This window comes from Mastigoproctus giganteus, chromosome 13 (assembly GCF_048544385.1).
Source record: "Mastigoproctus giganteus isolate SK-2022 chromosome 13, ASM4854438v1, whole genome shotgun sequence".
NCBI classification, from domain to species: Eukaryota; Metazoa; Arthropoda; class Arachnida; order Uropygi; family Thelyphonidae; genus Mastigoproctus; species Mastigoproctus giganteus.
In genome coordinates, this window is record NC_143587.1 from 48654297 (window position 1) to 48705818 (window position 51522).

The 51522-nt window shown below is 36.4% G+C and overlaps 1 protein-coding gene across 2 annotated transcripts; it reads left to right on the forward strand.

The window, feature by feature from the left end:
* Nucleotides 1-5109: 5109 nt before the first annotated feature.
* On the forward strand, nt 5110-47192 carry LOC150076020 (uncharacterized). Of its 2 annotated transcripts, XM_090387533.1 has the most exons (8): nt 5110-5228; nt 8619-8832; nt 14186-14257; nt 18212-18272; nt 32247-32362; nt 34226-34331; nt 42096-42151; nt 46726-47192. In XM_090387533.1, exons 2-8 carry the CDS (start codon nt 8620-8622, stop codon nt 46876-46878), a joined length of 777 nt encoding a protein of 258 aa, XP_090243659.1. In that variant the 5' UTR covers nt 5110-5228; nt 8619; the 3' UTR covers nt 46879-47192. The 2 variants fall into 2 exon arrangements, with proteins under 2 accessions (XP_090243659.1, XP_090243660.1); XM_090387534.1 differs by lacking the exon at nt 34226-34331 and having other exon boundaries at nt 46726-46850.
* Nucleotides 47193-51522: the final 4330 nt, after the last annotated feature.

Consider the following 51522-nt stretch of genomic DNA (forward strand, 5'->3'; position numbering starts at 1 on the left):
ATTATAAGAAAATCTTCTGGTGTTACTTGTGTATAATACCCTCTTATCACAACTTCAGGCACTTCTGTTCAGGAATCTGTGACACTAACTTGATCTGTTCAATATTGTTCACTTTTGAAACTTCTTAGCAATAGCAGAAGACTGTAAGCAATAGGAACCACACACCTTTAATGTCCACGAGAGTTACAGTATTACTCATTACATAAGTTCTGATTTTCTTCTTATTCATTTATTCGTTATTAAGGTCCTTTGGTTTTCATAAACTAGACTTTTTCCCAGCTGTAATGTTTGCAGGAAACAACAACATATATTTTGTTGTAGAGTGAAATCGAGAATTGGGATGAAAGAATAGACTACAATGCAGATGAAGAGAAAGAAAGAATAGACTACAATGCAGTACAGATGAAGGAGTAGTGCAAGTTAGTTGGAAATGTCTACAACTCATACAGAATAAAATTAGTAAAAAGTAACGTGGCATTAGTGTTTTATTTTAGGAATTAAAGTTTCCTATATAATGTGAACTTGCTTCAAGAATTATTTTGGAATAGGATCGAACATCATTTAGAATGATTTCGTTAATTCATGAAATTAAAACGTTGGCATTCCTCAAAAATTATGTGAACAATATTATGTCCTTGTTAGAAGAAAAACGGAATCATTTTTGTAAAATTGGAAATTATTAGCTTCAAGGTAGAGAATAACAAACATATATAAAGCTCAAAGGTGATGTTTCCATTTTGATTACAATATTCTCAGATTTATGAATGTGTGTTAAAGAAATTTATTTTTTTGAGTGAAACATTAAACATCTAAAAGATTTCCTATACTTTTAGATACGTCAGAAGGCGTTAAAGAATGACGAAAATCGCTTATTTAATTTTGGAAGGTCTGGGAGTTATCAAGAATTGTCAAATGTGGCTGATTATGAAGAGCACAGGTCATCTCGAAGAACTCAATCTATGATACACGAAAGACACATTAAAGGAAGAGTAAACCCTTGTGCCACAATACAGGTGAGCTGGATATTTTTCTTAATGAAGATAACGATAAAAAAAAAAAATCCTTCTAAAAATAATATCCACACAGCAACTGTATTTGGCAACATCTTAATTATCTGATGGAAGTGGTGTGTGGACTCAATGAAGAATAACGATGAATCAATTAAACATGTGCCATAAAAACCCTTTAATTTTATTCAAAGAATTGAAGGTTTACTTGAAGTCGAAAAAACAACAGTGCAACTACCTTTTCGTTTCCATTTTAATTCAGATATTTGTAGAAGTGCATAATTCTAATCCTTTAATTCTATTCTAGGGGGTTCATACAAATACACGTCCTTCCAGAATATTAGAGAAAGTAGCTTATGACACTAAGGTCCGCCTTTAGCTGTGATGACTGCGAAATTTCTCTGTGGAATAGAACCCATAACACAGACAAATGATATGCCCAATTCCTTTCCTTTCCCACAGCGAACTTTACATATATCAAATTTCTCGGTTTCTCAGAACTAAGTCGTAGTTCAAAATGACCTTACAGATTCTCAATGTGATTCATATCCGGCGATTTGTGCGGTCTTACGGGCCAGAACTCTACACATCATTCGTGAACAATTCGCACCTTGTGGGGTGCGGCATTTTCGTCTTGAAATGGTCCATCGCCGTCCAGATACATTAGCCTTAAGGGATGAATCTGGTTGCACAAGATTGTTCAGATACGGCCTCCAGCATAACGATAGGACGTATTATATCACAAAAACAGTCCTCACACGAGAAGACCATCATCAGCGTTGCAGAGGGTGGACTTCATTGGGGATCTATTGCTTCATGCGCAAGGCTGGTTTTTGCCAGTGCACGAAAGCGCATTTTCTGTGGAGATCTTAAGGCTGTGGGATGTTGGGGGAACAATGCAATTACTATAAGGAGTACAGTTTTTTAGCTTTTAATATTTATATACACCAGGGTCATAGATACCTAAATCCAATATTGTTCATGCGGAGTCCTCCACGGCAGTGTGTGTTAAATAATGCGAACCGTGATTTAACGCTTTACAAATTTGTTTTCAGAGTTCTACCTACCATTGCCACCATTAGTTTTAGCCATAGAATGCAAGGAAGCCGCACACTTTTGTTGCACTGGCCAAAGAAAACAAAAGTAGATAAGAAAATACAAATTATCCGCTTACCTTCTCATTTAGGTAACTATTCCATTGACCTTTGAATTTCTTCAAATTGTCAGCCTCAACTACCTGCGGAAGGAACTTGTTCCAGTAATCAACGACTCGGTGGCTAAAAGAAAACTTCATACAATCTAGTCTAAACATCTTCCCCTATAATTTGAATTTATAGCCCCTAGTTCCCATTCCCGACATCATTGCAGACGGTTTCATCTTCTGATTACAGACGAAAGGCTAGCGTTTTATCATACAGCAGCGTAGATATTATCTTATACTCCACGTTTGTTATCTTCCCTTCGTTATGGGATCCTTCCTTTTGGTGTTGAAGGTGTGGGTGATTGTCTATAATGTTGCCTTCTGATTTCTGTGGACATGGCAGGTTAGACATCTCTGGTTCCGTACGTAGTGTACCTTCTTCCATCTGGATTTGTTTTTCTCGTTGCTGATTTTATCTCACAGCAACACTGAATGGAATACTCTAATACTATTTGCGCGAGTACATGTGGTTAACTTCAATGCTGTCCATAATGATGCATTCAACGCATAAACACGTAAGATCATTGCGAATATTGGAAAACTGAATTTTCTGGATAAAGACGAGATTTTTAATTTAATTTACCTGAAGTAACTTACACGCCAAACTTTTTTCTGTTTCTTTTTTATAAAGGCATTATTTTTTTCAAAACAACTAAGGCTATGAGGCATTATTATATGAAGAATAATCTCGGGTGTTTGCGAAATAAAAAAAAAAAAAAAAAAAACTACAATCCTTGCCCAGGGCCGATTAACTTGTCCACAGGGCAGTGCATATTATATAGTAGTATGATCGGGGAGGAGAGTAGGGGGGACAAAAAAGAAGAAAAAAGGAGAGCGTTACATACAATAATTAATTATGTTGTAAAAAGGCCCAAGGCTCCAAGCTCGTGATGATGTGCCTCTCTGCCAGAGTGAAAATAAAAATGTTCTAGGCCCTCATATATTCTGCACAAATAGTGCAGCTTATATGAGAAACTAGAAGCTTGAAAATCTTTTAAGAAAGTTTGTGAACATTTTTTGGGCAACAAGAGAGTAGAAAAACTTAATATTCTTATGGAGAATCTTATTAAAAAAAATAATAAATTTTCTGTTTATACTCTGGAACGACCACTCGGTCAGAGGAGTTATTGATTTCCGGGAGTGGGCGCGCGGGGGAACTTAGTTGAGCCTTTACACTACCCAACGCTCCATTTAGGTAGTCTGGGGGTTTTGTACACATATTTTAGAGACCCTAAAAATAAAGTCATTGAGAGAGCCATCCGTGCCAATAGTAATTGCCTTGATCCGTCACATAGGAAGATGGTGTATTGACAAATTAAATGAATTCTTCGCCACGAGCTGTCACGGTGTTATACTACAAAAAAACCACCTAGCAACAAAGGAGAACCATACTGTTATTTATTTATTTACAATGAGTGCTATAATCCAGACAGCCATTTCAGCGTTTATTGACCTTCATCCGCAAGCAGACAGCCCAGTGATGTTAATTTTGGTTACACACCTACCTAGAGAGCGTCATTATCTTTGCAAAAAGTAATATTTCATTTGAACAATCTTTATGCATAACAGAAAAAAATTAATTAATTAAATACGAAATATTACAGTTTATAAAGTTAAATCCAATTTTTTTTTATTAAAAAAAAGCTTATATTCTTTCATTCTATTGTGAATAATGATATGCAGGTTTATTTTATTTTCTTAATTTTAATTAATAGTCACGAAACGAAAATTTATTCAAATTTAACCTAATCTTGGTTTTTTTTCTTGTTCTCAGTTGGCTGTTATATAATTGACTTTTTTTTTTGTTCTCAGTTGGCTGTTATATAATTGTTATATAATTGTACTGTATTTGTAATTCATATATAATTATATATGAATTACAAATACATATATAATTATATATGAATTACAAATACATATATAATTATATATATGTATTTGTAATTATATATGTATATATAATTATATATATAATTATACATATATATTATATATGAATTACAGTACGGTATATAATTTGTAATTATATATATCATATATCATATATAATTATTTATATAATTATATATGAATTACAAATATATATAAAAAAACATGAGAGAACCGATTATAATCAATTCTCTCATTTTTAACACAAACATTGATAGGAGCAGTATAGTCTTTGTTGCTTTTTCGCCATAAATTTTTAACAACATAAACTTCTGTTCTGATACAGGCATTTTTCGAAATGAGACTCATTAGACCGCGAATCTCGATTTGTTTATTATAAAAATAATAATAATAATAATAAAAAATATATATATATATATATTTTTTTTTTTTTTTAATCAAAAAGTCTCGTAGGAAGTAACATCGCCATTTTCAATAACAATTTAACAATCATAAAAGTTTTTAAAAAAGAAGAATTTCAAAAGCAATTTTTAATTAATAATCTAATTAAATTTAATAATTACTCTATTTTTTGTTATAGGAAAGCGAAATCCTTCCGATGGACTTTTTTTTTTTTTTTTTTAAAGTATTATTATTTTGTGTGCTCTTTATAAAGTTATTATTTTAAGAAAAACCTAAGTTTTAAAAGGAACGAAAGTGTTAGTATTTTAATTATGAACACTCCTTTGACGTGGCACTACAGAAACTGAAATTTCAGCAATGCAACGAGACTTGATTAGTAATTAAGACGACTGGCAACTTTTTCCTTCTTTCTTTCCTTTTTTTTTTCTTCTTTTTTTTTTTTTTTTGTAGAAATGACAACTGATACTGAAGTCAACTGACAGCGTCGACCCAGTTACATCAGAATGGCGCCATCTTATTTTTCGCTTTCTTTATTGCGCGTTTTGTACCGTGTAAAGAATTTTCTACTTTAGAAAACTGTGGTGCTCTGCATTTATTAATCTAGTCTTATTTAAATCTCTGGAAACCCAATTAGCTTTGTTTTATTTTTAGGATGAGGAAATAACATCTGAACTCAACAGGAAGCCTTTACTAGCTACTTTGGCAAGACGGCTTGCTCTGAAAGGAAGGTTAGTTATTTCCATGTGTTTGTTGCTGTTAGCTTGTAAAGTGGAACACTTTTCATAATTTCATGAAATTTCCTCTGTGTGTGTTACTTCATGCTTTCGATATTCCCCCACCTCCCTTTCCTCATGCATTAAAATTTCAAATAAATAATATCTCTTGATAAACAGAACGCACAAAGGTAGTCACGACTCACGAGGATAGTAAATTGTGAACAAAAAAGGTTGATTCGATTGAGGTCGCTGCTACAAGCTTCAGTCGAACTAGGGTTCAAACGAGAACCCAAGGAACGTTATAAATACATTAAAAATGAATCCGTACATTCCATATTAGTGCACTCTTTGCCATAACAAGATTCTGTCAGATGTGTAGAGGTCTGGGAATGGTGCATTAGAAAAAACCGTTAATTTTAAATTTTAGAATCCCATTATTTGGGCCCTCGTAGGTAGCACATTTGGTATAATCCATCTTCTCTCCACAGCTGGTGGAAAAGACCTCAGTTCGAATCCAGTCAATCATGCAAGGAATTTTTTATGGGCCTTTTACACAACATGGCTGAGGTAATTGGTCTCAAGGAGGGCAGCATGGTTTTTTCCCCCATTCGTCCAGCAATCAGAAAATCTACCAGAGAAAACATGCAATTTAAAGACATATTATATGCGGTGCAATATGGCCTAAATTGTTGATGAGCCTAAAACCCTATAACTCAACAAGAAATACATTAGTTGAAGTGAGGTGGATGAAATATCAAAACGCATAACTAGATTTACTGGTCTTAAATTAATCTACATACATGTATTTCCACTGAATGTGCAATGACTTACCTGCTAGATATGGAATCCTTGGACAGTTTTCTTTTCATGGGAAGTTACTAAACTGGTTGACATCAAAATAATAATAAAATCTCTTTATTGCATTGCAGTAATAAGTCCTTCACTGCCAATTGCCATGGGTTTTACATCAAAAACTGAAATAAGGTTAGAGGGCTTACAGCAAAATCCTGAGTCTCTAGGCTTCTACTGTGATTTGTAAAAAAATTACAAAAATTACAGAGATGAATTATTACTACAAAGAATAAAGTGAGATAAAATTATACGAAATTTAGAAAAAAGGTGACAGCAGATGACACTTTCCAAGTGGACTTCCAGTGATATCACAGTGGCATAAAATTTCTGTCCTACAATATTATGCTTGCAATGACATTTTTTTCTGTACTTTTTGTTACATATAATTGATAGAGATCTGTATCCAGGTCCTGGACAGTCTGAAGCATGCGAGTGAGAATGAAGCGGTCGGCTACATGTAGCCTATTACAGCTGCTATGAAGAGAGGAATTCTTATAGGCTTTTTTCACAATGTGGGTGAATGGGAGAGGGCTGCATGGTTTATCTCTTTAAACATATACTTACGCCTCATAGCCTTAGTTGCTCTAGTGCTTAATACACACTCACTATTCCGTCATTTGACGACGATTACACTTAATAACCTCTCCAGACGCAGAACACTTCGCTCCACCATCTTACATGAAATTTCTGTCGCATTTGCGTTTGTTCACGAATGTTTACCAGACGTTTTTCCATTCGTCAAAGACTCGGATGACATTAATCTTTGAGCATGAACAAAAGCAGTTGACTTCTCCAATGTAGAATCGGTTCAAAGCGGTGCGATTATCATACTTCTTTGAGGTATGAGAATCGGTGCGTTTTGTATTATCACACCTAGAGCCGTGCAAATGGGAGATACAAAGGATTCGCCGCACCAGGGCCCCATCAAAGTCTCAACATAAATAAACGAGGCCCTTTTGCATCCGGGCCCCAAGTACAGGTATGTCTCCGTGAGATGCTGTTCGTTCCCCATTTCTAGTGAACTGATTTGATTAGTCAAGCGACTTTACAAGTGCTTTCCTGTATACCAGGAGTTCCCAAACTTTTTCAATCGTGAACTTTTTCCCAAACTTTTCCAAGCGTTTGCAAAGTTTTTTTTTTCGCAGCCCACCTTATACATTAATGTATTTTCAATAATTATACTCGTAGGTTCAGGAAGTAATTACACTACCATTAGGACATTTAACATACCAGTAATAATGCAATTAGGTATTCACTAACATCAGTAAATATAAATAAAAGATAGGTAATTCATTTCTTTGTTTATTATCAAAAGTTTACATAAAATTAACATATTTTTAAGTCTGTTTTTGGGCAAACAAATATTTATTTAATGAGTATTTTTAGTATAACTGGGTATTTAGTATTTCATTACGTTTTCATTTCTTCAGGAAATTTTCTTTCCTTTTCATTTCTTCAGGAAATTTTCTTTCCTTTTCATTTCTTCAGGAAATTTTCTTTCCGCGGACCACACTTTGGGAAACCCTGTGTATACGATACACAGCATACACATATTTTTGTATAGATTGTTGCATATAGTCCAAACTTCCATCAACTAATAAAGTGGGCAGGCATTTTATATAATAAATACAATAATTCGCTGGTAAGAATTTGTTCATCCTCAGAAAGTTTAAATGTTAATAAACTTTAGGTTGTCAGGTTATTTGTGTCCACCATTTTAATGCCAACCGCATTCAATGCATTTGTGCTTTTACGTAATAGGTAGCAAAACTCGGCTGTGAAATTTAAAGACCAAAGTGAGTTGTTACGTCATTGATTTCAGAAATAATTGCAAATAATGAGATAGTTGGTCCAGAAATTACCGAGTGAGGTCATAAGTATGATCAACGTTGGTAGTTGCGTAACCTTGGTTTCAGCTTGAAGCCATCAGGATTAGCCATGAACCTGAATAACTTCCCTTGACGAGATACTTTCTTTAGTGGCGTCGGTTCTGTAAGATGTCCATTTTGATGACCATTTAGAAGTGGTCCTTAATGGTATCTTAACACATCGGTACCCAGGTCTGCCACCTGGTTCGCCCGCCCAGAAAACCACACAAAACAAACCGTTGGAACAGCTCTATTGGAGCAACGAGTCGTTTAGGTCAGATGCGATGCGTGTTGGGAGAATGTACAGCGAACATTTATTCCACAATGAAATCTGAAGAAGGATCAGGACAGCAGCAACATGCCTTCTTAAGCTGTGCAGCCAATGACTGTTTTAAAGGAGAAGTGAAGCAAATTATCATCTACCAGTGCACAAATTGGTCAGAAGCATTCGCAGAAGAGTCACGGTTACATTAACACCAAAGGGAGCCATACATTTTTTAGGAAGAAGAGACATTATTAATTTCCAAAATAAACATAATAGAGTTTTCTTGAAAATTACTGGTGTATACTTAAATACTTCCAAAAGTGTATATGAAATTTTGGGAGCGAGTGTTACATCACAGAAAAATTTCTACCAATTTCTATTGTATTTTTCTTATTTGTTTATTTATTTCTGATTTAGTATGGACTTGGACAACTTGAGTCCAGAAGAGGAAGAAGAGACAATAACAGAATTAGACGATTTGATTTGCCGTCTAGAAGATACTGCCATAATGTTGCGATTTCAATTAAATGCTGCCCGTGAAAAATTGAAACCCAAAAAGCCAGTAGAAACAGCTGATCCGGGCCTTCCATTTTTATTAAAATACCAGGTTGTCTTTGTAATCCTTAGTCAGGTAGAGAACTTATTACTCTCCTTTTTAGAATTATTTTTACTTTTAATTAATTTTATTTTATATGTTTTGCTGTGGTTCAAATAAAGACATTTTATTACTGAAATTACTTTAGAAAATTGGATTTCTTTTGATTCATTGACTCCAGTCATGTGTAATCATGTGTAATAATGACTTGAGATAATGAGAGCCTTAACCACCTAATATAATAATTCAAGTCATTGAATAAAGCCTTACTCACCTAACCGTCTTTGCTCCGGTATCAATGGCATATATGCAAGGGGCTCCAGTCACAACCAAATAATCATATGAGTACATCATCTCAGGCTTTAAAATCGAAGGACATAATTTGGTAGGAATTTGATTCTACTGATATATCTTGTTTAAATAGAAAATCGTAGAGCATTCAGGTTGTTCAACTGTATTTAAATATCAGTCTCTTTATCAAAATATGAAAATCCATTAAACAGCTGGAAAAAAAAAAAAAAAAACTTTAGTTTCAAAGGGAGAGAATTTTCTCGAAAAAAGTACGAGGCTTAATAAGTTAACAAATGACAAAGTGTCTATAACGATGTTTCTCAATTCAGATCTAAATAAAATATTTAATAAAATCTAAATAAAAATAAATTCTTATAGTATTCTTTATTGCTTGTGTTCTTAAAGTTTTATAGTGTTTTTTTTTTTATTTAGTTCTAGTCTCTCGCCGTTCTGTATAATAAAAACAGTGTTTTTTTTTTTTTTTATTTCTCCATGCATTAATAGAATCAATACAATGAAGAAATAAAATTCAAGCGTTGGAATTTTTTTTGTGTTTTATTAATAATAAAAAAACTAATAAAATAAACGAGTAATCAACTTCACGAGCTGAAAACGTGACCATGTTTCTTGATATGAATACTGTATTAAAAAACAAACAACTAAAATGTGCAATCAATAGATGGAATACGCAAAGGATGATCCGTGCAGGAGAGGGGGGAAATGAGGGACAGGAGGTTATAGGGTTGTTGTAGGGTTTTAGGCGGATCAGAAACTTATACCATATTATTATTATTAGCTACATGGTGCAAGGAAGCTTGAGGCTTATGCTACGCCAGCCAAAAAAAAAAAAAAAAAAATTCACGAGTTACCCTGAGAGAGAGAGAGAGAGAGAGTCAAAAGCAGAAGGGAATCACCAAGAAAGAGAAGAATGATGATATCTAGATCAGAACCCTGGGTGTGCCAAGCCCATACTCACCAGATGTGAGCCCCTGGGGTTAATGCACCATATAATACGTTTACAAATGCGAGAGTGCTGTGGTCGATTTGCTATACGAAAAAAAACTCGAATTTTCGGGATAAAAGCCATACTACCCTTGCCTGAGACTGACTAACTCAGCCACGTTGTGAAAAAGATCCATAAAAATTCCTCGCGTCATTGACGGGATTCGATCTCAGGTCTTTTCCACCTAGTGTGGAGAGGACAGCGATCCTACCAACCGTGCTACCACGAGCAGGAGGAGAGGCAATCGGAAATTATGCACCATTCCCCTTTGCAATAATATTATATTAAAAGATTTTGTAAAGATATTTTCGGATGTTTTATTTTACTTATCCCCCCCCCCAAAAAAAAAAAACAAACTTGAAAGCTGTATCCGCCATTGGAAAATCTGACTGGATCCCTCAAGAGCTTGACAAATAGTATGCCTAGCCTGAGCACAAGGCTTAAGGAACGGTCCATAGCTGAGAGAAATATATAGAGCAGGAGCTCGAAAACTTTGTAAATACCGCAACCTAAAATGATAAATGAATTTGTGCGACCTTCCCCGCCCTGAATAGAGCTAACGATTTCTTTTGTAAAATCGTTTGTGTTTGTACAAAAATGAATATATACCACTTACTTTTAATAATTAAATTTTAATCTATATATCAAATAAAACAATGATGAAAGTTTACACTTCGTAAAACAAAAACCTTTTCACTGGAAATAAACAAAACAAACAAAGTTAAATTAAACACCTGAGGCAAAATTTAAAAAAAAAGTCGTGATCGCCTTCCCTCTAAGTTCTTCGTGACCCACAGATCGAAAACCCCTTATATATTCAGGTTAGTAGTAGATGACTGGAGCAATCGACTGAAACGGTAACCTAATTCAGTTGTTAGCCGAAATAATCGAAAAATTATTCGATAGGTTTCAATTGGTTTGTGGAATCGATAGAACGAACTAAGAAATTATGCTTTAATCAGCTATTCATTCGATTCAGAAACAACCAAATAATTCTAAAACTTCGTTCAATAATGCTCATTACATGTTGTGCAGAGTGATTCAATAGTACATCTATTATTTTCCTAATGCCTAGACGGACACACGTAACAAGCTCTTTCTTTTTCTTTCCAATAATTCAATTTCATTTACCGTTGTTGTTGTTTCCCGGAGCATCCATAATAATTTTCCCGGAGGCCATAATAATTTCATTTACATAAATGACTTATAATTTTTCTAGGGTAGGTTGTTGGCTATTAAATATCTTCGACATTCCGTGACTGGAATCAGTGATTCACTTAAGTTCTTCACTCACTGGCCACTGTTACTAGGCTGAATGGTAACTTACTTCGAAGTAACTCGAATTATGTTTCTCTAATTCTATGACTGAGTCACATGAGCCAAAAGGCTCGTTTTGCTCATCACTACTAGAAACCTCTCCCTGCACAATGCCACCTACTAAGAACAATAATAACGCAAGAGAATAGAAAGTAATGAGGAACCAGTTTGATTTTGCTGTCCTTAATTGCTAAAAATGCATCCGAAGAAATAAATTCGTGTTATCAAGATACTTAGGGAACAAATAGGTCCTTTCCCTCATGCTCGAGTTATATTTTACTTTTGTGATGATTATGTTCTTATTTTAATTTTAGTACTTTTTTTTTTTTTTTTTTCTGTGGTGATGTGATTCCTAAGAAAATTTATATATTTGGAAATCGACGAACGTGATTCTTGGCTTCAGCAGACAGAAGCAACTATACATACAACACTGTTGTACTTCATTATTGAATGAGCAAGCACATACAGCAATGAAAATACAGTACTATGCATTTATTGGGGAGCGCACGAGAGTAAAGGATGGGAAGGCTAAGACTCTTTAGCCTTCACACACTCTCCAGACTTGACATCCCCCGACTATTTCCGATGAGAGAGAAAGGAGGTATCTTAAGGAAAGACTAAAGAGTGTAACTTAACAATCTTAAAGACCTTGAAAAGATGACACACACCAGCCATTGCTAGTACTCTGTTACTTGGGCAACACTGAGTCAAGTTTTTGCAAAATTATTAATATTAGCATTAGTAATGGCAAAATGATGCAAGGAAGCAAGCTTATACAGCATCAGAAAAAAATCTACATCCATCCTTTCTAACCCTTCGTCTAATGGTTATTTAAATTTATGTCTAAAGGTTATCTCTTTCGTTGCTTCTTTTAATATAATTGGATAGATTCCATCCACCCCAGGTGCCTTATTTACTTTAAGCTCCAACAATTTCTCTCCACTTTCTTCTCAGTTATTATAAATATCATTTAGCTCCTAGTTAAAATTAGGTATACTTCTGGTATCCCTCAATCCCCAAAAACAATGAATGAGTTGTGAGTGACCAACATTTGATTGGCACTGTTATTCACAAATGTGGAGATAACTAATGTCATGTGTATATGATATTCGCTATTACTGTCAGTAGATATTGCAGCAGATACAGGGTTGTAAGAAAGGCCTAGCCCTCGTGGGTACCACAGTTGGTAGAATCGCCGTCCTCCCCCACACAGGGTGGAAAAGACATGAGTTCAAGTCCCGTCGACGATGTGGGAAATTTTTATGGGCCTTTTTCAAACGTGGCTGAGTTAGTCGGTCTCAGACGAGAGTAGCATGGTTTCTTCTCCCGGAAACTCGGGTTCAGGGCCGACGGAACACGGTAAGCCTGATGAGCAGGTCATAGGAGGCACCAACGTCTGGGGCAACCGAAATTCAAAATTTTTATTATAACAATATATTTAATAAAAGTATCTCAGTTAAAGTCAGTAAATAACGACTTTAATCTCAATATAGAAACATAAACGCTTATTGAATTATGTTTCTATATTGATGAATACTTTTTAAAACACACTTTATATTTTCAGCTGGGGAAATCTTATTTTGTTCATTAAGCACTATTAATTAAAAATAATTATGTTCAAATTACATTCTACTACCACATTTTCAGCCTTGTAAGTAAACGTCTCACGCGCCCAATGGTAAGGACACTTATTCGTAAGTTATGCAAACCTCAGTTCGAATACCACCAAAATTACTTTTATGAAAAAATCGTGTGGCGCTGTTCACTACAAAATTTAAAGGATCATGAGAGACAAAATCGGTTCAAACTTCCCCCAAACAAGTGGCGGTGGTGGCAACAATTAAAATTGGTTTAAATGGCCAGTACCTATACTACAAAAAAAAAAAAAAAAAAAAAATTAAAATTATTATATTAAGGCCGTAATCTCTTATATATACTATGACTGTAAATTGGGTGTGTTCTCTGGTCGATTTGCCTGTTTTGCTGGACGAAAAAACTCCAGTTTATTGGGTAAAAACCTTGCTATCTACGCCTGAGACCGACTAAATCAGCCACGGAGTGAAAAAAAACCCATTAAAGTTCCTCGCGTCATCGACGCGATTCGAACCCGGGCCTTTTCCACCTTGTGTGGGGAGGAAGGTGACGATACCACTGTGTTACCCCGCAGATAGTACCTATACTACAATATTAAAGCACATAAAGTGAGAAATAATGTATTTTCATTTCTGTTTATTCAAAATTGTAGTATTCATTACAACCTTCGAGGGCGCCAAATACACTCCTGCATAGGGACGCAAAATACATTTCTGCATAGGGGTGCAAAAAACCCTAGCGCCAGCCCTGCTCTGATTTTTTGTCCAGCAAACAGGAAATTGACCAAACCACACACAATTTTTACAGACAGTGTACACGGAAAAACATGTATGACCTTAGTCGCCGATGCTCCTAAAACCCTAGCAACAGCGAAAGGCCTATACGAGACACATCTAACTGCAATGAGAAGGAAAAATATCTGCATTAATTATCCACAATGTTTTACAATTCGCTCTCTAACTCTAATATAGTAAAGAATACAAACTCACATCGCATTGAATAATTACCAGAACCAACTATTTTAAGACCTTAAATACTAACAAAAACGCATGTTTGATCAATTATTATTTGATTCTAAATTGATTTTTGTGTATTTTTATATTATTTTAATATTAAAGTAATTAGTATTGTTTTTGATTAACTCAAATGGGGTTATTTTTAAAAGTAATTGAAGTTATTTATTAGATAGTGACACTTGTGACCTTGACTATCTTTGATCACTTTGGAGCAGAAGACGAAAAGGGATATGTCGCTCTGGTGAGTACACAGCTTCTAATATTTAATAGTATTTCGATGATTTGAAGGTTAAACACATCAATAATAATAGTTATACAGTACAATATTATTAATATAATTAATATTATTTAGGCTAGTTTTATTCTTTCCTAAGCTTGAAGCTCGTCATGAGCTTTTATAAATTCATACATGAACAACTTTTATAAATTCACTTTAATCTAGACAATTTCAGATTTTTTTGCCACGTAGAAAACATTACAAATTTTTGATTACAGTACACGCAGTATATTACGATCAACATTAGTTGTAATTAGATCTTACTAATAGTATTTCTGGAAATCTTTATGCAGTTTTAGGAATAAACAGGGGCGCATTTATAAATTTGCAAACCTGGATAAAATATTCATTCAGGACCCTTTTGGAGTGGAGAGGGTGGGGGTGTTCTCTGTAGAAAAAAAAAATTCAAATAATGCCGCTTGAAATATATGTTTTTCCAATTAAAAAGTGTAATGTATTAGCATTGGCTCGGGGAATTCTTAAAAGAAATTATAGCATGACTGTAGTAATAGTAATAGTAGTAGTAGTAGTAGTAGTACTGGCATGTGATGCAAGAAAGCAAGTGTATGAGCTTATTCAGCATCAGCCAAAAAAAAAAAAAAAAAAAAAAATCACACCATTCCCTCCAAATGTCTGTCCAGTTCCTCCTTAACTTTATTTAACCTATTAACTTCCACAACGAAATTTGTTTCAGCAATCAACCACCCGCTGGCTAAAGGCAAATTTCCGCACATCTATTCTACATCTGTCTTTTCTTAATTTGAATTTATGCCCCCTTAGGTTCGTAATCTGAACAAGTGGAAGGATCTCATCAGAATTCAGCGTGCTCAACCCATTCAAGGCCTTATACACCTCAATCAGATCACCGCGCAGGTGCCTAGTCTCCACCCACTACAATTTGCAGAACTTAAGCCTCTCTTGGTAAGAGGATCCCTTCATGGCCCTCACCAATCTTGTTGCCCTTCTCTGTACATGGTCAAGCAAATCTACATCCTTCCTAAAATGAGCCCTCCAGACCTGTACGCAGTACTCAAGGCGTGGCCTGACCATTGCCTTATACAGAGGGACAATCACCTACTTTTCCCTGCTAGCAAAATTCCTATATATCATTGACAAAACCCCATGACCTGTCCTGGCAGTCTGTCTGCATTGCTCAGAAAACTTCATATCTGACTGCACAATTACTCCCAGGTCTTTTTCATTTTCTACCGCCTTAAAGTACCACACAGTTGGTACGTTTCTCTGAAGTTACTTCTACCCATATGCAGTACTTTGCATTTGTCATTTGTAGCCTGAGGCGACTACGGTATATGTACCTAATTTAATATAATTAAATCTAATTAAATTAGGTACATATACCTAGATAATCTAATTAATACAACAGATATTGAAACGGCAGTTGTCACGAACGCTATCAAATTACGAGACCAACAAAATATTTATTCAGGTTTAAATTACAAATAAAAGGTAAAACACAATGAAAGGGCGTTACTCGGTTACGCTAAAATACATTAGACTTACTATTATTTATGGACACTTGTCCACCGCCTTCGGATAAGCCATGGTCACATGATAGTATCTCTTGGCCCAGACGCATAATACAAGGTGTATTAATTAAAACGCACCGGATCTACCTTGCTTATTTTTAGCTTTAAGCTATTTGTCGTCTAGACAAGTTTCATCATACTTAGGCTGGAATTTTTAAATTTGATGTTACAATTGGACTAAGTATTTATTTTAGAGTTTATTATTCTAAAATAAAATTTTGCCTAACCAAACTATTTTTTCTGAATGTGAAAGTTATTCCCTTTCCTCGGTTTAGTCTAAAAACACCCTAGGTGTACTTCTGAAAAGAGCGCAAAAATTTTACTGAAGAATAAAGAAATAAGAACACAACGGTCGCAGCGAGCGGGGACGCAGCAGAAACTGAGACCATGTTGCTCCGCGTATATTGTCTGTAAACTGCATGTGTTCTGAGGTCAAGTTTCTGTTTGCCGACGAAAAACTCGAGTTTCCGGGAGAAAAAACCATGCCTGAGACCAACTAAATCAGCCACGTGAAAAAGACCCATAAAAATTCCTCCCCTCATCAACGGGATTCGAACTCGGGTCTTTTCCACCTGATGTGGGGAACGGCGATTCTACAAACTGTACTACCCACGAGGACATCAACAACAGTGAAATAGGCATAACATAGAAGATACTCAAAACTCCATGTTTTGATTCTGGACACGTGTTTGGTGTGGATATCTTCATGGCCAAAGACGTCCTTACTGATATATTTGAGAAAAACTTAGAATAATATGACCTGAGAAGAGGAGAATTTGAAAGTGTTACTGACCATCACTTCATAATCCAGATCTAACTCAGCTATAAACTGAACTCTTGAACTCTCCCCAGGATATGGAAAATAAATCTATAAAGAGAGGTTTGTCATAGTGTGATAGTACAACCGCTTAAAAGAATTCGTATATAGAAATACACTAACTGGTGGATGACCATGGTGTAGTACACCATCAAAAAATGAACTTATATGAAATACAGGTGTTATATTAGAAATGTAGATCAACAGTTTGATTTAATGTTTCCTAAAGCTTACATCAGTGCATATTGTAATTAATACTTAAACCGATGAGCCAAAACGTTATGACTAGCGAGTCGTTATGCAAATTTAATAAACTGCAGGTGAACTACGGCGCGTGCTCGAGTCGGGACACGGTACAAAAAACACCTGATACTCAGCTCCGTTAATCAGTGTTACCCTTGTTCTTCCGATGGGAAAGGCAGCGGACTTAAGCGAGTTGACAAAGGCCAAATTGTAATGACCAGACGACTGGGTCAGAGCATATTGGAAACGGCACGGCTGGTGGGATGCTCACGGTCAGCCGTGATTGGTACCTACCGAAAGTTGTTCAATGAGGTAAAACTCACGAGCCGCCGGCGAGGTGTTGGACGACCACGGCTCATCGATACCCGAGGTGAGCAAAGGCTCTCCCGGATGGTACATGGCAACAGAAGGGCGACTGTGGCAGAACTCGCCGGTAATTGAAATGCTGGTGAGGAGCAATGTGTCACAACACGTAGTATATCGAAACCTGCTGAAAATGGGGCTGCATAGCCGCAGGCCGTTCCAAGTGCCCATGCTAACCACCGTTCACCGGCGACAGCGCCTACAATGGGCACGTGAGCATCGAAACTGTACCCTGAGTGATTGGAAGAAGGTCGTCTGTTCTGATGAATCATGTTTCCTGTTTCACCATGTGGACGGCCGGGTACGTGTGCGTCGTTTACCTGGGGAAGTGATGGTGCCTGGATGCACCGTGGGACGGAAACAAGCCGGTGGCGGCAGTGTCATGCTTTGGCGATGTTCTGCTGGGATACCCTGGGTACAGTCATCCATGTGCTGGGCACTCTGACGTCTACCACCTACCTAAACATTGTTGCTGACCAGATACACCCTTTCATGGTAACCGTCTTCCTCTCTGGCAGTGCTGTCTTTCAGCAGGATAATGTGCCATGCCACACCACCCGGATTTATCGAGACTGGTTCGCGGTACATGAGGAAGACTTCTAGGTATTGCCCTGCCCTCCAAATTCCCCAGATATCAATCCCATCGAGCATTTGTGGTTGGTGTTGGAACAGAAACTGCGATCTGCGGCGTCTCAACCGCGGACCTTACAGGGATAAAGGATCTGCTGGTTACATGTTGGTACCAGATACTACAAAACACATTTAGAAATCTTGTAACTCCCATGCCTTGCCGGGTACGAGCTGTTTTGGCTGCACGTGGAGGACCAACATCATATTAGGTAGGTGGTCATAATGTTTTGGCTCATCGGTGTATATTAATGTAATTCATATTGTAATTACTGGTAAAAATATCGAGCCAAAATGTATAATTAAATTTGTTTGTTTCAGGCAGACACCATCATGTCAGTGCTACAAGTGACAAATACATTGGTAGTAGTTATGGCTACAAGTAAGAATTCCCTTTCCTGTTTTATTGCTAAATAGTTCTAATTTTATTGTTAATCCGTCGCTAACATTACGAGAATGATCAATGAAATGAAAATGAAATATTGATTATCTAAATGTCAGTTACCCTTTCGCCATGGTTTACATTTAGAGATTGGTACTAATGCTTCTATTGAACAATAGGACGCGTTGGCTGTCCTGTGTGCTCTGGGAGGAATGAGCAGCAGAAGACAACATGGTGTTCACAGAGGCGAGAGCGGGTCCAAGCTAATTCGATGAAGCATGATTCAATTTTTTTGGAGTAGAGGTTATCTCCACCAGTAATTGGTCGACGAATGGAAAAGGTGTGCAAGGACAACTGTATGTTACGCCCGTGAGTGTACAATAGGCAAATCGTTACCATGATACAAAAAAAAAAAAAAAAAAGAAGAAAAAAAAAAAAAAACCTGGAGTATGACGCTCCCCAGGACAAACTCACACAGTTATCAACAAAGACTCTTTTCATTGGCAAGCAAACGTTGCCACGGCGGATCGATGTGTATGACAGAGGATATTATCATAATATTACAAGAATAAAGGGCTATCAGTGATGGGTCTGTTCACACCATTATCCATGGCAGATCGCAGCCAAGGAAAGTCTGCGTGAAATCGTTTGTGAAGTGCCTGAATGATGAACAGAAACGTTTGATAATGGGATTCTGTGGACACTGTTTCATCCATAATCAGTGGATGGTGCAGACCAGTGGCGGATTTCCCCACAGGCGCACGAGGCGCGCGCCTGGGGCCTCTTAAATAGAGGGGACCTCAAATCTCAGGTCTAAAAAAAAAATAAAATTGTTTCATTTTTAATTTTTACCCTCATCATTATTACCGTTACTGAATAAAACTATAATTTAATATGAGAAGTTAGTAAACTCTTATGCGAATATCCCTAATTATTATATGAAATATCTATGCGAACTAAGTGAATCTGAAGTAGAATACGTATTATCATTAATGCTTACTTGTGCCATTTTTTCATTTAAACATTAGTTAAAATATGTATGAAAGAATTGCGCAACCAAAATTAAAACCGCAACACCAAATCTAGAGCGCGTGCTATAGTAAAAACGTGCGCGTACAATGTACACTGTAGTGGTATTTAGAGGGGGGGAGACTCAAAATTTAATTGCGCCTGGGCCTCTCAAGTGCTAAATCCACCACTGGTGCAGACATCTTGGTGCAGAGAGGGCAAGCGCCGCTGCTGCATGTAGTGGAAAAGTCAGCTATCACTCAGGCCAAAGGAATTCAAAGCTTTCGAAAACACTAGGGATTGTTATTTTTGGAAGGGTACTACTCGGGCTGTTCTTTCACCTGCGCTGATTGCTGCTGTGCTGTTTAATGTGCAGCAGTGAAACAGTCACCTCAAAAAAAAATTACTAACGAATCCTCTAGGTTGATGTGGGATATGCAATCCAGAATAGGAGACCTGGATTTTAAATAACTGTCATTTTGTAACACGAAAATGTGCTTCGGGTAAGTGGGATGAATGAAATTAGGTCATTTAAGGCATGAGACACCAGTAAATTGATGCGGTCAAAGTTGGCTTGCATATCTTGTGCAGTGGAAATCCTGAGTTTGCCATAATCAAAATCTCTGTACCTCCCAAGTTTTGGGAGGTATACGGAGTTTCAGAGGTATTAAGTAGTGAAGACAGGAAATTGGGGATGACGAGTTCCAATATGGTATTTATAATGTATTTAGGAAAGAGAGAGAGGATAAATATTGCCAAATTTTGTGGAATCGCGTGGATTCCGCGAAATCCTCTATCTTGATTCCATACTCTGACTGTCATATCAGGGCCACCCAAGAATTCATTTATATTGGCCTGGTGTATTATGTTATTAAATTGCATGTGTTCCCTGATCGATTTACCTGTTTTGCTGGAGTCAAAACCAAGTTTCCGTGGGGGCAGAACTCCCTACTTATGCCGGAGAACGACTAATCGAGCAACAGAGTAGCTGAATTAGTCGTTATTAGTTAAGGCGTCCTGTCTCCATGGAAACTTGGTTTTGATTTCAGCAAAACAAGTAAATAAAAATTCCTCACGACGTTGACGGGATTCAAACCAATGTCTTTTCCACCTGGTGTGTGGCAGGACGTTGATTATAATCACTGTGCTACGTGCAAACACTTGTATTCTGACTTGGTTGACTGTTTCTGTATCTGAAAATTATAGATCGGCACATTCATTGAGCAGGAATTTACCTCACCGGTTTGCAGGACATTTCTTGGCAATACACTGGGTATATCATCTCTCTCTCTCTCTCTCTCTCTCTCTCTCTCTCTCTCTCTCTCTCTCTCTCTCTCTCTCTCTCTGTCAGACAGAATTCGAGAATGAAGTCTGCATGATTCTGGGGACAAAATGGTGTTAGCTACACCATGTGGATCTTGTATGGGTATTAATGAAACATGTTTCACAGCACTTTGTAAACAATTTTACAGGAAATTCTGAATTGTTGTGGAATCGCTCTGATATTAATTAATGCTGCTAATACGTGTCATTATTGAACATGGGTATTGTGATTTCAAAAACATCTTGCTAAAGTGGATACCATCTTTTGCCGTAGACTATAGACAGATTACCTACCATTTAAAACAGTGACGTAGCAAGAGTTGGGGCGGGAGAGGTCCGCCTCGGGTGCCAGCTAGAAAGGGGTACCATCACTTGAAAATACAAGAAGGAAAGTATTAACTTTAACAAAATAATTTCAACTTTTTTTAAAAATTTATCTCTATCCGCTTAAATTTACAGTTGTTAGTTGAAATTTTTATTTGACACAATTTAATTAACGATACCTTGATTTTTATATTAACTGACTGCGACTGTAATACTTCAGTTTAAATTTTTGGTATGTTATTAAGACACATAAAACTGGGGATAAAAACAATATTCAGCCTTTACAAATGCGTTTAGTTTAACTCCTTTTTTGTTTTACAAAAAAGGAGTTAAAGTCTTTAAGTCATTAAGTTAGCACCACATTTTTGGTGAGCGGATTTATACAGTGGTGTGCAAAACTTCAGGACCAACACTATTTCTAAAGGTTACAACCACAAAATCTTTACTTAAGGTACTCTTTACTGATGAGAGTAGATTCAGTCTCAGCAGCGATTTTGACGTCAGCTGATCTGGCGAGAAGTTGGCACACTGTATCACCCCACAAACATCACTGAAAGGGATCGATATGGCGGTCGAGGTGTTCTCGTCTGAGGAGGCGTTATCTTGGATGGACGTACACAACCCCGGATACTGGAAGGCGGTACTGTAACCGGTGCACGCTACTGCACTGAGGTAATCCTTCCCCATGTGCGTCTGTTCCGAGGTGCCATTGGCCCCGAGTTCGTGTTTATGGATGATAACGCCACACCCCATCGCACTGCAGCTGTTGATATGCTTTTGGAAAGTGAGGACATTATGTTCTTATGGATTGGCCTGCCCATTCCACCGATCTAAATTTCACTGAACACAAATGGGACGCTCTGGGGACGCCTGGCATCACGTCCACACCCACCAGAAAATGTTCACCAGCTGAAGATGGCGCTGACAGAGGAATGGACGATGTTGCCGCAAGAACTTATCAACGTTGTTCTAAGTATGGACAGGCGGTGCAAAGCCTGCATCGACATTAGGGGCGGCCATATATATCCTACTGAGGACCACCTCTTCCCTTTGTTCCATCTTTGGCAGTGATGCATTTGTATCATGGCAGCCAGTGCTATGTTGCCATTTTTAAATAAAGTCCCTCTGTACCGTTTTGTTTCCGTTGTTGTTTCCTTCATCATTTCTGAACATCACGAGGTTCTTTTGGTATGCTTTTCCCGTATCCAGGCCACTTCTATGAGAAGATACAGGTGAAAACCTGACTGTTCCTTAAATTTTGCACACCAGTGTACGAAGTATAAAGGCGAGCCTTCCTATATCCTGAAAGCTCATTTTTCATTTTGATTTCTACTTATTTTATATTTTACGGATATTTTATATTGAACTTCTTTATATAGGTCCCTACGTATAAGTACAAAATGAAGCGAAATCGAGCCAGCGGATTTTAGCAGAGAAAAGCAAAGAAAGCAAGAGAAGAAATTATTCAAGCAATGTCTGTATCACTGTTGAAGTATCTTGCACCTTCAACATCTAGTGCGATTGATATTCAACGTGATAAATTAGAAGAGCAAGTACAAGAGTCATCTTCTCAAGAAGATCTAAGAGAGAAAGTTATTCACCCACTAATGGAGAAGAATCTAGTGAAAATACACATGAGCAGAGAGAAAATTCTGAAAAAGAAGAGGAAATAAACATATTTTTAAAGTATTCCGAAGTCGCTTTTTGGCCTATACCGGTACCAGATAACTTGACAATTTATTTTATTAAGAAAGGGAGTGAATATTTACAAAACTTCCTCGTTTTATAAGACACTGCCAAACGGAGAAAAATTTTTGAGAACATGGATGGTTTATTCACCATCATCAGGAAATTTATTTTGTTTTTGCTACTCTTTTCATTTGAGAATAAAGAAATCGACACATCCAACTTCATTAAAAATTGAAGGAAATTAAACCCAAAGCTTTCTGACCAGTTTCTGAACAGTGGGCTCCGACAGTTTTTAAATTCTGTACAGTGGGATCAACTGACGATGTTACCAACAGTAAATTCTAAGTGGGAAGCATTCAAGGAATTAATCCTGGATGCTACTAAAAGTTTCATACCTATTAAGAAATATTGTTCAAGGTTTAGGCCTAAATGGTGGTCAAATGAACTAATGGGACTCGTAACAGAGAAGAAAAATGCATGGGATGCATATAAATTATCAAGCGACTTAGAAGCCTATGGCAGATATAAGTTAATCTGTAATCAGGTCACAAAGAAGGTTCAGCAGGCGAAGGCAGATTACGAGAAATTCTTGGCAAAAGATGCTAAGAAAAACAGCAAGGATTTCTTTACTTATATAAACTCTAAAAGGAAGGGGATGAATCTGATTGGTCCACTTGACATCGATGGTTCGACTGTTGATGATCCTGCTCCGATAGCAAACAAACTGAATGAGTATTTTGCATCTACATTCACACGTGAGGAATTATTAAGGTTTGAAAATGGCAGAAGGTTATCAAATTGTAGCAGGATACTTAATGATTTTGTAATAACTGAGAGCAAAGTGGAAGAGAAACTGTTGAAGTTAAACGTAAGAAAGCACCTTGGGTGGATGGGATCTATCCAGTTATATTAAAAGAGGCGGCAAAGCAACTAAGCAAACCCTTAGCCATTATTATGAGAGCATCCTTGGACTCAGGGGAGGTTCCCACGGACTGGAGATGTGCAAATATATCCCCAATTCACGAAGGGGGATCGAAGGGTGACACGAGTAATTACAGACCAATTAGTTTAACTTCTGTTCCGAGTAAAATAATGGAGTCGCTGGTTAAAGATGCATTGCAGGATCATCTAGACAAGACTGCAGCAATAATTCAGACACAGCATGGGTTTGTTAAGGGAAAGTCTTGTCTGACAAATTTGATAGGATATTATGATGTGGTTACAAAGGAACTGGATGCAAAAAATAATTTTGATATCATATATTTGGATTTCAGGAAAGCTTTTGACACTGTTGCGCATGGAAGACTATTGTACAAATTGGTATTAAGGGCAAGTTGCTACAATGGATAAAAGGATGGTTAAGTGCGAGAAGAGAGAGGGTGGTAATCAATGGGTGCTGCTCTTCTTGGACTAATGTTATTAGTGGAGTCCCACAGGGTTCGGTGTTAGGTCCACTGTTGTTTTGTATATTTATCAATGATATTGATGAAGGTATATCAGGCTTAATGTTGAAGTTTGCAGATGATACAAAGGTTGGCAGGGTTTTTAATGACAGTAATGGCAGTGTGCTACTGCAACAGGATCTAGATAATTTGGGAAGATGGGCTAAGAAGTGGCAACTGAAGTTTAATCTTGACAAATGCAAAGTACTGCATATGGGTAGAAGTAACCCCAGAGAAACGTACCAACTGTGTGGTACTACACTTAAGGTAGTAGAAAATGAAAAAGACCTGGGAGTAATTGTGCAGGCAGATATGAAGTTTTCTGAGCAATGCAGACAGGCTGCCAGGGCAGGTCATGGGGTTTTGTCAATGATATATAGGAATTTTGCTAGCTGGAAAAGGAGGTGATTATCCCTCTGTATAAGGCAATGGTCAGGCCACGCCTTGAGTACTGCGTACAGGTCTGGGGGCCTCATTTTAGGAAGGATGTAGATTTACTTGAGCGTGTACAGAGAAGGGCAACAAGATTGGTGAGGGGAATGAAGGGATCCTCTTATCAAGAGAGGCTTAAGTTCTGCAAATTGCAGTGGCTGGAGACTAGGTATCTGTGCAGTGATCTGATTGAGGTGTATAAGGCCTTGAATGGGTTCAGCACGCTGAATTCTGATGGGATCCTTCCACTTGTTCAGATTACCAACCTAAGGGGGCATAAATTCAAATTAAGAAAGGACAGATGTAGAATAGATGTGCGGAAATTTGCCTTTAGCCAGCGGGTGGTTAATTGCTGGAATAAACTTCCATCTGTCGTTGTGGAAGTTGATAGGTTGAATAAATTTAAGGAGGAACTGGACAGGCATTTGGAGGGAATGGTGTGATTTTTTTTTTTTTTTTTTTGGCTGATGCTGCATAAGCTCATACATTTGCTTTCTTGCATCACATGCCACTATTACTACTACTACTACTACCATGAAAATAGTGAAAAGCATCTCTCATGTTTGGAGAAGTGGAAGACCTTAAGTGCAGGGTTGTAGTTTCCTAAACTATTAACCACATTCATCAACAGTACTGGATAAAGTAAAAAAAAAAAAAGTGGAGAGAGATTTTTCATCGGCTTTCAGATGTAATCTTATTTCTGGCTCATCAGATCTTCTTTTTCGTAGACACGATGAATTCACATTTTCTTCAAATAAAGGAAATTTTAGAGAAATAGTAGAGTTGCTATCAAATTATGGCCCTATTTTGAAAGAACATTTTTAAGAATTGAACGTTCATCTGATAGGAAAGAACCTTCATATTTATCGCCAGAGATTCAAAATGAGTTTATTAACATTTTACGAAATTATGCGAGAGAAAAAAAATATTAGCCGATAATATAAAACAAGCTAAATATTTTGGAATTCTATTTGACCGTACACCAGACTTATCCCGCACTGACCAAATGTGTGAAGTAATTAGATATGTTCACATTGTAGGTGAAAGGTTGAAGTGAAGGATTAATTTTTAGGCTTCTTCCCCGTTGTTGGAAAAACCCCTGCCGAACTCACAAAAGAAATTTTGAATAATTGAATGATGGACTGGGTATAAATCTGTGCCGTGGTGAAGGCTACGACAATGTGGCGACGATGGCAGAAATTCATGGCGGTCTAAAATCAAGGATCTAAATCAAGGGATCTAAAATCAAGGAAATTGATCCCAAAACGTTGTTTGTACGTTGTACTAACTACTCGTTAAATTTATGCGGAGTGCATTTATTTGCAAACGTTTCATCATGCGTAACCTTCTTTGGAAAACCTTTATTCTTTCTTTTCAGTCTCTTCACACCATTGGCAAATAATGGGGGGAAAAAAACAAAAAAAAAAAAAATACTGGAATGACAAAAAACTAAACCTATTACATTAGAGTCACCCGGCAAGTTATTTCATATATCCATGTCTGTAAATTGCATGTGTTTTCTGGTCGATTTGCCTGTTTTTCTGGACGAAAAACCCCAGTTTCTGGAGAAAACCTTGCTCTCTACGCCTGAGACCGACTCAGCTACGGAGTGAAAGAAGCTCATAAAATTCCTCTCGTCATCGACGGGATTCGAACCCCGGCCTTTTCCATCCAGTGTGGGGATGACGGTGACGATCCCCCTGTGCTACGGCGCAGACATACAGGATTGAGAGTCAAGAGACTTGCCCAGACAAGTTGGAGGGTACATTATGAATTTGTAAATATGGTCAAAATAATTTTTGAAAAAGTAACTTCCGGTCTACAAACATTGTGCGAATCTCAAGAGAATATAGGTACCAGAGACACCGCTGAAATTTTATTATCATCCATATGTGATTTTTCTCTTCTAAGTTATCTTTCTTTCAGGCACGAAATTCTATAAGAAGTTAACTTTACACTAAATATTTCCAAACAGCCGAAATAAGCCTAGAAAAATGTGTTGTAAAGTTACAGACCTTAAAATTATTTATTAATGAAGAAAGAAATAAAATTGCAGAAAGGGCTGTTCAATTTGCAAATACAACTTGTGAGGAAATGGGCATTTCAATAGGAAGAAAAAGGATAAAAAAATAAATGCCAGGAGAAATGACGAAGGAAGCTGGACTGTCAACTTCAAGAAGAATTAAAAAGAGCAATGTATGAATGCCGATAGGCAGGTTAGATTAGGATATGTGGCGCTCGGGTGCCAATCGCAATTTCGCCATCCCTTTAAAATTTTCTTCATACGTGTATGTAAGTTTCAGGTTTTCAGGCGACCCTTGAACGTTTACGCCCGGGTGCAGTGTACCCCTTTCGCTCTCGGGACAGCCCACCCCTGTGGATAGTTTTCGTCGAGAACTGAAAGTTCGTTTAAAAGTGATGGACGAAATTCTTTCAACATTTGCCATTATTCAACTGTATACAATTTGGTTGTGAAGAAAGAAAAATATGAAATGCATATTTCAAAGCGGACCAAAATTTTCGATGAATTTCGTCATGAAGAAGTTGCATTAGAAATTGGCCGACTGAGGCGTCACTTGCAAGCTGCAAATATGGTAGATGACTTTCATCAACCGGTGAAATACCACCACTTTGCTTATTGGAGGCTTGAAGTGGTGAAACCCATGTTTAGTCTCTAGAGCAAAGTTTCCGGCATCCCCCCCCCCCCAATACTTCTCCTCCAACCCATGCACGGTACTAAGTACTATAGGTTTTGATAACTTTCGTGTTTGGGGTTTTCATAAAAAAAAAATATATATATATATAACTGTGAAGGAAGCAAAACAGTGGACAGCTTTGCAGTTTGTAGAGTTCGTTATAAAGTGGGGATTTTTCTGAATCTCTACCAAATTTATTATTATGTTTAACACTGTGTGTATCTATAGCTTCTTGCGAAAAAAGCTTTTCCAAATTAAAATTAATTAAAAATTACTTCTGCCCATCAATAGACTAGAATTCAGCGTTTCCCAAACTTTTTCAGTCACAGAACACTTTTCATCTCACAATATAAATAAGATCTTTATTGTACAGTTCACCGGTACACGCAGGTACCACGACCATACAATACCCTTCACGGCACCATGCCAGGGGTTATATTGACGGAACACTTACATCATAGAGAAGAAGTAAGATAAATTACTACTCTGACTTACTGATGATATTTTAAGGAGTCCTTCTTATGTGCTGTGATGTAATGACTAGATCGTGGATATAGCTTAGCTTAATTTTTCAGCACTCATCTCATAGTAATCTGCTTAGTTGGTTGAAAGTTTTGCCACGTGCATAGTGGTAAAGAGATTCTAATAACTTACGGGGATTATAAATTTAAAAAAACTAAGTTATGGGCTTTAAAAATTTTTCCACGAAAGGAAAGTGCACCTTCCATTCTATGGTTGTCTAATTAAAATAAATTAAATGAAGTGAGATAAAAGCTAATAGCCGCGCACGAGCGACTTTCGAAATCGTCTTCAGTTGGCTAACTAACCACTATGCACGTGGCAAAACTTTCAACTAACTAAGCGGATTACTATGAGGTGTGTGCTGAAAAATTAAACTAAGCTATATCCACGAACTATTCTGACTTACACTTTTGATAGCCTCAACATCTCAGCCCTTCTGAATCTCCTAACCAATTTCTTTCGGATCAAAGGTGACGTTTTCGCTTTTCTGCACTCGCTCCTCCGGAACAGAACAGTGTACTTCACTCATCGTAACCTCTGCTATACCCGATCCATCAATGCTGGTGTGCCGCAAGGTGGCGTTTTATCGGGGTTACTTTTTACAGCCCTCCTTATTCCGTTTGTGTGTAACAGAGATGATGTCATTACCTACGCCGACGATATAAAGTTCCTAACGGAAATACCACCATCAGCCGACAGGGGAGTGATCACATCGGAAATCTGTAATAAGATCACAGCTTTCTCTAGCCATCTCAACCATTTCGGTCTCAAACTGAACCCCCAAAAATCCGTTATTATGGTTTTTTCTCTGAAGAAGTGTCCCACATTCATACAACCCTCACTGGAGGGCGCAATTATTCCAAGTGTTACTAAACACAAAGATCTCGGTGTAACCTTCGACCCAAACCTTAGGTTCAACTGTCACATCGAATGTGTTCTACGCAAGATCAACCGAATGCGCTGGATTGCCCGTCAACATCTTCTTCATAACACAGACGCAAGAACCACAATCAGATATCTGGAAACCATTGTGTATCCTACCTTTCTGTATGCCTCTGAAATATGGGCATCCGCAGTACCTTCTCTCATGAAGCCCATCTTCGCCAGTGAATACTGGATATTGAAGTGGGCAACCCACAAACATCGACTCCCCCCTCAGCAGAGGACCACCAGCATGGCCGACCAACTCCAAATCCCACGGCTGCCTCAAATAATCAGCATGAGGAGAACTGTGACCACAGTCAAAATGCTGGTTGGCAAAATCAACTCCCCTGACTTCTGGGATATATGCCAGTGGCATGTTCCACTTCCGTCCTTACGAGCCACCCCTCTTCTTCAGCTACAACGGAACAGGCTGAAGATCAGTGACAGATTCCTACCTGGACAAGTACTTCCTACAGTACAAGCCCTGCTAATGATCGGAGTTGACCTGCAGAAATTCGCTTCTGATCGCAATTACAGGCGCTCGTTGGCCGAACTTGTTCCCCTTTTGTTTGGCCCCTGATGTCGACTCATACTGATATCTCCATCTTCTATCTCCTATGAGGTGCATAACGGCACGTCGCAGGAAAATCGACGAACTGTCTTCACAAGAAAATGCAATACCGAACAATAATGTGGCACTGTGAAATTTTCTGACTTGTGTGAATATGCTTAAATATGTGCTTTGTACATATGAACGTGTACATACCTTGGTGTACTGTCTGCCTCACAACTATGTACATACTCATATCTATTGAATGGCTAATGCTACGTTTTTAATTGTTATGTAATATTTTATACTGCACAAATTTTTATACTGTACATATTTTTATATTTCTATATCATTGTCAAGCCCCTGGCCTCCTGGCTGTGGCGGGCACATTATTGTATCTTTACTGTACAATAAAGATTTTCTTCTTCTTACATATTCACGGAACGCTGACGAAACAGAAGTTTAGCGGGAACCAAAGAAGTGTTGCTAATATTTCATTACATATGACGCACTGTGCATCAGGAGCATCTTTATTTCCAACACATGTAAAGCCGAAATTCAAATAACTGTCATTATACTTTCGTTTTGGTATTTTATTAGTTGGTTCCTGTTTTTTCACTTCGGATTTTTGTGGAACAAAAGGCTGCGATTGTTCATCCTCACTTTGAAGTGTGACAATATTGTTTTTTTTTATTTTATTTTTTTTATTAGCGCATCGGCTTCTGTGGCCATAATGCATCTCCCAAAGTTTTTTTTTTTTTTTTTGCATTTTACTCTGATCCAAGTCGGAATTCGAACCCGCGACCTTTGGGTTGCCAGGCAGACACTTTACCCACCTGGCTAGCCCGGTCGGCGACAATATTGTGCTCGTTTTCATCGACCACAGTTGCACTACTAGAAGTACTTTGCTTCTCGTTTTAAAGTTCATTTTTTCAACCACAAATCCATGGTAACATATTTTAATAATAATATTTCGAAAGACTAATAATTATCAAAAAAAAAAATTTAAACAAGGAAGTGAGTTTAGTTATGATATCGGTTCGCTTCCTCCTCTCATTCAAACCGTGTACTCCAGGCTAAATCGCATACGATTAGATTACTACATTGCTACTTTTTCGTAAATGGCATTACCTCTACGCATACTTTTTTTATGCAAAGTCCGCCAAAATAAAGTGTTCCGCGGTCTATTTGATTATTAGTCTATGCCAGTATATTAATAACCGGAAAAAAAAGTTAAAAATTATAATGATACAAAAGTGGTGCCCGCTACAAATGTGCAAAATTTATTTATTTTATTTTTTAAATTATTAATTACGATTTTTTGCAGAACGCTTGTTCACATCTCACGAAACACTAGTGTTCCGCGGAACACAGTTTGAGAAAGGCTGGACTAGATTATCGAATCTAGCCATATTATCTATTGAAAATGAATATGCCAGTAAAATTAATTTTGATGAGGTTATCGATAAATTTGCCGAAATGAAGACACGAAAATTGAAATTATAAATCTCTTTTGTTATTGATTTTCACGTTTTATATCTCTTTGTTATTATATTAAATACTATATACTGTATATGTAAAAGAATAAGAGAAGTTTATCCCTATATGATACGTAGAACACTTCTGTACGATATTCTCCAGAAATTAAAACGAATATAACATTATAGTAAAAAATTAAGTTGAAAACAATTAAAAAATCGAAAATATTACAATACAGTAAAAAAATAAATTGAAAACAATTAAAAAACATAGAGCGCAATTAAAAATTAAGTAATTAAAGATTGAGATCAATTGAGTAAAATATTGAGATCAATGTAGAATGTATTGAGCATCACAGCTCTGGTTTATACTATTAAATACTATGTAAATACATTATACTTTATTCACTGAATTTTTAACGTTCCTTGCAAAATGTTCCTTAATTTTCTATGATTTCTTAAATTCAATTAAGTTTTAAGACTTTTTTTTTTTTTTTCAAGTTGATAACATTATTTAGGGGATGACACCAGAAGGATCTGCCCCGGGTGCAAAAGACCATAGCTATGCCTCTGATTTCAAAATTCTTCATTGTGTTGCCCAACCATTTTTTAAACGGTGGTGTTGTTGGTACTTTCCTAAATCCTTTCAAAAAGTGATTCTCGACGAGTAGTCAAGGAAATAGTATTGTAAAAGTAACTGCTTCCAAGTACCATGTTGACTTTCTCTTCCTTTTTGAGATCAGTTGCCTTTATGGTCATTTCACGGACATGTCAACGGTATCTGATTTGCATACCTACAGTGCTAATTTCTTCCATATCTCTTTTTTGGAATTAATATGCTTTCCTACCATTCATTTCCACATGGTCTGGGATGTAACCGATTCGAAACTCCACATATATGTGTTAACCGGTTTCAGTCTACAAAAATATTATATGAAACTATTTTATTAAAACTGTCACAAACATGTAATATCTAGGTTTAATATAATTGTAAACATTTTTGTGAATATCATTAATTATTACACTGGCTTATCTTTGTAATGAAAGAAGGAATGAAAAGAAAAGTTTGAAGGGCTCAGGGCCACTATTGATGGAGATATAAACAGTATGACTGCACTGGGCTTCATACTCTCAAAAAATATGTTTTTTTTTATTATGACAAAGTTTATTGTTAAATGTTTTGAATAATTCAGGTTCCACAGACACTTTAGACTGAACTTCTCAATTTTCTGACCTGATTCTGACTGAACATAAACTATGTTGCTATCAAATAAATCTTCCTACAAGACTCCCTGATCATGGTGAAAAAGACCCGAGTTCAAATCCCATCAATGACGTAAGGAAGTTTTATGATCCTTTTTCACAATGTGCCTGAGTTAGTTAGTCTCAGGCAAGGGTAGCATGGTTTTTTCTTCTGGACACTCAGATTTTTCATCTAGCAAACAGAAAATCAACCTCAGAACACACGCAATTTACAGATAATAAACACGGAGAAATATGGCCTTAGTTGCTGATGCTCCTAAACCCAACAGCAATTCCCTAATGCAGTAGTGGAAAGAACTAATTTATTTTGTTTATTTCTCTAGTTGTCCTTTCTAAACAAATGTTGAAATATAAAGTACAAGGCAATTTCCTGTCTCAGACATATATGGCAACAGTTCTTACATTTGCTGGACTATATTTCATGACATATCGACTGAAAGTAAGTAGGTTATAGCATGAATTAAATATTTTTACTATATAATGAAATTCGTTATTACTTTTATTGCAGTTAATAATACAAATTTGATATTTATAATGGGGTGTACCATTAATGGCACATAATCAGCACAGGAAGTGATTCTTTCACCAAAATTAATCCAAAAATGTTTTCAAACAGTTTATTTTATTTGATACTTATGTAACAAGATATTTTCAAAGTTTCAGCAAGTCACTCCAGAATGAGTGATTTGTATTGAAAATGCAGTTCAAAGATGCAGTTTTCTTTATAAATCACAGATGCACAGACATCCCCCAATATGCAAAATATATTCTTGTCAAGTGTAACATATCACCTGTTGAGTATTTAAAAGAAAGCAATTCCAGTTTGTGAAGAAAATGGAAGGGCTGATGCAACAGTACAAGGATGAGGACATCCCGATGCCAATACTATCAGGTGACTTTCACAAACGCTAAAGAAGGAGTCAGCATTGAGGCTGTGGCTGATGAAAACAGGGTGTAGGACATGTTCAGTGCTAAAGCCTGACATTGAAGAGCAGTAGCATCCGATTTGAAAACTAGTTCGTATACACTAGCCCAATGGTTAGGGCCATAAAAAATCAAATAACCAACCAGCAATGCAACTCAATGGTCAGGAATTAACCATACCACCATTTATCACATTATGAGAAGAAATGTTTGCATCCATATTTTTTATTTTTATGTTTTAATTTTTATTTATTTGAAATAATAAAAATTAAAAAGGGTTATGAGTATTAAAATTTTTTTAATACTCATAACCCTTTCTATTTAATTTTATTCCGATCAAATGCAAACAACTCAAGAGTTCTGTTAAAAATAAGGTATTCTAAACTGTTCCTTTTTTGTTAATATTTTCTCAGAAGGTTAATCTCTAAAAAAAAAAAAGAAGTAATTTAAATCTATAAAATAAAGAAGTCATTTTTATTATTTCTTATATGTAGATAGTTCCCTCAAAACTATGGCAACACTGGTGTTTGAAGACACCATATCCAGCAAGGCCAATCTGTGTAGTAGAGTGTATGTACTGTAGTGTGATGTCAGTTTGTGTTGAGTGATTGGCAACTTATCCCAATATTAGTAATAGTATTAGTAGTGTCAAATGATACAAGAAAGCTTATAAAGCTTATAAAGCATCAAAAAAAAAAAAAAAACCTTCCCACATTACTTCTCCATCCCTCCAATAATTTGTCTGGTTCTTCTTTAAATTTATTCAAATTACCCATTTCAACAACACCAGATGGAAGTCTATTCCACAAATCAACTACTTGCTGGCTGAAGACAAATTTCCGCACATCTATCCTGTGACCATCCTTCCTCAGTTTTAATTTATGCCGCCTCATGTGCATAGTCTGAGGAAGAAGTCCAGTCCTTACTCAATCCATTCAGAGCCTTAAACACCTCAATCAGATTGATCTCCTCTCAGTCTGGTCTGTACATGCTGCAATTTGCAGAAGAAGCCCTTCCTGTTAAGATCACCCTTTTGTTCCCCTCACTGATCTTGATGCTTTTATATGGAGTATAAGAGCATCAAGATTAGTGAGGGGATTAGTATGTTGTACAATTCATTGCTTACTGGTTTCCATCCCTGCCTTGTGGAGGTGGGCTGTTTCCTACAATAATATCATACTGTTTTATCAGCATTTTCTTTCTAATTATGAATAGGAATTGTTTACAGAAGTGACGTTTTGTAATTCTGACAAAAAATAAAAAATAACTCACTAGGCACTAAAATAATTGTTAGTGTTTTTTTAATTGCTGCTTATGTAAGAAAAGGAATAACATATCTTACCACTATTTTTTTTCCCTTGTCCAATTATGATATTAGCCCACTGCCTGGGAATTTGAGAGTCAGGATAAGATGGAAGATGTTCCAGCATTTATACAATTTATTAGGATGTTGTATTTGTCTGTCTCTGCTGCTACACTTTGTGGTAGGTATATTGTGTTTTCTTTAAAATTTATTTTTAGAAGAAGACAGTCAATTTCTTGAATATTTTAATTTTTTTTTTGTTTTACTACAAAGGTCAGCATAATTGCATAATCAGTGTTAAGTGCAAATATTGAAAAGGAAAAGCAAATTATTGTGATAGCTACTTGAGCTGAAGCTTATAAGCTTTGAAAGCTATTAACTAATAACTGGACGGACCAGTGAAGCTGTTAACCACCGAAGCTCTGAAAGCTATTAACTAATAACTGGACAGACCAGTGAAGCTGTTAACTACCAAAGCTTTGAAAGCTATTAACTAATAACTGGACACACCAGTGTTTTTGAGATATTATGTGTGCACTCAGTTGAATGGAGTAAAAAGTAACCTTATTTATGACTATTTTTGCTATGTAATTCAAAATTGTTCTCCTTTTGATGCCCTTTATTTTCGATCTGTTATGAATGCAAATCCATCCACTTTTTAATATTAAAAAAACATATTTTAAATTATTTTTTTTGAAAATAAAACACCCTTTGCAACACTTGAGACATTTTTCATTACCTCTCTTATCCAAATAGTTTTAAATATTATCTCCCTTATTATTTTGGCTGACAGTAAACTAAATGTCATTTGAAACACCGATGTGCTTCAGCAACTGTACAGCAACTTCCATAATGCAAAGCCAGAGAGTGCAATGATTGGAGATTCTGCCCTAAAATGTTAAAAGTGTATGCTTCAATAATTGGAAATGAGAGATGCTGCTAATATCAAATTTGTTTTTCAGCATATGCATATAATTGTGCAGTGAAATATGAAGTTTGTTGAGCAGTGCAGAGGGGCTGCCAGGGCAGGTCACGGAGTCTTGTCAATGATATATAGGAATTTTGCTAGCAGGGACAGGGAGGTGATTATCCCGTTATACAAGGCAATGGTCAGGCAACACCTAGAGTGCTGTGTACAGGTCTTGAGGCCTCATTATAGGAAGGATGTAGAGTTGCTAGAACAAGTACAAAGAATGTCAACAAGATTGGTGAGGGGAACAAAGGGGTGCTCTTACCAAGAAAGGCTTAAATTCTGGAGAGTAGGCACCTGCGAGGTGATCTGATTGCGGTGTATAAGGCTTTGAATGGGTTGAGGTGTATAAGGCTTTGAATGGGTTGAGCAAGCTGAATGCTGATGGGATTCTTCCTCTTGCTCAGATTACGAACCTGAGGGGGGCCACAGATTCAAATTGAGGAAAGACAGTTGTAGAATAGATGTGTGGAAATTTGTCTTTAGCCAGCAGGTAGTTGATTGGTGGAACAGACTTCCATCTTTTGTTGTGGAAGTTGATAGCCTAAATAAATTTAAGGCTGAGCTGTACAGGCATTTGGAACGAATGGAGGGGTGAAATGGGTTTTTTTTTTTTTGGCAGAATGCTGCATAAGCTTGCTTTCTTGCATCGTATGCCTCTGATTATTACTGATAATAATCTTAATTACTGATAATAGGCTTAACTGAACCTTGCATTTTTTTTGTTTGATAATTAACAGATTCTGGAATTTTCAGTAGAGAAATCAAAGAAAATACTTTTGTTGAAAGGTTTGGGGAGTTTTAACTTTGTGTACTGAGTAAACAAAGAGCATGAAATAATTTGTGGTCTCCAAGACCCTGCATGACTGGTTCCAGATTAAAATAAATATCTTCCTCATCATGGTTCAGTAAGAATTGGATAAAGAAATTTAATAAGGTAGGATCACTAAATGATAAATCTTAGTCAAGCATACTGAAACATACAGGATTTATGTATGCAAAATAAGACATTCATAAAATTTGAAATGTTTCTATATGTAAACATGCTTAGAAAATTTAGTGTTTAAACCTGTCGCAAAATAACCATTGTCTTAGGTTGAAATTTTTATTTATTTATTTTTTTTCGGTAATGATTACAACAATGGTTCATTGAATTCAGGTCTAAAGCAGAAATAAATTTGGTACAAATCTCATTCACAGTGAGTAGTTTTTTCCTCCCAAAATCCTATAGTTGTTCTTTTTATCAACACTTTGAAATTTTAATCCATAAACAAGTACCCTTGCATAAAGTATGCCAAAACTCTTTAAATTAAAAAAAATAATAATAAAAAAAAATATATATATATATATATACACACATACATACACAATAAGTAATATACAGGCTGTGTGGAAAAAGGGCAAAGAAATGAATAAATAAATGAGGACAGAAGTAGAAAAGGAAGGGGAGTGGAAGGAATATGTATCATATGTATCTAAAAATTTTTGAATATATTAAATATAAGGCAAATATAGCCAAACTCATAAGCCAATAAATAATAAATTTAGACTGGCACCATTTGACTGTGCCAAGACCAAAAAAAGTGTGAACTATCACAAATATGATACAATAAACCAATCACAAAAGAAAAATATATAAGGAAAATCAAAGCAAGTAACAAATAATAGATGATGGTTGTATCTAATCTCATCAGAGGGCTCCTGAACACAACAGTCTTGAATATTACTGCATTTCAAATGTAATGCAAATCACTGCAACAAATAACAGACGTTCACTTAAATGCCAGCCAGCTGAAGCAATAATATTACACCATGGAAGCCCTAATGCAGTAACCAGAGAGACAAGAAAGCTTAAAGGCTAAACTGCAGATGAAAACAGACTGCTGAAAATATCTATCTATCTATATATATATATATGTGTGTGTGTGTAGTAGAATTAATAAGTCTGTTGAAACGTGCGAAGATGGATGCATATATATATATATATATATATATATTATTTTATCTTTCTATTGTGGTTTATTGTGTTTATTTTCTTAATTACGGGTGTTTTCTACTCATAGGTATTATGGTTAATACATTACTGGTCTTTAAGCTAGCCTAAACTCGGTTATCTTAAATGCCCAGGGCCTATTCATTTTTTATTTTTCAACTTGTTACGTATTGCTAAAGAAATTGTCATATTAATTATAGATGAAAAACTGTAGCAATACTACTTTATGACAAAATGATAAAATATTAAACATTTTTATACATTTATTGTATTACATCTTTATACATTTTTGTATTACATCACATGGTCGTCAATCCCCTACTTCATCGGGGGCTTTGAGCGGATTCTATCACAGTTGCTGTAGAAATTATGGGATATTAATTCGGTTCATAATAAATTTATAATAAATAATACCTATTTAACTAATAGCAATGGGAAAGGGACAAAAATGGGATTTAAAAGAAACTTAGAATTCAGTATCGGACAAAATAGCAAAGCTGTGATAGATACAAACAGAAACGGGTAAGTAAGTAATGCATTACATCGAATGGACCGTCAATCCGCTCAAAGCCCCCGATGAAGTAGGGGATTGACGACCATGTGATGTAATACAAAAATGTATAAAGATGTAATACAATAAATGTATAAAAATGTTTAATATTTTATCATTTTGTCATAAAGTAGTATTGCTACAGTTTTTCATCTATAATTAATATGACAATTTCTTTAGCAATACGTAACAAGTTGAAAAATAAAAAATGAATAGGCCCTGGGCATTTAAGATAACCGAGTTTAGGCTAGCTTAAAGACCAGTAATGCATTAACCATAATACCTATGAGTAGAAAACACCCGTAATTAAGAAAATAAACACAATAAACCACAATAGAAAGATAAAATAATAATATGTACTCTGTTCGTACCCGGGCATTGCTAAAACAGCTACCGGGACAACAGAAAAATCTAGAAATAATTTAAGGAAAACCACTATAAAAGTATATTAAAAGTAAAATACAACATAAATTATCATATTACTAAAGAATAATATATATATATATATATACATCAATACTTCTCTAAAGCAGGCACCACTGGGTCAGAAGAAAGTATGCGGGCTAAGATAAAGAAAGACAACACAAGAACGATGAGAGAAGTCGGATAACTTATGCAGAAAATTAGTTTCCCGACACCGGACTCTAGCGCTGCTTGCTCGGTAAACGGATGGTAGTGTTATCGGTCTGGAGCCAAAATCGAGAAGGGTATATTGATTGACAGGTAGGCGTGGCAAACGATGAAATTCTTGGTGGTGGGTGCGACAGACGACAAGCTACTGTGTAGTCATTGGTTGGCATTATAATGTGTATTTATGAGTAAAGAATGGTGCATAATAGTTTTGTGATGAACGGTAAACAGGTAATATTAGCGATGAATCTTTTCTTCCATCTTTTTAAAGATGGAAGAACTTTGTAAGGAAAATTAAATGTTGGTTAATTTTTTGATGAAAACTAAATTAATAAAAGTTTCATTCTGTTCATTTTTATGTTCTTCATTATGTTTTTTTCTCATTATTAAAAGCAGATTTTTGGAGTTCAAGAGTGTTTTTACTATATTGTTGATTTAGGTTTAGTTACGAAAAAAGGAAAAGGTTTCTTTATTTTTCGTTATATTTCGTAACCTGAGCTTAAATGGTAGGTTAGGAAATAATAGGAAAAGAAAGAACGATTCTCTCTCTCTCTCTTTCTATATATATATATATATAGTGAATAGCTATTGAAGTGTTGATTGACGTTATGATACATGTGTATCTGCACGAGTGTCTTTAAAAATAAAAGTACAGTAGTAAAAAATTCATATTTTGTTAATAAACAAACAATTTATGCACTAGTCCACCCATGATTCTAAAGAAAAAAGGTTAGGTTATGCCCTCCATTTTGGGAGGGGTTCAACTTCCATGGGATTCAAGTGGAGGTAACCAGACCTTTTTTCACTATTGGGGAATATTGAACAAGAAAATAAAAATACAGTAATAAAAAAATTTATTTTTTTATGAATGTACTTCTAAATATGACTGTGATTCTAAAGAAAAAAGGTTAGTTACCCCTTTCACTTCGGGAGGGTTCAAGCTCCCATGGGATTCAAGTGGAGGTAACTGACCTTTTTTAACCATTATGGAAAGTGTTCATTAAGCCAAGTTACCATTAGTGCTGAGTGCTACTAAACTGATGTTATCGTGTGTTGTCTTTGTGCAGCACATCATTTGCCACGCCTACCCGTCAATCAATATATCATTCTCGACTTTGCTCCAGACTGATAACACCTGTCTGTTTACCGAGCGAGCAGCGCTAGGGTGCCATATCAGGAAACTAATTTTCCACATAAGTTATCAGACATTTCTTGTTGTTCTTGTGTTGGCTTTCTTTACCTTCGCCCTTTTTCTTTTAATTTGACAGGAGAAAAACCAGCTTTTTTTAAGCAACCTTCACCAGGAGCTGATTAATTCAGTTATAGTGAGAAAGAAGCCCAAAAATATTTCTGCCCTTTCCAATCCAGATTGACTTAATCCTGTTGTTTTTCAATCCCAGGTCGAAACTGTGGTTCGAAAATTCTGCAGTGAAAGTGTTAACAGACATTGGCTCAATTCACCAATCACACAAAAATTCTACTTGCTAGACATTTCCTCCACAAGAGAAACTATGTTTGTTTGCATTGCTATAATTTGTCTGCACTAGCCTACTATGCACTGCATAACATGTAAGATATAAAATATTGCTTCTTATTGTGATAATGCATATAGGATTGTATACATAATATGTATACAGCATACAGAATGAAACAAAATGACAGATCAAGTTGTTTATCAACGCTTAGCAGTAATGAATAAAAATTGAATTGTATTTAGTTCTAATTTTTATCCTACATCATCCCAACATTCAAATTATTTATTATTATTATTAGCCATATGGTGCAAGGAAGCCTGAGGCTTATGCTGCACCAGCCAAAAAAATTCCCAAGTTACCCTGAATCTTGCTCTCTCAGTTACCCTGAGAGAGTAAGAGTCACAAGTAGAAAGGAATCACCAAGAAAGAGAAGAATGATGAGATCCAGCTCAGGACTCTGGGTGTGCCGAGCCCATACTCACCAGATGTGAGCCCCTGGGGTGGCATAAGTATTAACAACAGCTTACCAATGGCATGCCTGTGAAAAATTTTCTTTTGACATTTGTGAAGAAATCAAAAAAGAGATCAAGAGAGAATATTAAAAAAAAAAAAAAAAAAATTACCAAAGATCTTGTCTGCAAATCATGGCTGAACAGACGAGTTAGTTTTTAAGTCCTGTACATTATCATATACACTCTTTTTACTACATGGTTGTTTTGCAGAGTATATTATTGGTGTTGATAGTCACTTTTATAAATGGAAGTTTCTCTTTCAGTTCATACTGCTGTTAATCAGGAATGTAACATTTGGATTTTACCACAGAAAGGAATTAAAATAAGTGAAATATACTATTGATGTATTTGCAGTGTAGTGGTGGTTGTTTTTGTCAAAAACCGCTAATGAATTTATTCAGGAGTAATGCATTAGTTTGAATGTGAATTCTGAAGCAGCTAGTTAACAACCACAAAGAACAACTGGTGTTAGGATGCTGTTTAAAGTCATCTTGGGGATATCTTTTCATTATTCAGTACCAGTGTCATTTAAAGAAGCTTTTTGACTTTTAGCAATAACTCTAGTTATTATAGTGCATTAAAGGTGACATGCTTCAGAAGTGGATTATTGCCACAGATGAAACATGGCTGTGCCATTCTGTCATTGAAAGCAAGTGGCAGAGTGCATTAGAAGCACACAAATTCTGCACAGAATAAAGTGAAACACCCAACCTACTGGTATGAAGTTACTGGTACTAAGTGCACGACAATGCTTCCTGTCACTAGGCTTTGGTAATCATGGAGACAATAAATTATTTAGGTTTTGAATTTTTGTAATGCCTAACATGTATAGCCTCTTTAAATTACTGTGTGTATTCCACACTGAAAAATTATTTGAAAGGATGACACATTTGGGACAAATAATGATGATATCCATGCAGTTGAGGAGTGGTTGTGTGACGAAGATATATGCAAGTAAGAAGGGGGAGTTAGAAAGATGATAGAACATTGCATCATCTGATGCAACGTTCTATTAGTTCTTAAATAGCTATAGTCTCAAAAGCAACTGGTGTCATGCTGTAAGCTGTATATAGCATGAGTCAGAATAAATCTTCTGAACATATTTTCTAAACGATTACAATTACATATAATAATTATGATATAATAGATGAATATTTCAACACCAACAGATAAAAAAAACTGTAATTGATTTTCTTTTAGCCTGTCTGGAAGCTAATTGGCCTTGTAGCAGTTTAGGGGTGCTCTTATGAAGAAAGGCTTAAGTTTTGCAAATTACAGTGTCTGGAGACTAGGCACCAGCGAGGTGATCTGATAGAGGTGTATAAAGCCTTGAATGGTTTGAGCATGCTCAATGCTGATGGGATTCTTCCTCTAGCTCAGAATAATCACCTGAGAGGGCATAAATTCAAATTGAGGAAAGACAGATGTAGGATAGACGTGCGGAAATTTGCCTTTAGCCAGAGGGTGGTTGGTTGGTGGAACAGACTTCCATCCCTTGTAGTGGAAGTTGATAGCCTAAATAAGTTTAAGGCTCAGCTGGACAGGTATTTTGAACGAACAGAGGGGTGAAGTGGAAGTGGGTTTTTTTTTTTTTTTTCTTGCATCAAATGCCTCTACTAATGCTAATGCTAATGCTAATGTCACTAGACCTGCCAATGTATATCACTCCAGAGCATCAGAGAGACCTAGCTCTTGGAACACAAGATTACACAAGTATCCTATAAATTTGCAAAAATGGTATATAAGCATAGGAATTATGACTTTCATTCCTTTAGGTGAACTATTAGTTATTGATGTTGATTTTCTTTTCTGTAGGAGCTGCCAATGTACAACCTAGAGCCTGGTATGTTACCCTTATCTTGTGCTTTCAGGTAAGTGTTTCGCTCACATTCCTCAAATGTACTCTGTATTTTTTAAACAGTTAAATTCGTTGGGCCATTTCACAAATATTTAATATGATTTACCTTTTTGAACACTCCTCCCTCCAGTAGCATTCATAACATATTAAATCTCTTCCCCATTATGTAATGAAATATTCCAATTCAACCCACATTGTGTTTTATTTTTGTAAAATATCTGTTAATGTTCATGTGATTAATCACTTCCCACTGTAACACATCATAACATTATGTGATCCTTTTCCCCTCCTTGGGTTAAGTAATCAGTGAATGATCCGATACATAAAACAGATGTATAAGCATTTGTATAGCTAATATTAACGTTTTATTGTTATAATTAGAATTAATCATATTATAATTAAAATTGAAAATCAATATTAACATTTAATTTATTTGGTAATTAATTAAAGGAAATGAATAATTAAACCAATTTACTATTATCACAGTTCACTTCTTGACTTGATATGACCAAAAAAATTTTGTTGAAATAAAAGAAATTAAGGGAGGGCAGTATCTAAACAGTCTGATAGAGCAACTATTGGGAAATCAAAACTAATTGCAAAGAATAATATCGATGTTATTTATTGTACATATTCAGCACTACACTGCATTGAATTTGGGAAATATATTGGAAGGTGCCAATGAATGTATAGAAAGCTAGCTGAGACAATATTACGTCCTCTGCAGCCAGTGCTTTCAAAGGGTGCAAAATTTATAAATCAAAATACAATACAATAAAAGTAAAATGGAATGAAAATTATATAAAGAAGGAAATTTCAGGGCCTCATTTTGTTTCTTTTTGTTCGCCAAAGCCTTGGTGAACAAATAACCAAATCCTGACATAGGGTTTGGTTGAGAGGTTGTGTCCCTATACTGTAACAAACTGATGTACTTACCAAGTAAAAAATTGCAGAATAAAAGAAAGAAAGCCATGAATCAAATCAGAAAATATTCCCAGATTGGCCCTTTTGAAGGAAATGGAAATTCAAATGATGTTAGAACAAAAATTAAGTTTTCAGAAAATTTACTGTGAAAAAAATTTTTAAATAAAATAAATAAATAAATATACATGTGAAACTGGAATATTTCATAAACCAGCCTTAGCTAGAAAATTTGAAACATAAATAAGCTTTAAAAATGGAACCCTTCCAGTGATAAAGGGAAGACTAACTGAGAATAGCTCAGACTTCAAAAGCTATTGGTATCATACAGTATGAGTTTGAATAAAACTTTTGAAATATTCTCCAACAGACAAAATATATTTCCTGCTGAAAGTATATAAGAGGACATATGTTGAAGGCAAGTCTGTTTTGTATCTACTGCTGTTGTGGCAGACAAAGTGTACAATAATTGTATAGCACAGATCAAAATGCCTTATCTGTGAAGACAGTTTTGCTCAGGACCCTGGGTGTGCCAAGCCCATACTCACCAGATGCTTCTGCTAATACCTAGGAAACTGTGAACATTTGGTTATAAATGGCCATTGCTTTTTATGGACCAGTGCCACATATAATCCCAGAGGACTTACCAAGAAGGAATTCCCAGGATTGGGTTTGGTTGGGTTGGATTGTTTTTGTTATTTGTTAATTACATTGATTAATTACAAGCTATTATTAGTTTGATTTTGAAGCTTTTCCAATGATAATAGAGTAGCCAACGTGGTTATACATGGTACTACTTTGGTTAGCCAAAGTAGTACAATTTCTATATTTTCCATACTCTTGGCATATTTTTTTGAATTTTTTTTTTAGCATGTTTACAAATTTGCTGAAAGCTACAGCAAAGTCAAACATGAGAATATTTGACCTGAATAAATAAATTCTAGGATGAATTTGATTCAGTGGTATAGGAAGAGAAGGGAAAGTTTTTTCTTTATTGAGATGACTATCCAAGCTTTATTACAACAGTACATATTCTCTAATTATAAAAGCCATTTTATTAATCGTTTCCTTTTATTACTATTACCGACATTAATTTTAGCTACTATCTACTAATCTGACATTAAAAAGCTCTTTTTTTTTAATATTGTATTATTAATAAGCATGCCAACTGCACCAATTAAAAGAAAACTGTAAGGCTTACAGAACCTACAGTTAAAGAAAACAAGAAATAAAATGAATTGCGTCAACAATTACATGTTATTTAACTTAAAGTCTGTCAACATCAGTTAATGCAACTTTGAAGCTTTGCCAATGATGTTCTTTTCCAAGCATTGCAATTTCTTTACGAATTCTTTTAAATCTTCCTTTGACTATTGCTATTGGATAATGTTCTTTTTCTAAATTAAAATGAATAAAAAAATCATTTTCAGTATACAGTGTCTCAGAATAGTTTGTCGTCACATTTAGCAGTAATAGCCATTGAAAATGAAATATAACCTTGACCTTCAAAGAATTATTAGAAAATTTTCATTAGCAAAAATAAGAAAATTTAAATTTAGTTAAATTAGTGTTGATGTTATTAATTTGATTTTACTCTTATTTTATATTCAAATAAAGCACTTATATAATTAATAAACATTCATTTTTAAAAAAAAAAATATTGCTGTATTGTATATTATTTTGTATATACTGGGTATTTATAACACATGGGATGTACATTCAGGATTGATTCTGGACTGGAAAACAGTTCATGTAAATGTATGTCTGATTCTGAATGGTTAGGGAGCTATGGGTGTTTAAATTTAAAAAAAACATGGCTGAGGAGTTTTAAATAATTTAATAATAAACAGGCAGGGGCAGGCTGTTCCGAGGATGCAAAGGGTGCATTGCACCCGGTTGCCAACGTTCAAGGGTCACCTGAAAATCTGAAACTTACATACACATATGAAGAAAATTTTAAAGGGGGGTGCCAAATTTCATTCACCCTAGGAATGCCCCTGTAAACAGGAATAAGAAAATATGTATCTAGTGCAAATTTTACCAGAATATTTTCTAGTAATAGGATGGCCAAGGAACAGTATGGCTTTAGGCCTGGCAGATCGATGGTGGATCTAATTTTCTGCATCAGGCAACTGATGGAAAAATGTTATGAACACAATAAAGAATTATAGATGGCATTTTTGGACATAAAGAAAGCATTTGATGCCATCAAGAGAGAGAGAAAGTGTGGGAGGTTTTGAGAAAATTGGGGATAGAGGAATATCTTGTGGAGAGAATTGAGAATATGCACTCCAACATGGTGAGCAAAGTAAGAACAGTGATGGGGTTGACAGAGATCTTCAAAATAACATCAGGTTTGAGGCAAGGAGGTGTCCTGCCGCCACTACTGTTCATAGCTGTCACAAATGATGTGCAATGTAGAGTGGCGGAACAACTTGGACAGCATTATAGCCATAGCAGCTTATGCAGCATTAACCCCCCCCCATAACAACAACAACAACAACTTAGACAAGACCAGACGAAAGTCATGCTCTTCGCAGATGACCTCTGTATATGGGGAGAGAGCAGGGAACAAGTGCAACAGCAAGTTGATATGTGGGCTAGAGCCAATGAATTTGGACTGGTTTTCAGTCAGGAGGAGTGACGAGCCTGATGGATACATTACAATGGTAGGGAAAGAGCTAAAAATGGTTAACAACTTCAGGTATCTAGGAAGCACCATCACAAAGACTGGAGTGATAGACAAAGAAATAAGTAGAAGGATACAAGCGGGTGGGAATTTCTATAGGCAGACGAGATCTGATCTGGAACAGGAACATATCACTGAAGTGTAAGAAGGCTATATACCAGACCTATTATGTACCAATTGTGATGTATTCATCTGAAACTGGACTATAAGAAGAAAGCAGAATGCAGGGGGCAGAAATGAGATTTGTGAGTAGCATAGCCGGAAAGACAAAACCAGGAAATCAGGAATGATGTGATTAGGGAGAGAATTCAGGTTGAAAAACTCCAGAATAGGATTCAAAGGTTCCATTTGAAATGGTTTGGACATGTCAAGATGATAAACGAGAGGTGTTTACCAAGAAGAATGTTTGATTTACAATTAAGGGACAAAATACCACTGGGGAGACCAAGAATGAGGTGGAAGTGCATGATAATGACCAATGTCATTAAGAGAGGGGAAAACTGGAGTGAAATCAACGACGGAGAGAAGTAGAGACAGGGCATGATGGCGAGGCCTCATACTTCGACCCGTGGAATAGCAGAATGATGACAGATGATGATTACTAGTAAATATTCTAGATATGTGGCATATTCTCATTTATTTTTTATTGTATCATTATTTTTTAAATTTTACATTAAAGTAGATTACTACCTATGTTCTCAGTGCACTATTTGAGAACCACTGTTGTACCATTACTATCTGCCCGTTATTTTAACCCTAAATATAAACGGTTATTGAATTAAAATTTATTTGAATTAAATGTGTGTGTACGCTCATGTATATATACATAACACATGCTTTACTCATATGGCTATCATTAATATATACTGATAAATATTAAAAAAAAAAAATAGTGTATACTCTTGAATCTTGCTAATAAAACTGTTCTTTTTATGATTTAGGTTTTTTAATTATTTTTATTTCTTTTATTATATCAGAGTCTGATCAACTTTGTCTACTTTGCTTCTATACTGGCACAGACCATCGGAAATTATCATAGTTACACAGTACAAGTAAGAAGAACTAACTCTGTTCAGCACAGTCTCATGACATCGTATCGTAGTAGGCATAATACAGAGAGTGTACCGTGATTATGAAAATGTTGCCTCCTCATCTAGACAAGCAGTACTAGGTTATAATTCAAGAACATCACACCATGCAGTAGATATGGTTAATTTTGTAGCATTGGTCATAACTGTAACAGTTGTTTTGCAACAGATTTTAAATTTTTTAACAAACAGTGTTTTATGCAACAAAGAACATATGTATTTCATTGCCATGCCATGTAACCTATTTCAGAGTTGTGCTTGAATGGCTGTTACCGAAAGAATGGAGTCATCTGACCTTGTTTCCTATTGGAAAACTAGTGTGTATGTATTTCTCTTATCGTATCAGGGAACTACAAATGACCAACAATAATTCCTAATTTTCCATTTTGAACATTGAATGGTCCTAAATGGTGAGCTGAAAATACATACTTTTTTAAAAGTCTGTGTCTTTGTGATTATTATCACAAAAGTTGATTTTCTTTAGTTACATTGGTCAGCTATATTATTTTCGGCCCCGGGTGCCAAGCATTTCCGTGGCCAAGCGATTCTCGTGCGATTGAAAAGCGTTTTCCTCTAAGCGACTAGGTTCTCTTTTGTTTTCTCCCTTGATTATTAAACTTTTTCGTTAAGTAGCCCTTTTTCTTAAAAGCACTAAGAAGAGAGCCCAGAAGAAGGAAAGAACCTTTTTCTTTAATTAAATTAGTCTTACTAATTGTACTAACCTATACGCTTGGCCACAAGCGGCACTGCTCCTGCCTCCCCGTGGCGGGGCCGGTAATCTGGGTGGTAAAAATATACCCCCAGGGCCAAAAGGAGCTAACATGGATACGACTAATTATCCACCTTTAGAGCCATCAAGCTCAAGGTCAGAAATTGCTGACAACGACCGTGACACCAACCAGCCCAAAAGGCTTAGAAGGGAACCTGAATGCCATGATGAATTACCAAATTTCTTGGTCATTCATTCTTTATCCTCCCAACCTGTAGGAAAATTGTCACCGTTCTTGATTCAAAAATATTTGGAATCAATTACTGGATCACCGAAAATGGTGAAAAGACTACAATCCGGAGATCTCCTCATTGAAACTGCCACCGCCAAACATTCTGAGCGGCTCTTAAACACAACATCATTTTGTGGGCTCACAGTATCAATTACTCCACACAGAACCTTAAATTCATCAAAGGGTGTAATCAGTGAGTGGGACCTAATTACAGTCTCCGAAGAAGAGCTACTTCAAGAACTAAGTAGTCAAAAAGTTACAAATGTGAAACGGATTATGACTAAAAAAGATGGGAATCTCACTCCAACGAGATCGATCATCTTAACATTCAGTACGCCAGACTTACCATCCTCAATTAAAGCTGGCTATTTGAATTGTCGTGTAAGACCATTTATCCCGAATCCCGTTCGCTGCTTCAAATGCCAGAAATACGGGCATTCGCAGCAGGCATGTAGAGGTGAGGCCATATGTCCCATCTGCGGCTCTAAAGATCATACTCAAGCGGATTGCTCTGTCAAAACCCCTGTTTGTCCCAACTGCAAAGAAAGCCACCCAGCTTTTTCCAAAACATGTGAGCTATGGATTACAGGAAAGAAAATTCAAAAGTACAAAATAGAAAATAAAGTTACCTTTCCTGAGGCACGTAGACAAGTTATGTCGACCCTGCCTAGTAGTCGTTCCTATGCAGCTCGCACTCGGAACTTCGTTTCTACTGCAGCTCAAACAGATGTATCAGTTCCACCTAACACCTCTCTGGCGAACTGGCTCAAATCTACGCTTTCAACCTCAAAGAAAGATAATCCTCCAAAAAGAACTAGCGAAGCCACAAATACTCCAATCAGCATTCCTACTCATACCCCATTAGCCCCAGTTGGAAAAGAACAATTAAAATCTGAATCAGTCTCTAAAAAAACGGAATCTCCCTCCAAAAGCATGGATGTAGATGAACTGCTAGACAATGAGGAACCTATTCTAGAACTCCATGCAGAGGACACCATGGATACTGGACGCCCCACATTCTCAAAAAAGGACCGGAAAAAATGTCCCACGTACAGAAAACAGTCAGATGAATCACCCTCAGGTAAACCTAAATAATGAATAAGATCATACAATGGAATTGCAGAGGACTAAGCACTCATTCTGATGACGTAAGAGATTTAATAGCTCAATTTAATCCCATAGGTGTATGCTTACAGGAAACATTCTTGTCGCCCCAAGTTTTGCCAAAATTTTCAAGTTATACTATTTACAGACGAGATAGGAACTCGGTATCACCTGCACGTGGAGGAGTTGCTATTCTTGTTAACGCTAACATACCATCCAAGCCGATCCAATTGAGAACTACCCTAGAAGCTGTGGCAGCTCGCCTTGCAGTTGGTACGTCATTTACCATTGTTTCCATTTATATTCCGCCATCTGCCCCACTTCTGCTTTCAGAACTTGACAACCTCATTGCACAACTCCCAACTCCAATTTGTCTTTTTGGTGACTTTAATGGACACCATCCATTGTGGGGATCGGCCACAATGGATATAAGAGGCAAATTGATGGAGGAATTCATGCATAATAATGATCTTAATTTATTAAATTCTGGATCTCCTACCTACATCCACTTAGCAACCGGATCTGCTTCCGCAATAGACTTGTCAATTTGTTCACCATCCATATTTCCAATCATGACATGGTCGGTATTAACCGATCCCTTCAACAGTGATCACTTTCCAATTATTTGCTCTCTGCAAACAGGGGTAACTTCAAATCCTGACCAACGATCCACTTGGCAGTTTAAAAAGGCAAACTGGGGTGGCTATTCTGCCCAGATACGCTTAGACAGATTTTATGTTCAAAGGCAACATATTGATGATGTCAACACTTACATAACCAATCAGATTCTGACTGCAGCTAAGGCCTCCATTCCAAAATCCACACCATATCGAAAACACAGAAATAACTGGTGGAATACAGATTGTTTAATTGCCAAACAGGAAAAAAACCACGCCTGGAATCATTTCCGCAAGTATCCCACCACTAGTAACCTAATTGCTTTTAAAAGACTAAAAGCAAAAGCTAGACAAGTTAGGCGGAAAGCGAAACGGGATTCATGGATTGCTTTTGCCTCCACCATTACCAAAGACACGGACACACAAGTGATCTGGAAAAGAATACAGGCACTAAATGGCAAATTTGCTCGGCCGCCCTCTCCGATACTTCATTGGAAAGGGAAAGACATTTCTACTCCCGAAGAAGTTGCAAATGCATTAGCAGAATCATTTGCAAAAATATCAGCTTCCGCCACCTATGCCTCCACCTTCCAGAAAATCAAAGCAGGTGCAGAACGGTATAAAATTAACTTCTCCACGCGCCGTTCATTCCCGTACAACCAACCGTTTACGTTAACAGAACTTCAAGAATCATTAAACAGATCTTCCAATAGTGCTGCAGGTCCGGATGGAGTTCATTACATTATGTTAAAGCATTTACTTGAAGAAGACTTGAGAACCCTATTAATTTTTTACAATCGGATCTACTCTGAAAATGCCTATCCATCTTCATGGCGCCATTCGTTCATTATCGCCTTACCAAAACCAGGAAAAAATCCTTCCTGTGTTGAAAACTACAGGCCAATATCTCTTACAAGCTGCATGGGAAAAATTTTCGAAAGAATGGTTCATACTAGGCTCACTTACATCCTAGAGTCAGAGAATCTCCTTCCAGATCACCAATATGGCTTTCGAAAAAATAGATCAACCCTAGATGTGCTCATTAAAGCCGAGTCTCATATCCGGAATGCCTTTGTCATGAAACAACATCTAGTCATGGTAAATTTAGATCTTGAAAAGGCATTTGACACTACATGGCGGCATGGTATTATTATGGACCTTTACCATCTGGGGCTTAGGGGTCATTTGCCAGAAATAATTCAGAATTTCCTGCAATTGCACTCTTTTCAAGTCCGATACAAAAACGTCCTCTCTACATCTCACATTCAGGAAGAGGGAGTCCCGCAGGGATCAATACTCAGTCCAACACTGTTTTCAATCCGAGTTAGCAGCATGACCCGAGATATCCCAAAAACTGTTCAAACTTATATGTATGCAGATGATCTTACCATTTCCTGTCAATCTCAAAGTATGAATACCATTGAACGGCAGCTACAACTTGCCATAACCAAAATAGAATCCTGGACTTCACGGAATGGTTACAGACTGTCAGAAAATAAATGCACTGTCACTCACTTTTGCAAGAAGCGAGCTCTCCATCCTGAACCTGAATTACAAATAAACAATACTCCAATCCCTCTCGTTAATACCGTTAAATTTCTTGGATTAATATTAGACCGCAAACTAAATTTCCAAGCTCACATCACTTATTTGAGAACTTCTTGCTTAAAGCATTTGAATATACTTCATTCGGTCTCATCTATGTCATGGGGAGCTGATCGGTGTACTTTGCTGCATCTTTATAGAAGTTTAATCCGTTCACGGTTAGATTATGGTTGTCCAGTGTATGACTCTGCCAGGAGCACTGCTTTAAAACGGCTAAATATGATCCATTATAGTGCTCTGAGGACTGCGCTGGGAGCTTTCAGGACTTCTCCGATCCAAAGTCTATATATTGAAGCTCATGATCCCCCATTACACCTGCGTAGAAAAACACTACTGCTTCACTACGCTGCTAAGATCCA

What these genes read in the sequence shown, in the direction of transcription:
- LOC150076020 (XM_090387533.1), top strand. Translation starts at nt 8,620, where the DNA reads ATGGACTTGGACAACTTGAGTCCAGAAGAGGAAGAAGAGACAATAACA. An exon ending in TCTTTGTAATCCTTAGTCAG is followed by an intron (nt 8,833 to 14,185) that starts GTAGAGAACTTA and finishes GTTATTTATTAG; the next exon opens with ATAGTGACACTTGTGACCTT. An exon ending in AAAAGGGATATGTCGCTCTG is followed by an intron (nt 14,258 to 18,211) that starts GTGAGTACACAG and finishes TGTTTGTTTCAG; the next exon opens with GCAGACACCATCATGTCAGT.